A 71,680-nucleotide genomic window follows, 5' to 3' on the forward strand; every position below is an offset into this window, starting at 1 on the left:
AAAGATTTTCCTCCATAAACCCCAGTGGGGATCAATGCCGAGGAAAGCCTCGCATATAGTGATGAAAATGGAGAGATGAAGAATGGAATTTAGAGTCAGCTGTCAGAGTTGGATCCCATAGAAAAAGAGAAGGGAACGAAGAAATTCAGGGGCAGGAAGAGAGAGCCCACGAAACAAGAAGGCGACGAACATAACAACGAAGCCTTTAGGAGGCTTTGGGTGAGAAGATGGACCTGGGAGATGAATGTCGTTGTCGGATGAAGAGATGAGGCCGAGGGTGCGCAGCTTGTTCACCTCGCGATTGGAAATGGTGGAGGCGCTCCAATCACGGCTGATCTTGCTCGTGCCTGATGCGCTGGTACCCTTCTTCTTTCCCATGGCGTCCGGAGCTCTTGAGAGAAGGAACAAAAGTGAGAGGAAAGGCCGAGGAAGAAGATGAGCAGTGTGGAAGCGTGAAAACTAAAAATAATGGGAAGGCCCCTTATTTATAGCATGAGCTGATGGGAAATCGTGGCCATAACTCCAAATCCATTGTGGGAGGTGGACAGAGATCCAGTTGTACATGTGTCGCTCTAAAGAAAACGGAACCGGCGGCCCATTATTCCCACGATGTGCGGAAATCGAGGAGGCGCCTCGGTCAATGCGCGAGCACTGGTCATTTCCTAAACCTGACCGCGCAGGAGTAGGGTGGGCCCGTCAGGTCACGTCTCGTCAATCAAACCGCATCAGTGGTGACGTCATCAGTGATGTCATGAAAGGTGTCGACTCTGATTGAAGCATCCGAGAAAATATTAAAATCATTGAGTGGATCAACTTGAGTCTATGCACGGTTGCAAACATCCGCACCTAGACTCGGGGGCTACTCCCGTTGGGAGCGCTGGACGCGCACCCGATAAATTTAAACTCGAAGAAAGATTGAATCGTTTGGCTCGAGTCTGCACCCGGTTGCAAGCACCCGTGCCCAGACTCGGGGGCTACTCCCATCGGGAGCGCCGATTGCGCACCCGACGAACTTTTTTGCACTCCAGGGTCATGCCCGGGGACTTGATTCTGTGTAGAGTAGCGTTGTTTTGCCATTGGCAGTTAACCAGCAAAGCTGGACACGTTACTCGATATCCTTTACGCATTAAACTTTACTTGAAAAATTGAAGCCCCGATATAAACATATCGGATGACTTATGAAGACCTGTAAAAAGCTTCGGCAGAAGAAAGCATTCGAGTGGCTCAACTTGAGTCTATGCACGGCTGCAAGCATCCGTACCTAGACTCGAGGGCTACTCCCATCGGGAGCGCTGGACGCGCACCCGATAGAAGGAGATGACGCTATTGCAAGAAGGACAAGATTTACCAAGGGGAAAGAACATTCGGTGGAGGCATGCTTTAGTCTCTACCCGAAATATCTTCGGCTAGACACTCGGGGCTACTGACGTGGGCATTACCCTTCGGGTAACTATTATTGCCCTATCCCGAACGGCCCAACTGGAGGCCCATGAAGACACTCGATGGCAAGGTGGACTACTACGTCGGTGCCGAAGAAGATTCCTTGAAGAACAAGATGAAGAGACGAATCAAACAAGGAAAGTCTAGAACTAGGGTCCTTTGTAACCTAGTTGTACCCGGACAGATCTCTCAAGACCTGGCTCCCTATATAAGGGCCAGGAGAGGGGCTGCCAAGGGACACACGCAATCTTAGCAATTTTAGCCACCGCAAGTCCAGAGCTAGGTCCCCATAGAACTTAGCCTCTCGACGAGATCACAGCCGAAACCTTCGTCACCCCATTGTAACCCGATATTTTCATAATCAAGATCAGACAGGCAGGACGTAAGGGTTTTACCTCATCGAGGGCCCCGAAGCTGGGTAAATCGCTTTCCCCGCTTGTTTGATAACCGATGTCTCGTGTCAGCCTACAGGATTCCATCTACCCTAAGCTCCAAACGGAGGGCATTGCCGAGGAGTACCCTTGACACCCTGGATATGAGTTTCCGGCCAGGTGTGCGTGATCCCTCGCTCCTATCCTATGGGTGCTCATTCGAGAACCAATGATTGAACCCCTTGTGGGCGTCCCCGAGGGCACCGCCGGGGGCGGCGCAAGGCGCGTCTAGCGCCCACCACTTGCTCCTTTCGCCACCGGCGCTCGCTACGGTGGCAGGCCCGGGCGCCGAAGGAGGCCTGGGAGTGGTGGTTGCATGAGACAGTCGCCGAGGTTGCTGGGGCACAGACGGACATCACTTCGATGAGCAGCGACCAGGGTGGCACCCCTGGCCAGGGTGGTGGTGGAGGTCTGAAAGGACACGGATGTCGCCTAGAGGGGGGGTGAATAGGCGATTAAAAACTTTAACGAGATGGGCTTAACAAATGCGGAATAAAACTAGCGTTTACTTTGTCAAGCCCAAAGCGTATATACTATTGTTCACCTATGTGCACCAACAACTTATTCTAAGCAATACAAGAAACTATGTGATAGCAAGATATACAAACTTATGCTAAGCAATACAAGCAACTATGTGATAGCAAGATATATAAACTTCAAGCACGATGGCTATCACAAGGTAAAGTGCATAAGAAAAGAGCTCGGGTATAGAGATAACCGAGGCACGCGGGAGACGATGATTTATCCCGGAGTTCACACTCTTGCGAGTGCTAATCTCCGGTGGAGAGGTGCGGTTGCTTAGTGCTCCCGAACGCCACAAGAGGCTCACCTTGAGGTGTGGTTGCTCGATGCACACCAACGCCACAAAGGCCTCACCCCAAGATGCGGTACTCACACCACACACCGAACGCCACGAAGGCGCCTCACCTAAATCTCCGGTGACCCTCGCCACAAAGGCCTAGGTCACGGTTCCACTAAGGGATTTCCTTCGAGGCGGAAACCGGGCCTTACACAAAGATTGGGGCACACATCCACAACTTAATTGGAGGCTCACAACAAATCGCCACAAAGGCGTAGAATCCGTCTAGGGTTCCAAGAACCCAAGAGTAACAACCTTCTTGCTTTCACCACCACGAATCACCGTGGAGAACTCAAACCGATGCACCAAATGCAATGGCAAGAACACCACAAAGATGCTCAAGTCCTTCTCTCTCGAATTCCAACAAAGCTACAAAAGCTATTGGGGGAATAAGAGAGGAAGAACAAATGAATTCACAAAGAACACCAAGATCAAGATCTAGAGAGTTCCACTCACAAAGAGATGGATTTGATTGGTAGAAATGTAGATCTAGATCTCCTCTCTCTTTTCCCTCAAATGGGGGCAAGAATCGTGGAGGGATTGAGAGATAGTGCAAGCTTCTCTAGTTCAACAATGGAGGAGAGAGAGAGTGAGAGAAGCACCAGCCAAGGAGGAAGAAGGGGGTATTTATACCCCCCCCGAAAAAACGAGCCGTTGCAGGATATTGTGTAACACCGGAAGTTCCGGCCAGGAGGGCTGGAAGTTCCGGCTGGCACCGAAGTACCGGCCATGTTGGCCGGAACTTCCGCCGTGAAGATTCCGCGCGACGACCCGGACGAGAAGAGATAGGGGCGGAACTAGGGCGGAACTTCCGGCGACCGAAGTTCCGGCCAAGTTCCGGCCAAGTTCCGGAATTCCGAAAAACCATACTCGGACATACCGAGCCACATTTCGCCGACTTTCGGAACTTGTCCGGAAGTTGGGCGGAAGTTTCGCCGACCGGAACTTCCGGCCAGCTTCACCGGAACTTCCGGCCGGAGAATAAAACCTGCAATAAGAAAGGCGCCGTGGGTGCCGACGAAAGGAGCATCCGGGCGGAACTTCCGGCCGTAGAGGCCGGAACTTCCGCCAGAGCAAAAGACACACCGATAAAACCTCCAACCTCGAAAATGCAATAATTTGAGTTAGGAAACTCGGATTTAGGTGAAACCAATTTTGTTGGAAAGGGAACGACAAAAGCTACCCAACAAAAAGTGGAAATATGGAAATCAGTGGGGGGTGATTTTCTACTATTTTTAGAGGTGCAATACCTCAACATGAGAAACCGAGAAAATCACCAAACTCGAAAACGTAACAAGTGATCTATGCAAAAACCCGTTTTCGATGAACTAGAGCTTGTCATGAGAATAAGCACAAGCTCTAAAACATCACATGGGTAAGATCCAAATAACAACCAAGAAAGATGATGCAAGGGTGCAAAGGTTTGAGCTCTCTCCGAACGATACGATCGAGTTACTCACTCGAGAGCCCTCTTGATAGTACGGCAACTAAACTATAAACCGGTCTCCAACTACACTATGAGACCGGTGAGAAAGAAACCCTATCAAGAGCAAACCTTATACTTGCGCTTCCCACTTGAGCTCGATGACGACGATCTTGACCTCAACAAGATGGAACGCCTTTCTTGCTTGTGCTTGCTTTGACGAAGTCTTGTGGATTGCTCCCCCATAATCCACCATGGGAGAGCTTCTTCTTTGGCGCATCTTCACATATCCATGATCACCATATGGATGGCAAGACTCAAGCAAAGGATCTCTTCGAGATGGCTCATCTTGAACTTGCACTTCATTTTTTCATTCTTCATCATGTTGATGTCTTGAAGTAACTTGAGGGCTCACTTCATCTTCATCTTCAAGACATACTTGACACTTGATATCCTTCATCAATTTCTTCTTATTGCAACCTTGAAGCCAACATATGGTTCAAGAATTGCCTATGGACAACTCCTACAAATATAACTCAATGCAAACATTAGTCCATAGGGATTGTCATTAATTACCAAAACCACACATGGGGGCTCCATGCACTTTCAAGGTCTTCCTTAGCGGCGCTGACTGGCGATGGGGGTTGGGCTGGTTGGCTCGAGACGAACCCTAGATCTTTTATCTGGGTGTATCTTTCTGCCGTCTCCCCATCTTCTGCTCGATGTCGATGTGTCACGGCCAACACCGATGGAGGATCAACCCTGCGCTACCACCTCCTTGCGCGTCGTTGGCCATGGCCATCGGTTGGGCTCGGCGAGGCAAACCCCACAGGCTACCGGCGGGTGGCGTGGGGCTGCTAGCGCGGCTAGAATAATGGACGTGGTCCTAGGGTTCCTTCTCATGCCAAGACAATGTTCTACCGGATGCCTATCCTCATCGATCCGGTTGGAAAGTCGTGTTCCGAAGTCTCCGTCGGCGAGCTCCACTGGGCGACTCATGCATTGAGATTGAGATTGCCGAATTAGGTGGAATTCGGTTGTGCGCACATTTTTTTTTCTCTGGCCGTTTGGTTTTAAAGGAAGTGTTTCGAAGCTCTGTTGACTGTTAATATTATGGGGTACGCTCGTGGTTCCATGGTGCTAGCGAAGAATGTCGTGAAAGCACAGATGAGGACACGCAATGGTGATTCGAGTCTTGGTGGTGATGTGGAATTGGATTGGTGGTTCGTGACTTGAAGCAGCAGCATGCAAGTGGAGGCAACTGCGCAGGAGAAGTTCTTAGCCTTACATTTCAGTGTGAAAATCTAAGGTCTAGTTTTAATTGGTTGTGTCTTGCAATGGCCTAGTTGAAGGCATTTTTTTAGAGTCATGATTTTCTTTAGGATGAGAACCTAAGATCTATGATCAGACGATGACGGCACTTGTGCACTGTTCTTTTCTTGAAGGTGTCGTTTATGGAGAAGTTTGTCTGGTGTTGTCTTTGTGGTGTTAGTGCTGCTATTTCAAGAAATAGATCATTGTAGCGGGATTTTTTTATAATTCTACTTTCTTTTTTGGTTGTGTTCATTCGTAATTTTGCTAGGACAATACGTTATTACATAGGCTAGATGTAATTGATATTTCCACCATATTAACATATACTCGTTATAAAAATAAAGTACATGGGAGGAGGAAACGGCGGTTCCTTATGCGTACGGCGGCATGGCACCTGTCATATGCATATGGCTCATCCTCTTTGGCAAATGGCACGACAAAGTGTTCAATCATAAATTCATAACGCCTCTAACTTGACCGATCGACATGTTTTCAATTTCAGGAAGCGTCACAGGCTCGCGGTGCGCACTGTGCAAGTCTCTCAAATGGCAACATGAGCTGGGTAGATAGCTGTGGCCCAAAGCACATGTTGGCATACGTGCTCTTTAGAGAGACGGCCGGTTCAGATAAAGAGCTGTCCATTCACATAAACATGTAAGTCATATTCCGTTCTCGTGCAAATTCTTTAGCTCTATCTCGATGTAGTGTCTCCGCTTTTATGGCCACTTCCTTACTCTCTGGGTGCTGCTTTGGTGGCGTTCCATTCGTGGAACGAGAGGGTTTGAAATGACACCAAATGGATACCATGGAGTAAGGCTAGTCATAGTGGAGAGTAACTTAGACTAGTAACATGACATATGTTACTAGTCTAAGTTACTACCTCCATAGTGGGTAGTAACTTATAGTAACCAAATTCCCTTAAACCCTCCAAACTTCTCTCCCATTGGCACCAATTGTCGAAATGGGTGAAAAATTTAGAAGGCCAATATAGTGAGAGTTCCTCCATAGCGTGTGCATTTCTCATTATTTGAGTGGAATCAAATGCACATATCCAATGACGAATATTAGGAAGGAATCACACTATAGATAGGATCAAAGATTGCAAAAAGATAGCAAAGTCAAGAAGCTTCAACAAATGAAGTAAGCAACCAAATGAACCACAAGGAAGATACCGAAAGAAAGATAGATATTATGATAAGATCAAGAACATTTCTCTAAATAATATGAGGAAGCTCCCCAAGGTTTGTGCACAAAACTAGACAATTTGCATTGGAGTATAAAGTGCACAAACATGGAATCATCACTCCCATAATATCATTCAAAAACAAAAGATACCAAGTGAATCAAACTCTAATGATTACCACAAGATAGTGTTCTAAAACAAATGAGGAAGCTCCCCAAGGTACATGCATAAAATAAAATGTTGCATTTGAATACAATATGCATAACATGGAATCCTCACTCCTTCATTTAAAACACAAACATTTGTAATAGATCATAGATAGAAAAGTAAGCTAAGCACTTGCAACAAACAAATAGTTGAGCAACAAGTAAGAGGCACCATAATAAAAAGGCTCAACCAAGAGGATATGTGAAAGGCATGATAAAGCATATTATAAGACTATTACAAGGACGAGCAAAAAGCATCATCATAGTCTTCAATGAATTATATTGCTTAGCATGACCAATCAACACGCAATAAATAAATAAGATATCAAAAAGGATATCTATCATCTCTTATGTGTATAAGTTTCTCTAAGTGGGCAATATCACAAAGATATTTATCCACAAAGAAACATGCACACATAAAATAGATACGCAAGAAAAATAGTATGATATCCAAGACGAATTCATGCAATATACCAATAAGAATTTTTTGCTTAATAGCATGGCCAAAGGCTCAATTTTATCTTATTGTACATTCATGAACTTCAACCACAAACAACTAAAATACATCACAAATATCAACAAGGGATAGCAGATAGTTGGGATGCATTTGAGAAAGGCAACAAGTATCACAAACGGGGATACCAAAAGAAGTAACTAAATTTGCACTTTCATCTATATTGCACATGTGAGGGCCTTGAGGAATTGATATGCAACAAAATTGCTAGATAGGCATAGTTGGGATGGATGAATCATGAGCATGATTTAAAATACTTCCCAACAAATGCACTCATCTCAAATTACTCACATTCACAATAAAGAGGTTTCATTAAGACTTTTGCAAGAAGCACAACATTTGCAAATCAAGAGATTCATGCCAAGATGCAACCATAAGGTTGGATACAAGAAAAGTATGCATGAGAAGATACTTGTTACCAAGATAGCATTGGTGTGGATGTAGTAGATATGTGTTCGTTGACCATCCTAGCTTGCCTCAAGTTACCATTGAGTCACCACTTCTTTCCAAGAGTGAGACAAGCATTCAATGCATATCCATTGTACCTAACATAAAGGTAAGTACAAAATGGTCCCCAAACTAATTGGGTCCGAAGTAGTTAGACACACTACACCATATAGGACAAACTCCACAATTCTATGTGCATATAGATATGAAATTGAATTTTATGCACATCTTAGCCAAATTAGGATTTGATGGAGTTTACCCTATATATTGGATCAAAGAAAGTGACACATGCCATAAGATATACCTATATTAAATATGCATGCACAAAACTTTCAAGAACCAAAGGAAGATACAATTTGGACAAAACACCAAATAAACCAAGAGACAATGGTTGTCCAAATTATATCAAAGAATCAAATCAACACAAGATTGACTTCAAGGACTTATCTCATTATAAGAAGCTAATTAAACCTAAACACAAAGGAATGAGATAACCAACTCCCAAGAGAGCAAGGTTCCAACACATAAACCAAACCCTCGAAACTTTTTATGATGGCACAAAGTACCAAAAAAGGAAATTTTATGTCTCCCAAAACCAAATTTTTGATAAAGATCAAGAGATGTTAAGCATTCTAATAATATAGAAGAGCTCCCCCAAGTTTGGTGCATTATCTAGGATTTTTATATGAATACAAAATGCACAAAACTAGGATCATCACGCTACCTATATCTTCTAACAATGCTAAGAAAGTTTGAATAGACAACTTAGATCCATAAGATGCAAGGAAGACACATGGGAGTCAAAGCACAACAAATTCATGGCAATAAATAAGGCAATATAAATACAAGAGTCAATGTAGATATGATCAATAAGTATCTACCTCATAATTGATTACCAATTGTCCTAGGACACAAGGTATTAGGAAATATTTCCCGGTGGTAGTTTGTAAGTATATGTAAGATCATATTTACACCAAATAAAGCATATGGTAAAAGATAAGAGTTAACCATCATGCAAAGAGAGTTTCTAGATAGCTTCAATTAGTCATACCAACATGCAAAGCAATTAATAGCATTCATGCCAACATGCAAAGCAATTAATAGAATGACTTGAAGCACATGGTTTCCCATACGTGTATTGAGGGGCACGTTGTGACAAACCATGCCAAGAAAAACTTTCACAAATAAGATCCACAAAGATATTAGCAATGAAGCCATTTAAGCAAATTGGAGCTTGTTTGAGCAAACATGCCACATAGGAGAGAGATAATTTACGGTATCAATTTTATGTGACACAACCTCAAATGTTCACATTTTCTAGGCTTGTAATATGCACAAAGCTTATTACTCCCCCATAATGTGATAAGGAATTTATTTTCACAAGAGGCAAATAAGATCCAACTAGAGATATTAATGGACATTATTGGAATTTGAATTTCTCATGAAGATGGCATACCACATAGAGACTAGATAATCTTGCAATATCAATTATAAGTGATATTCCTCATGTACACACATTGTTAGGATCATGAAATTCCCAAAGGAATATCACTCCCCCAAAACGGGATAGTCCATTAATCTCTTATAAGAGCCATATAAGATACAACAAGATGCAAAGAGGCTCCAACACAAACACAAGTACACGGTGTGCAACCCAACATACATAGACTTGATTTCTCAAGAAAAGCAAGTAGGAAGCACAACATATACAAACACATGCTAGGAACAAAACTAACACATGCAAAGGGGCGAGTAACCTTCAATATAAGTGAGTTGAGAACATGTTACCGCAAGGAGGAACATTGAATACATGATAGAAGCAAGATAACCAAAAGACTTGGCTTGAGATAATATAAATGATGAAGATCCCTTAATTCTTCATGATGTAGCCAAATCTCCAATGCCCTCCAACAAGCACCTATTGATCAAGTTTTGGATTGTTGGTCCCCAACTAAGTTGGGTCCTAAGAGGTTAGTCATAATAGGCTTGGCAACCCAAATGGTTCTTTTCTTGACACCACTTTGAGCACGAACAAATTTGGCAAACACATTGCCACCCTCATCCTTACAAAGAGAATAAACATCATCAACGGTGATAGAGTTGGATGAGGTACCAATAGTGCAAAAGGAGGAGATGTGACCCTTCTCGCGGCATATGTAGCAAGTTCTTTTCTTCTCCCCACAATGGGAGCATTGGCTTGATTCTTCTTGGGAAGTGACATTTCTTCAACTAGAGGTTGAATATGAATTTGAGCTTGAGGCCGCTCCCCTTTTTGCTTCTTCTTCAAAGGGCAAGATCTAACATGATGCCCTTCAATTTTGCACTTGAAGCAAACAATCTTGGCCGGGTCTTTGACTTGTAATTGGCCCTTCTTAATCTTGTTGTTCTTGGACTTGATCTTGTTGTTGGAGTTGAATCCAAGTCCACTCTTGTCATTGGGGGATTGTTGCACACTTAACATCTTATCAAGTTTGCATTTCCCTTCATGACCCTTTACCAAGTCGTTCTTCAAAGAAGAGACTTGGGCCTTGAGCTCTTTGATTTCCTCTACATGGTTAGTAACAACACAAGTACTAGAGGAAGTAGAACCTTCATTGTTAGGGCAACAAGGCAAGGAAGATAATTCATCACAAGATTTAGCAATATTATGAGTGGATGAATTACTAGGACTAGCACATGGCAATATAACATTTTGAGTAGTAGTGCTAGTACCCACATGAGTCTCACATGGTGTTGCCTTAGATATTATAGCCTCATGAGCTAACTTTAGCCTATCATGAGAGGCTAGAAGATCCTCATGGGAGCTAGAAAGCTTTCCATGATTTTCTTCCAATTTCCCATAATTGCTAGTTAGCAAATCAATTTGAGCCCTTAGCTCAACATTCTCCTTCAAGGTAGATGCTTCACAAGAAGTAGAGTTAGTAGCACAAGCATCATTATCAATAGCAATAGGAGAAGGCAAGTTGGCATGCTCTTTTAGATAAGAAGCTTTAAGTTGCTCATGCGACTCGGTGAGTTTGGTGAGCACACTCTCAATGACCCTTGAGCCCTTTTTGAGTTGCTCAAAATCCTCAAGGAGTTTAGCATTAACAAACACAAGCTTATCATTTGCTAGCTTTAGTTCATTTGCCATCTCAAGAGCTCTATCATGGTTTTCCTTTTCTCTAGACAATTCTAGAGCAAAGGTCTCCTCAAGAGCTTCCTTGATGGTTTGTTCTTCTTCAAGTTCATTCTTTAATGATGCTACATCATCGGCATACTCTCGTTCAAAAGCACCCTTTTTATCAATGGTGTTCTCATGCATCCAAATAAGTTTTTGGCTCTCAATAGCGGTAGTTAAGATTTCAAAGAAGTGAGTGCTAGCAATTTTATCTTTGCAAATAACCTTGAATACGCTCTTACCCTTATCGCGTAGAGAGACAACCCAATCCTCTTCTTCATATTCATCCTCATCCTTATCACCACGAGACATATTAGGTTCCATGGTAGGGGGTACCGTGGAACCCTTGGCCATAAGGCATATATGAGGACCGTGAGATAAAGATGAGGAGTTACTTGAGGCTCCTTTCAAGATCTTGTCTTGACCAATAGAATCTTTGGTTTCCTCTACATTGTTAGACACGCAACAACTAGAGGAAATAGAAGCATTTTTATCATGGCCACAAGACAATGCAAGCATATCATCATTAGATTTATTCAAGCAACTTACACATGATATGCAAGGACTATCAACACAAGCATGTAAATCATTTCTAGTGCTAGATGTGTTTAAGTCCAAAGATGGAGCATTGCAATGATATAGAGATGAAGAATCATCAATAGTAAGCTCAATATCAACATTGCAATTTTCATCACCACTCACCATATCATTACCTTGTGTCTTACCACACTTTGGTGAAGTGGATGAAGATGAGAACTCATCACAACCGGAAGTGGAAGCAATACAATCATCCTCAATAATATTGGACACATCATATTTATCTTGAAGCTTTGTCCATAATTCATGAGCGCTCCCAAAAGGCATGATTGAAGAAGTAATTACATTGCTCACAACAATGGAAAACACATGAGAAGCAAGAGCATCGAGACAAGAGTTTTTCTCCTCCTCAAGAGATAAATTTTGAGGATCCTTAGGAGAAGAAAAAACCATGTCAAGAAATCGCTCCATGTCCGGGGACATACGCCGCAAAATATTAAGCACATAAATTTTCCATAGATCATAATTTGTGCCATCAAATATAAACAAGTTATTGTGCGCTAATCCCCTAGCCGACATCTTTACTCTCAAGGCGGTGAAGCCTAAGAATGAGAGACCTTGCTCTGATACCAATTGAAAGGACACTGATGTCGCCTAGAGGGGGGGTGAATAGGCGATTAAAAACTTTAACGAGATGGGCTTAACAAATGCGGAATAAAACTAGCGTTTACTTTGTCAAGCCCAAAGCGTATATACTATTGTTCACCTATGTGCACCAACAACTTATTCTAAGCAATACAAGAAACTATGTGATAGCAAGATATACAAACTTATGCTAAGCAATACAAGCAACTATGTGATAGCAAGATATATAAACTTCAAGCACGATGGCTATCACAAGGTAAAGTGCATAAGAAAAGAGCTCGGGTATAGAGATAACCGAGGCACGCGGGAGACGATGATTTATCCCGGAGTTCACACTCTTGCGAGTGATAATCTCCGGTGGAGAGGTGCGGTTGCTTAGTGCTCCCGAACGCCACAAGAGGCTCACCTTGAGGTGTGGTTGCTCGATGCACACCAACGCCACAAAGGCCTCACCCCAAGATGCGGTACTCACACCACACACCGAACGCCACGAAGGCGCCTCACCTAAATCTCCGGTGACCCTCGCCACAAAGGCCTAGGTCACGGTTCCACTAAGGGATTTCCTTCGAGACGGAAACCTGGCCTTACACAAAGATTGGGGCACACATCCACAACTTAATTGGAGGCTCACAACAAATCGCCACAAAGGCGTAGAATCCGTCTAGGGTTCCAAGAACCCAAGAGTAACAACCTTCTTGCTTTCACCACCACGAATCACCGTGGAGAACTCAAACCGATGCACCAAATGCAATGGCAAGAACACCACAAAGATGCTCAAGTCCTTCTCTCTCGAATTCCAACAAAGCTACAAAAGCTATTGGGGGAATAAGAGAGGAAGAACAAATGAATTCACAAAGAACACCAAGATCAAGATCTAGAGAGTTCCACTCACAAAGAGATGGATTTGATTGGTAGAAATGTAGATCTAGATCTCCTCTCTCTTTTCCCTCAAATGGGGGCAAGAATCGTGGAGGGATTGAGAGATAGTGCAAGCTTCTCTAGTTCAACAATGGAGGAGAGAGAGAGTGAGAGAAGCACCAGCCAAGGAGGAAGAAGGGGGTATTTATACCCCCCCCCCGAAAAAACGAGCCGTTGCAGGATATTGTGTAACACCGGAAGTTCCGGCCAGGAGGGCTGGAAGTTCCGGCTGGCACCGGAAGTACCGGCCATGTTGGCCGGAACTTCCGCCAGGAAGATTCCGCGCAGACGACCTGGACAGAAAGAGATAGGGGCGGAACTATGGCGGAACTTCCGGCGACCGGAAGTTCCGGCCAAGTTCCGGCCAAGTTCCGGAATTCCAGAAAAACCATACTGGACATACTGAGCCACATTTCGCCGACTTTCGGAACTTGTCCGGAAGTTGGGCGGAAGTTTCGCTGACCGGAACTTCCGGCCAGCTTCACCGGAACTTCCGGCCAGAGAATAAAACCTGCAATAAGAAAGGCGCTGTGGGTGTCGACGAAAGGAGCATGCGGGCGGAACTTCCGGCTGTAGGGCCGGAACTTCCGCCGAGAGCAAAAGACACACCGATAAAACCTCCAACCTCGAAAATGCAATAATTTGAGTTAGGAAACTCGGATTTAGGTGAAACCAATTTTGTTGGAAAGGGAACGACAAAAGCTACCCAACAAAAAGTGGAAATATGGAAATCAGTGGGGGGTGATTTTCTACTATTTTTAGAGGTGCAATACCTCAACATGAGAAACCGAGAAAATCACCAAACTCGAAAACGTAACAAGTGATCTATGCAAAAACCGTTTTCGATGAACTAGAGCTTGTCATGAGAATAAGCACAAGCTCTAAAACATCACATGGGTAAGATCCAAATAACAACCAAGAAAGATGATGCAAGGGTGCAAAGGTTTGAGCTCTCTCCGAACGATACGATCGAGTTACTCACTCGAGAGCCCTCTTGATAGTACGGCAACTAAACTATAAACCGGTCTCCAACTACACTATGAGACCGGTGAGAAAGAAACCCTATCAAGAGCAAACCTTATACTTGCGCTTCCCACTTGAGCTCGATGACGACGATCTTGACCTCAACAAGATGGAACGCCTTTCTTGCTTGTGCTTGCTTTGACGAAGTCTTGTGGATTGCTCCCCCATAATCCACCATGGGAGAGCTTCTTCTTTGGCGCATCTTCACATATCCATGATCACCATATGGATGGCAAGACTCAAGCAAAGGATCTCTTCGAGATGGCTCATCTTGAACTTGCACTTCATTTTTCATTCTTCATCATATTGATGTCTTGAAGTAACTTGAGGGCTCACTTCATCTTCATCTTCAAGACATACTTGACACTTGATATCCTTCATCAATTTCTTCTTATTGCAACCTTGAAGCCAACATATGGTTCAAGAATTGCCTATGGACAACTCCTACAAATATAACTCAATGCAAACATTAGTCCATAGGGATTGTCATTAATTACCAAAACCACACATGGGGGCTCCATGCACTTTCAAGGTCTTCCTTAGCGGCGCTGACTGGCGATGGGGGTTGGGCTGGTTGGCTCGAGACGAACCCTAGATCTTTTATCTGGGTGTATCTTTCGCCGTCTCCCCATCTTCTGCTCGATGTCGATGTGTCACGGCCAACACCGATGGAGGATCAACCCTGCGCTACCACCTCCTTGCGCGTCGTTGGCCATGGCCATCGGTTGGGCTCGGCGAGGCAAACCCCACAGGCTACCGGCGGGTGGCGTGGGGCTGCTAGCGCGGCTAGAATAATGGACGTGGTCCTAGGGTTCCTTCTCATGCCAAGACAATGTTCTACCGGATGCCTATCCTCATCGATCTGGTTGGAAAGTCGTGTTCCAGAAGTCTCCGTCGGCGAGCTCCACTGGGCGACTCATGCATTGAGATTGAGATTGCCGAATTAGGTGGAATTCGGTTGTGCGCACATTTTTTTTTCTCTGGCCGTTTGGTTTTAAAGGAAGTGTTTCGAAGCTCTGTTGACTGTTAATATTATGGGGTACGCTGTGGTTCCATGGTGCTAGCGAAGAATGTCGTGAAAGCACAGATGAGGACACGCAATGGTGATTCGAGTCTTGGTGGTGATGTGGAATTGGATTGGTGGTTCGTGACTTGAAGCAGCAGCATGCAAGTGGAGGCAACTGCGCAGGAGAAGTTCTTAGCCTTACATTTTAGTGTGAAAATCTAAGGTCTAGTTTTAATTGGTTGTGTCTTGCAATGGCCTAGTTGAAGGCATTTTTTTAGAGTCATGATTTTCTTTAGGATGAGAACCTAAGATCTATGATCAGACGATGACGGCACTTGTGCACTGTTCTTTTCTTGAAGGCGTCGTTTATGGAGAAGTTTGTTTGGTGTTGTCTTTGTGGTGTTAGTGCTGCTATTTCAAGAAATAGATTATTGTAGCGGGATTTTTTTTATAATTCTACTTTCTTTTTTGGTTGTGTTCATTCGTAATTTTGCTAGGACAATACGTTATTACATAGGCTAGATGTAATTGATATTTCCACCATATTAACATATACTCGTTATAAAAATAAAGTACATGGGAGGAGGAAACGGCGGTTCCTTATGCGTACGGCGGCATGGCACCTGTCATATGCATATGGCTCATCCTCTTTGGCAAATGGCACGGCAAAGTGTTCAATCATAAATTCATAACGCCTCTAACTTGACCAGTCAGCATGTTTTCAATTTCAGGAAGCGTCACAGGCTCGCGGTGCGCACTGTGCAAGTCTCTCAAATGGCAACATGAGCTGGGTAGATAGCTGTGGCCCAAAGCACATGTTGGCATACGTGCTCTTTAGAGAGACGGCCGGTTCAGATAAAGAGCTGTCCATTCACATAAACATGTAAGTCATATTCCGTTCTCGTGCAAATTCTTTAGCTCTATCTGATGTAGTGTCTCTGCCTTTTATGGCCACTTCCTTACTCTCTGGGTGCTGCTTTGGTGGCGTTCCATTCGTGGAACGAGAGGGTTTGAAATGACACCAAATGGATACCATGGAGTAAGGCTAGTCATAGTGGAGAGTAACTTAGACTAGTAACATGACATATGTTACTAGTCTAAGTTACTACCTCCATAGTGGGTAGTAACTTATATGTGGTGTCATGCATTGTGTCATTTACTATGATGTAGACTCATCTTGTCTTGGGATGTGTGATGTTATGGTAACATAGCTAGTTACCACCTCACTCTCTTTCTTCATTTATTGTCATGCCATGTCACCAAAATGTATTGGGTTGTGTGATGTTACTAGCTAAGTTACTCCCACTATGAGCAGTGTAAAGGGCAGAATACCACTCGGATGATATAATTACTACGGTAACTATGGTCGGCATATGCTGGGAAGGACATAAATAATATTTTAGTTTTTCGATAAAGGATGCTTTATTACTTTGATAAGCAATTACACTTAGTCTCTGCATAACCAGGATGCATACACCCATTTATATATCTCAAGTCAAAGGTCGGAGAAAACAAAAACAGGCGAAATACATATCGAAGCGATGAATCATATGACGCCTAAGGTGTGGGTGGGGCTTCAATCCGTAGACTATGCTGCCACCCATATAGGGAAAAAGTATCCCTCGCTGCAGCCTTCAAGCGTGTACAGACCTCCGTAAATAGGTCTCGGTTCACCACTCGCTGAAGAGGTAACCACAAACGGAGAATACCTGTACATCTGTAGATAACCTGCAAAATGGAGCAATTTTTATCATTAAAAATCTTATCATTTCTACATAGTCAAAGCGTCCAGATAACTGCTAGCGCCCCCATCCTAAAAAACAACTTGAACCTTGAATCGATATCATGAAGCCAATTGCCAAAAACATTGGCCACACTAGTCGGAGGATACAGGCTAGACGCTACTTGGATGACTGACCATATAGATCTCGCAAATTGGCACTAGAAGAAAAGGTGTTTAATAGTTTCGTCATGTTGACAGAAAACACACCGTGTACTTCCATGCCAATTCCGCTTAACAACATTGTCTTTGGTGAGGATAACTCCTCGACGAAGATACCATCCAATTTTATTTTATTTTTAATGGTATTTTCATCCTCCAAATTTTCTTCTTATTATCAACTGGTATGTCAGGATGAAGGATCGCATTGTACAATGATTTTACCGAGAAAGTGTCATCTACATGAAGATTTCATCTAAATTCGTCCGGTTCAGTCGATAGTTGTATATCTCCTAGCCGGTGAATTAGGGAATTCCATGCCAATAGCCTCTGCCCAAGCAAGACCCGTCTGAACATCACATTCGGGGGCGAGGTAGCCATTATCGCGGTAATGCTATCACCTTTGCGACGAACAATACTATACAAGACATGATACTATTCACTTAAGGGTGCATTGTCTAACCAAATGTCTTCCCAGAACCGTATATGTGCTCCATTCTTGATCGAGAAAGTACCATGGTGAAAAAAGACATTTTTTGTCGCCATGAGACCAGTCCAGAAGTGCGAATCCCCTGGTTTCCAAACCACTTGGGATAACGTCTTCGAGCCGATATACTTTCTCCGGAGAATAGTTTGCCAAATCCCATCCTCGATAAGAAGCTTAAACATCCATTTACTTAGTATGGCTGAATTCTTGACTTCCAGGTCATGAACTCCAAGCCCTCCTTGATCTTTGGGACTACAAACTATACTCCATTTAACCAGTCGATATTTCTTTTTCTCGATGTCCCCTTGCCAAAAGAATCTGGATCGATATTAATCGAGTTTATACAGAATTCCTTTTGGTACTAGGAAGAAGGATAACATGTACAGTACCATCTTTGTTAGTACCGAATTAATGAGTACCAATCTCCCCCCCTAGGGACAACAATTTACCCTTCCAACTACTAAGGCATTTTTGTAGTCTTTCTTCCACTATTTTCCATTCGGTGATCGTGAGTCTCCGATAATGAATCAGAATACCCAAATAGCGAATAGGAAATTGGCCTTGCCCGCAACCAAACAACTCTGCATACAGAGGCGTATCATTTTGGGCATCACCGAATGAAAATTGATTTTTAATCGCGACAACTGCTCGAAAGCGGCCAAAATTAATTTCAGATTACGAGCTTTTTCAAGATCGTGATCCATAAATAGAATTGTAGCATCGACATATTGGAGGATAGATAAACCACCGTCAACCGGATGTGGTATCACACCTTGAATCTGACCATCAGACTTGGCCCGCTCTATCAGGATAGCCAGCATATCCGCTACAATGTTAAACAACATTGGTGACAACGGATCCCCTTGGCGTAACCCTTTTTGTGTTTGGAAATAGTGGTTGATATCATCATTAACCCGAATTGTCACACTTCCTCCATACACAAAATCATTTATCAGAGCACGCCACTCTAGAGAAGAACCTTTCATCCTGAGAGTCTGTTGTAGGAAAGACCACTTGACTTTATCATACGCCTTTTCAAAATCTAATTATAAAATAACCCCATGTAATTTCTTAGTATGCATCTCATGTACCGTCTCATGCAAAGCCGCCACTCCATCCAGGATATTTCTTCCTTGTATGAAAGCGGTCTGTGATGGATGAACAACATGATCCGCAACTGTATTAAGTCTAATGATGGCCACTTTCGTGAAATTATTGAAACTTACGTTTAAAAAGCAAATCGGTCCATATTGTTGAATCCTTTCTGCCTCATTAACTTTCGGTAACAAAATTACTTCACCAAAATTTAGATGAAATAATTCTAGTTGTCCTATGTGCAGCACTGAACAAATCTAGAAGGTCCGATTTAATAGTATCCCAGAAGGTTTGATAGTTGAATCATATATTTCCTTTCTAAGATTCCAATTTTATCATCTCAATGGAGGCATGCGGATATATATTGTTTTCTTGCTGACTTCCATTGGCTGCATGGTGGCAAAATTCTCGCATGAAAATACATCAGGGCTTTTAGCTTCGTCCACATAGTTATTTCTAATTTGATCTCTCGGTACCAACTTCTGAAACTATGATGTACTTTGGACAACACATATTTAGTGTTTTTTCCAAATAACCAATGTGTATGCATCATTGCATGAAGCTACCAGGTTTCTTTCAAAAGGGGTAATAATTTCAGTGCTGACTTTTTTGAGTACTGGATTGTATGATATGTTGTTGATGTTTCTGAATTTAAATGCGAATTTGGTAGGCAAAGTATATGCCATGAGTTACATGGATGTGGATATTCCTACAACAAATTCAAAACAAGGCTTAGTACAATTTGCAATATCTAGCCAGCCTCTTTGTCACTCAAATGTCCTAATCACCCATGCATTATATATATTTTTAAATATTTTATGTTGTAAATAGCAGAGTGACCCACACTTTTGCAGGGTTATATTTGTATGAATTATGTCAATTTTTTATTTTGATAAGGTTTCCAGTAGACAATTCTGACCATTTTTCATCAAAGTGCTGATGCCAGATTATATAAAAATTGTTGACAAACTATAACTGGATAAAATTGCACCATCATTTTATAAATGTATAACTTAAGTTATAAAAGTTGTTTACGATCTAGTGGGTCATACGTTTTCCTCTTAGTTATTTTTCTAATTATTCATGGCTTATGTAAACTATCGCCATGGCTTGTTTTCTATTGCTTTAATGATATTTTGAATTTTAGTTTATATTATTGATAGATAGATTGTACCTAATTTTGGTTGTAGGACTCATGATGGCAGCTAACCAAAAAATATACATGACACAACGGGCATGTGCACTCCTGATAATTGTAGCTTGTTTGCTTCCATATTTTTGTTATATTCTAAAGCATACAAATGGTTGTGATCATATATTTATAGTCCACACATGTGAATATATGCATGCATGCACTATTTGAAGAGTACATGCCTGAATGGATCGTTCAAGTTTAAGACTTCCATGATCTTTAGTTAAACTAGATGATACCCCGCGCGTTGCTGCGGAAACTACTGTGTTTATTTATAGATTGAAGTTTTGAAATGTAAATGTTAAAAATAGAAGGAAATGGAATTAATTGACACCTTCATTTTTATTGTCCACTCCATTATTCTACCACTTGTTTATTTGCAAATAGAGGACACTTTTCGTGAGGACAATTGTACTTTGTAAATAGCCTGAAAACCTGCACTTGTTCAAAGAAAATCTGTGTAATGCTTGTACTATGCAGGCTTCAGGCTTCAGTTGAAGAATAGATGGTCAGTACACGCAGCTTCAGGCTTCAGTTGAAGAATATATGCTTCAGGCTGTGTAATGTAGTATTAGATATGTGAGTACAGGCAGGCTTCAGGCTTCAGTTGAAGAATAGATGGTCCCTTAAAGAAAGCGCCACTTGCAAAAACCAGCATGGAAGTATTACAAATTGATGAAGCCAGAGGTCATGAACTCGCTGATGACTCCTTCCACAATCTAACCAAACAATAAAGTATAATATTAGTTAAACATAAACCATCTTGAAATCTGCTTGTCCGGAATAATTTGCAAAATCTCCTCTTGCAGAATTCGCCAAGGCACGCCAAAGTCCAAACATTGTGGTTGTATGTTCTCAATGATCTCAAAAGAAAGATTTTGACAAAAGAAAGATCATCTGCAAATGTGTGCCACAAAATCTTTCTGACAAAATCATTGAGCGTAAGGAGACAACCGCTTGAAATGTCAGAATGTAGTAAATATGTTTTTTGCTGCACATATGTACATTCTATTCACCTAAAAGTTCAGTTAGCCAAAAATATATATCAAACTACTAATGTAGAGCTGGAAAGAGGAATAGTTCTTGCATCGAACAAATGAGTTGATACTGGCATATTGCAACCGAGAATGCAATAAAGAATGTTAACCGCATAACACAGTAGTACTTCATCATAGTGGTTACTGCACAATCTGAAAATGTTCCTACGCGGTAAAAGAGAGAGAAAAATAGGAGAAAATATGTACAAAATGCGGATCTTGTACACTACTGCGCATAATTAGCATTTTAGTGTTCCTCATAATTGGCCAGATGGTCATCGTAAGATTAAGCTGACAGAAAAAATCGACCACACTTCAGAATAATATGCCACGATGGTCAAGAAGTGGAACTTCAAAATAAGAGATCCCAAGCTTACTGGAGATAACAACTTCCTTCAGAAGGAAAACACACGGGCAAAACGAAATGGTTAAGGTCCTGAACACACCACCTGGTGGTTGACTGAAGATTAGCTAGAAGACTTACACAATAGCTTGATGTCACAAATTTTCTAAGCTTCTGCAAGTTTCAATTATATCATAAAATAGGAAAAAAGAAGCACATCGCCAGAACAACTTATTTGCTCGAAAGAATTGTCGATACTCCTTGAGGCCTTTCAAAATTCCCAATCTCTCTGAAGTTATCACCGCAAACGAAAGCTTTCAAGTGCGGCTGGTAGAGTAGTACTGAAAGGATGAGGAGGGGATCTTCACCTCCTTGTTTCTCCTTCCTCTCAAAATTGAACATAGCATCAAGCCAGTTTCAAGCTTCTATCAATCATGATAATCAGATGCAGAAACTTAGGTGTAGGGCAAACATGATTTATGATAATTTCATGGAAACTGGACTTCTGTACCTAGAGCCATTGTCTGATATGTAGTAAATCTACGGAACCTGGACTAAGGTACCTAGAGCCATTTGTCTGATATATAGTAGATGTTGTAAGTATGTATAGGTAGCTCAAAAGTATTTGAAAGGCAGGAGGGACTAATGTTTATTTACCATACATATGAATGCCTTGTTATATAGTTCAGATAGTTCATCAAGCATCTAGCATACACTATAGAAGGCTTGAAGTTGTACAACTGAATATATCATTTGCTAATTACCTAAACAAACATTGAGGTCTGAACTATACGGCAGAGATTTATAAATCAATAAAAATAATTAAGACTATGCCTAGCGAATCAAGTCAAAAAACACCGCATAGATTTATAAATCAATAAAAATAATTAAGACTTCCTCGTCACGAAAATACATCTAATAGTGACCTAAACATCTTCCTCATCACGAAAATACACCGCAGAGATATGTAAATCAATTAAAATTAATTAAGACTATGCTCCAGTCCACAAAGCAAATGTGTTCTGTCAGGATAGATGGAATAAAAATTAAGTGTTCCCTCGACTTGATAACTTTGCTGGAGAACTATGAACCATACAACCTGCAGATCGAGCTCTTCAATAGTATGGATACTGTTCCTTGGAAGTTGAAGCGCTGCAACGAACAAATTGGATGCGATCAAACAGTGTATTAACTGAGGAAGCTAAGGCGCCATGCATATATTACAAAGAAATCCCAAGCTTGAATTGAATAGAAGTACAACTGCAGAGCACCATTGGATCCAACATGCGGTTATCAAAGAGGTAATGTTGCATTGCAGTTGATCACACAGAATAATCAGATCAGTTTGGGATTACATAACTCCATGAGGAGAATGCAGTAAAATTGCTCGGCAAAAATAAATAGAAACATGAACAACAACAAAACTTATCAATCTTTCAGAACTCCATACCTCCTAATCAGCTATGTGTTTGTTTGGCGGTTCTCTCCAAAGTTTCATCGTACAAAGTCACTGCACCCTCCAACTCTGGCTGCGGTGTTACATTCGTTCAACACCTTTGCGGTCGTCGGCATAACTTGGGGAAGCTGAAAACATGAAGATAAAAAAATATCAGAACATCAGAAATATACCTATAAGAGTTCATCCTTGCTTGAGCGACCAGTATGCACAATCAAATAGAAATCCAATTAAATCCGGGTGGGCTTGAGTGAGCAGCACACACAGATCCAATAAAAATAAAACCAAATTAGGTAGAGGAAAAACTTGTCGATCAGGTTTGTCAGGCTCAATCAAACAGATGCACTAACTTGACTGATAGGATAATACAAAAAAGGAGGAGGAAAATCTGCCGGATTTGAAAGATATGCTGAAAGATTGTGAAAAAATGAAAGAGGAATTAGAGAGGGAATCGGCCAGGTACCAGCGTTGAGGCCCCTTGGCGTTGTCGTGGCTCGAGGACCTTGGCGTGCTTGGTGTGGAGCGGATGGCAGCGGGGCCTCCTTTTTAAGCTCGATGCAATTGCTGCCGCATATGAGCTCCATTGAGCAGTTTTCGGTCCTTTAATGCTCGAATTTATTAGGTGTTTTGATGGCAATTAACTCGCGGTGGCACATTCATGGGGAGGAGGATGGATTTTGGCGGCAGCGGATGAAGAGGAACAGAGGCTGGGTAGGAGGATGGATTTTGGTAACGGTAGAGGAAGATGAACAGAGGGCCAACACGCAAAAAGGCGGAGTGGAGAGGAATAGGACGGGTTACTTACAGTTGAGCATCTCCATTTCTGATCCACCTCAGTCTGATTCCATGTATTTGTGGCATCAGCGAAGACGAACTGAGGCGGGGTCGTGGCGGGGGAGAGATCTATGGGGATAGTAGGCGAGGAAGATGAACAGAACCGGCCGGTCGCTTTCTTTTTTTCGCAACTGAACGTAGGTCGAATGGGTTCATGGGCTGGTGCCATCGGTCGGCCCATCGTGTCGGTTTGGAGAGCAAAATCGTGACGTACGGCTGCGACCAGTGCGGGAAGTGAAAATTGTTAACCAGGTGACGTGGCCCGCTGTGAGGCCAGCAAAATGGGGATGAAGAGGAACAGAGGTTGGGTAGGAGGATGGATTTTGGTAACGGTAGAGGAAGATGAACAGAGGGCCAACGCGCAAAAAGGCGGAGTGGAGAGGAATAGGACGGGTTACTTACACTTGAGCATCTCCATTTCTGATCCACCTCAGTCTGATTCCATGTATTTGTGGCATCAGCGAAGACGAACTGAGGCGGGGTCGTGGTGGGGGAGAGATCTATGGGGATAGTAGGCGAGGAAGATGAACAGAATCGGCCGGCCGCTTTCTTTTTTTCGCAACTGAACGTAGGTCGAATGGGGTCATGGGCTGGTGCCATCGGTCGGCCCATCGTGTCGGTTTGGAGAGCAAAATCGTGACGTACGGCTGCGACCAGTGCGGGGAGTGAAAATTGTTAACCAGGTGACGTGGCCCGCTGTGAGGCCAGCAAAATGGGGCCATCTATTAAGAAAGAGAAGATGTTAAAAAAGGTGCATTGCCATTCAGAAGGAGAAGATTCCAAATAAATATCCCAGAAAAAGAAACATTTCAATGAAATATGAAGACAATTGTATTATTATCTCTTAATAATGACGTTGGAAAAGTCTGGCCAAAAATCCGGCCTAGATCGAGGGGAGTACTGAGAGCCTCGTCAGAAAGACCTTAGCCGATTTTTGGGGCCCGGATATTTTGAAAATATCCGGCCCGGATTATCCGGCCTAGCAAACTTGTAAAAACAATATCTAAAGATTGGTAGCTCCAAATAGAGTGAAACCAGTTTTGTTGGAAAGAGGATGACAAGAGCTACCCAACAAAAACATGGAAACTAGTGGGGGGGGTGGTGATTTTCTAGTATTTTTAGAGGTGCAACACCTCAACATAATAAACTGAGAAAATCACCAAACTCGAAAGCGCAACAAGTGATCTATGTGAAATCCGTTTTCGATGAACTAGAGCTTATCATGAGAATAAGCACAAGCTCTAAAACAGGTTTGAGCTCTCCGAAGGATACGATCGAGTTACTCACTCGAGAGCTCTCTTGATAGTACGACAACTGAACTATAAACCGGTCTTCAACTACACCATGAGACCGGTGAGAAAGAAACTCTATCAAGAGCAAACCTTAATCATGCGCATTCCACTTGAGCTTGATGATGACGGTCTTGACCGCAACAAGATGGAATGCCTTTCTTGACTGTGCTTGCTTGATGAAGTCATGCGAAATGCTCCCCCATACTCCACTACGGGAGAGCTTCTTCTTCGGTGCATCTTCACATATCCATGATCGCCATATGGATGACAAGCTTCAAGCATATGCACTCTTCGAGATGGCTCGTCTTGAACTTGCACTTCATTTTTCATTGTTGATGCCTTGAAGTTAAACTTGAGGGCTCACTTCATCTTCAAGACATACTTGACACTTAATCTTCTTCATTTACTTCTTATTGCAATCTTGAAGCCAACATATGGTTCAAGCATTGCCTATGGACAACTCCTACAAATATAACTCAATGCAAACATTAGTCCATAGGAATTGTCATTAATTACCAAAACCAGTACATGGGGGCTCCATGCACTTTCAACCGCTGCTGGGAAGGTTTCCTTTTCTTCTACTTTTTCCGTTTTCCATTTGTCTAAACGTTGCTCTATTCCAACTTGTAACTGCATCGTGGAGAAATCCAGGTTCCTAATGTTTCTTACATGCTTGCTTCTACATATAACTTTTACCTTTGATTTCAGCGTCAGCTGTACTGACAAATCTAACAAGGGAGAGTTCATATTGTTTGGAGAAATCGGAGAACCACTTGTTGGTAAATAGGTAGGCCTTTACATACCGTTGCATCATCTCATAGTGCAGCTTTAGGATCCAAATAAGCATGATGATGTTCCCTCTTTATATTTGTACCACATCATTTGGGTTGCAGGCGCAACGAGATGTTGATATTTACACTGATTGACAGTCTATGGTTCTCTATGTGTACTTTTTTAGATAGCTCTGAAGAGAATGTGGTTATCCAGGCTATGACCTGCATTTTTGTAGGTTTTTTCCTCGAACTAATTCACTGCAATTTCATATATAGTGTATTCTCTCCGCCCTACTTAATCACAAAAAAATATAGCCATTCATTCATGTATACTGAGTTGGATAGCGACTTGCCGGCAAGAGTTGACTTATTTTGTTCCACTGACCTCACAGTCCACACAGGGTGCATCTCAATATAATAGATGTGGTGCATGTTTACTCGAAATTTTTAATCATCCATATTCCTTGCACTGCAATATGCAATGGTGAATTTATTCTCAAGGCTTATCTTGTGGGTTCAGAAAGCTCCCCCGTACGCCACCATGACCAGGTTTTTCACGTCTACAACAAGGTAAGTGATGATCTACACTTGGCAGTTTTAGTATCATACATGTTCTTCTATTTTCGTTGCTTTATTCCTTGCCTTTGCTAAATTTATTTTGTTCTCCTTTGTAGTAGCTTGACTGGAAGGCTAGAAACAAAATGCGATTCAATTATGGTGTGTGTCATAAGTATAATATGTGAAGCTGGTTGCATTTTTGAGATTGAACAACACCTGCCTCATGTTTGTATGGAATGAGGACAACATACTTTGAATAAACAGGTGTAATTTATTATCGTTTATGTTCATGGTCAGCATTTTTGCCTCTCTCCATGGAAAGAACTCAGTGTTTCAGTAAATAATATGATGTAGATAACATTCAGATGCACCAAACAAGGCTTTTGTTCTTTGCGTCAAATGAAAATCTTGATTAAGAATTAAGTTATAGAGCTTCGTGTGTCCTGTCCAACATAGAACCATTTGTTTCTCCTGCCTAGTTTTACTATTATTATTACTTGCGATGACATTCTACCAATTCTGTAAAAATATGGACTGAGCCTGATACACCGAGAATTTTTTATGTGTCCAGGTTGCTCTCAGAGTGTAAAGATTCAATGTTGATGCATTAAGTCCAGCACACATGTCACACTCATGTCAGCACCAGAACAGGAATTAGTCCTCAGCCAAGGTACGTGTTTTACCTATGCCCCTCTATGTATTCATTGTAGCATAGGTATGCTCCTAAATATATTTGTCCTGTCATGTGCTCCTGCAATTTAAATTTATGAAATTAATCATGGTATCGATCTGAAGCGGTACCAGATATTCACACTATTCATAATGTTCTCATTAATAGATTTGAAAACCAATCTATTTTTGTATATTGTTTCCATTCAAGGTTCATATCTTGGAATCTTTCACATTAATGTGATTAACATTCTCTTTGTATGGATCTTTCAGTTGTGTGGATACACAATTTGAAAGTTCGATCACTATTATTCTGATATGCCATCTTATTTGGCTGACCACGTAGCTAAATTAAAGTGTGTTCCTCAAGTTTCTGAGAAAAGCTTTCAGGGGTATCCAGTTGTACTACCAAAATGACTAGGTTGACAAATTGTTCTGGTAAGAGATTCAACATTTTTTACCACTACTTTTTTCAAGTGACACAAATCTATACTTTCTACATATAGATCAGAAGGATAGTTACCTTGCTGCATTGAGCTCACCATTTATTATACTGGATGTTTGTATCTTCTACCTTCAGGGAGGCGATGGAATTGAGGAATGTTTGTATCTTCTGTTGAGCTGGTAGGTTATTTTTCTTATTGTTGAACTTATTGCACCTACATCCTATGGCAAATGGATGTTTATGTTAGTACTATCTTCCGTTTAATTGTCAGGATATTGGCACCTACACTATATATATATATATATCTTCATTTGGTGGCCATGTTGTTGTCTTTGGCTAGCATTTGAGTAAATATGTAGTTTAGTTGTTCTTCCTTGCATTCTTTGGATTGAAAGTACTAGGCCTTTCTGTTTCCCCTTTTTGTCAGAACTAATCGATGATGACAGGATGAGTTTCCTGGAAAGACGGAGATGCAGATTGGCATGCCAAGGTTCAAGACAGGTACCTCCCGTGACTTGATGAAGCACCAGACCGAGAGCTTCCACATCAAAAATTGTATTGGGGCGTGCCGGTGGGAGAAGAATATACAAAGAGAACGACGACAGAAGCTTAGAAGAATTTGACCGTGTTTGGGATGATAAGATTGAGATGCAACTGTATGGCAAAGGAGAAGGGGTTTCTGATAGCAGGTACTAATTCAGGCAGATTCAGATTAATCCATGTCCATTAAAAATACTCAAGCTAAGATGAGTGCAACTATGTAGGGATGCATGTGTTATAACCTGGCCACTAGCATAAGAACCATGGACTGTGAATGTAACATGTAACTTTCGCTTTTTTCCTATAGCCTGATTGACTATGGATACCTAATACAAATGAACTTACTACACTGTTTTATGAAACTGTAGAATGAATGGGTATCTCAAGAGGTATGTTGCATGTATATCGAGAAATATTTGAACTTTTAAATTAAGTAAATGCATGCTGTTGGGAATTCAGCTTTCAGGACATAACAGTTACATGTAGTTTTCTTGTATTGAAGATGCATTTTGGCAGCGATTGGAGAGTGGAAGGGATGGCGAAAAAAGAAACGAATACACAAAAGGGAATAGCACTGCTATTGGGATGACGAACACACAAAATGAAATAGGACTCCTATTGGGATGGAATTGGATAATCACCATACGGTGAGGAGGCGCCCCAAGGGCCGCCCCAACCACTAGTATATACAAATTTAGCATAAATAAATATCTTTTAAAAAAATTCTAGAGTAGGGAGGGGCAATGGCCCCCTGCCCTACGATAAATTCACTATTGTGAACAAGGGGCACTTGATATCATTTCGCTCTAGGGCCTCCGAAATCTATGGACCGGCCCTATATCCTTGCCTCCGAAATCAAAACATGTGTCCAGTAGTCCGCTCTGCTGCCCTGGCGGGTACGCCTTCATCTCCTCTTTGAAGGCTGACGAGAGAGCGGTGTACGCCGTGGTTGGCAGCCGCGTGATCACCGTGCTGGAGTCCAGCACTGATCCATCGGTGAAGACGGAAGGAGGGAGATCGAGGGGCTTCTCGGCGACCTTGATGCCCAAGAGGAGCACGTAGTAGAACGTCAGATCCGTGTTCCGTCGAAACATCCGCGTGAAGGTGAAGCTAGAGTCGTCGCCGGGCGCGCCGAGCCTGAGGAAGCCGAAGGAGAAGAGGGTCGGCGGGAGGCAGTACGAGAACTGCCTCCCGTATATCGTCGCCGTCTGCGACAGGAGCGATTGGGCGCCGCCGCCGAGCACGAGGATGCCGTCGACTCTGCTGTCGAAGGTGTCGGTGTCGCTGCAACCGAACGCGAATTTGCTGATGACTGCAGAACCGCTCAGCACTAGCAGTTCCTTGCCGTATCCCCCCTGGTGTACTAATCGTCGTAGTACTGCACGGTGTAGCGGCACTGGCCGTTGGAGCAGCCGCTTCCTAACTTACCAAGCTTCGCGCACTCGCCGGAGGAGCAGGAGAAGGGCGCGTAGGACCTCGATGCCCGTGGGTCGAACGGTCCGCCATCCTGGGTGTTGCAGCGCATCCAGGACATGTCGTTGCCCGTGTCCATGATCACCTTCTGTCCAAAGACGGCGGATCCGATGCCCAGGGAAAGGTACTCGAAAGTTCCTGCCTTGTATAGTATTGTTCGTCACAAAGGTGATACCATTTCCACGGTAATGGATACCTCACCCCCGAATGTGATGTTCAAACGAGTATTGCTTGGGCAAAGGCTATTGGCATGGAATTCCCTAATTCACCGGCTAGGAGATATACAACTATCGGCTAAACCGGACGAATTTAGATGGAATCTTCATGTAGATGGCACTTTCTCGGTAAAATCATTGTACAATGCGATCATTCATTCTGACATACCAATTGATAATAATAAGGAAATTTGGAGGATGAAAATACCACTAAAAAATTTAGATGGTATCTTCTTCGAGGAGTTATCCTCACCAAAGATAATCTTGTTAATCGGAATTGGCATGGAAGTACATGGTGTGTTTTCTGTCATCATGACGAAACTATCAAATACCTGTCAGCTTTGGCTCCCGAACCGTTCTCTACCCTCCCGGGTAGCACGCGCGGGCGACCCGGGGGGAGGGGGGCAAAACCCTAACCAGCCACCAACTCCTCGAGCTTTTCCCAGCCGCTGCTGCCACCGGCGGCGGTGGTGGCACCCCTTGGTCGTCGAAGGCGGCATGGAGGAGGGAGGGCGCGCCAAGCCGTGCTAGCAACGTGAAGCTGCGGGCGTCAACGGGCGGCGCTTGGAGGCGTTCTTGAGCGGCGGAGCACGACGGGAGAAGGAGCTGGGATGGAGTTGGACATGGTGGAGCACCTCGGAGCAGAGCCAAATGCGGCACAGGCCGACACTCGACGAGGGCAACCGGGAGGCGTCCTAGCGGTGGCGTGGGCCTCCCGAGCTCGGGAGGAGGATCTGGTGGTGCCAAGGCCGCCAGCAACAGCTACAGGAGGTGGTGGAGGTCGCAGAGGATTTGGAGCCGACGGCCATGGTGGTGGGAATGCGGGCCAGATCTGGGCCCAACAGGGCCCGATCTAGGTCTTTGGGCCTTTGTCGTTTCGTAGCTATCCGGAGTGTGGCAGCTGCGTCATGGCAAGTCCTTGACTTGCAGGAGGTGGAAGATGGAGGAGGGCTGCTGCTGCTCAGCCATATCGGAGAAGGAGGAAAGGGGTGCTCACGTCCGTGCTGTTGAGTTCTGCGACACTTTGGCATGATGATGAGGTGCTGCGGTGTGAACAATGTGGACGCTTGCCCCATTCCGGTGGATGGAGAAGGAGGTGTGCGGCGATACAGATGAAAATCTTGCCCGTCTTCGGTCGTCGCTGGCGACGACGGTGTCCCTAGGTGTCGTTCCCCTCCTTAGAGGCGTCGTTGACGTGTGTCGACACTTCTCTCACTCTCTCTCTGGTTTGGTTGATGTCTCAGGCCGAAAGCCTAGGTCCGGAGTTGGATCGGCGTGATGATGGCGGCATCCTCGACGTTGTTATTACTCTGTTGGGAGCATCGCATTTGGAGAAACGACATGGAGGCGCAATGCACGCCATTGTCAGCGCGACCAAGTTCCTCCATCTTTCTCCTTACATGGTGTGTGGACAAGGAGAGTCTTTTTGTTCTTCGGAGTCATTGGCGTCGGTCGAGACGCGGCTTTGTGTTTAGCTTAGCACAAGCTCTTCATGTTATGTTGTTGTTTTGTCGGTGTACCTTAGGAGTTAGGACTAGCTAGTGTGGAGTTGTTGCCACACTTGTTGCTCGTAGCGAGTGGTAGTGTTATTGTACTCAAATCTCCACCTTCTATAAAAATATGGTGGGCCTTTGCCGTACTCTCGAAAAAATAATACAACTTTGTATTATTGACGACAATGCTGAAACTTGTGAAAAGTTTGGTTGGTGAAATATTCTTTAAGTGATGGATCGCGTATCAGATGGATGTACAATGTTTTTGTCTTTCTCGAAGATACGAGATATTGTATATGTTGCACATTTTCCTTTTCTCTCTCATCAATCCTCTAAAATTCTTGTAGTACTCCAAAGAAGATCTTTACACAAGGAACTACGCATCAAATCGTGAAAAAGGAGAATTTGAAGATAGTCCACACAGTTACAACTCAAGAGTGTTGGAGGTGCAGCACGGAATCTAGAGTTGGCAGACCCAACGCAGCGTTTCTATTAAGGGGCAGACAATGCTTTCTGCATAAAGCCACTTATTTCATAAAATGCATACAAAAGAAAAAAGAAAGTAATTTAGCCCTGTCAAACTCATCTTTTTTCACCCGTCGTTGCGTACGTACATCTGCACGTCGTTCCTGAGCTGGTAGATCGATCCAAGTGCTCAACCAGCTTTTATATGCACTGTACATATCGAGCTAGCTAGGTGTGCTTGCACTAATTAATACGAGTAGTTTTTTAGTCGAGCTGTGGAGAAGACTCGTGGCAGGGTTTCCATTAGAAGGAAAACATCGCTTTTCTGAAGAAAGGGGTTTATTTCCCAAAATGAAAATATTAAAGCAGCGTGGCCTGCTACTCTATTCTTTTCATCTGTTGTTGCTCACATCTGCCCTTGCGGATCAGTAGTTGAATGACTACTCTATCCAAAGATGCGATGCGATCATACTTGTTTCTTTGGACCAAAGGACACTGCACACGGCAAACAAGAATTGAATCACACGGTCTCTCTGTTCTCTCTCACACACACATGGTCTCTCTCTGGGGCTTCTGTGTGAAAAAAAGAAAAGCGTGCTATCCGATGTTTTGGCTCATGTAAAATCAGAGGAATCCAGCGGTGTTCTTCCCGGCTGATTCATGCAAACCGCACGGTGCTCCTGGATCCATTCCAGTGGAACCGGGCCTAACAGCATCTCCAACAACTTACTTAAACTTGTCTATCAATACTAAAAAAGGGTTCTTCACAAAAATAAATTGTGCATGTACTCAACATTTGCTACCAAATGCTCAGGTTGTCCAATACTCATCCTTACCCAAACAACTGCCATCCAAATCCACCATGAGTAGACAAAGCTCAGTTGTGCACACAGGGCGAGGCCGCTCATCGGTGACCACGCCCCCACATCCCCATGGCCATCTGGCGATCGCCCCCACCGTTTCCCTGCCGCCCCCTGCCCGCCGCTGCTTCAGCCGCCCACCGTGCTCGGCCACCCATTGAGCCTGCCCGGTGCCTCCTCCTATTTGGCCACCTACGTCGCGAGGGTAGCCTCCGCCAACCTGTCAGCCACCTCTGCCTCGTCCCCGAGCTCGCATCAACCCTGCTGCCTTGTCCCTGTGATTGCCGCAACCACCCGATGTGGCCACAAGCCGCCTGCCCCACCTGCTTGTCCCACATGGGGAGCCCGCTGACGCACTGTTTTCCGCCGCCGCGGTGGGAGGCCGCAGGCAGGTTGGGTGGCTGACGTCGCGGTAGTGTGATGACTGCAAGTGCGTATGTATATTGTAGCTAGTTTCAAAAATAAGAGTATCGAACCACGGATAGCTATTTGGTTAAGATCTTTATGCCCCTCATCACTATGTATCAAATGATATTTACAAGCGGCCCTTGATTCTAAGTAAGAGTGTTTGAAAGAGAGTTGTTGTGTGTGGAAAGTAATGACTCAAAAGCAAAGTAAATAGGAAAGACAATCGGTATATAGTAGTGAAACTTCAGTAAGACAAAATATTCTCGGAAACGTAGGATCCACCTTGTATTACTCATGATTAGTATGAATCTATTTCTTTCTTCATAACGTGTGTGGAGAGAGTTCCAAACAAAGATGATCACAGAAAAACATATGTTACTTCATCCCGAATAACCATTATGATGACCGTAAGCAAGCCACTCCGATCCCTCATAATTAAGGGTTTTTTCATGGATATTGATATGAGCTTTGTGAATCTCTTCTTATCCTCTTTGACCACATGAATAGCATGCCGATACGTTATGTCATGTAGCACTGTACATACTACCACATGTCCAAAGATAATTCCCTCTCTAGTCCCGAAGGCAAACATTACATGGTCGACTTCACATAATATCCGGAGAAAGAACTAACACACAATTATTGATCAAATTATAGATCATCTTTATTTCATATGATAATACTGTTGGGATTTCTCCATCTTCCCAAGAACAAGGTAAACTGCGAACTCATGGAAGCAATCAACAACATCATCATAAGCATATGGAATGAATACAAGTATATGGATGAATAGAAGTGCAAATCCACAATAACAATTGGAATTACAACAAGATGTTATGGGAATGGAGATGGTGATGGAGATGCAGTGGTTGATGATGATGGAGATAATGCCTTATGTTCCAATGATCCATGTAGCAGCAAGGATGGTGCCCTCTGCAAGTTCCCCTTTAGATTCCTTCCGGAGCTGAGCTTTTCTGCGATTTCTGATGGTTATGAATGTCAGATCTCAGATCCGTATTCGTGTGGTGAAAGTATTTGACGAAGCGGAGTCGGTGCCACATGTTATGTCCGCGCAGTACGGGCGGGCCCTGTCCGCACCGGCGATCGTTAAACCTTCTGGAGTAGCCTCTCGCGAAGCCCTTTCACATAGGTGCGTGGAAAATGATTTAAATTAATTTTATCACTTCACAAATATCATATTTATGTCTAATATGACAACTCCAAATGATATGTTCATCAATACTTTCATAATTTGGGATCCTATGAAAACAAGCATAAAAGGTGCGCGCTAGCACCGTAAAATACCAAAATCCTGTCACTACTAATACATAAACATAAGGTAAATATATGCTTCAAAATGCACTCATCATGGTGCAGCTCGTCAGAGCGCCTCCTCCCAAAATGAGGACTTGATTGCTTTTTATTTTTTCCATCCAAGGGCCGCATTTCGTTAGCAAAGGATAAGTATCATTGATTGGAGGGTAAATAATTTCAAATTCCTTTAGAGAAAGGTAATAATTGCTTAAAATGGATGTAACTATAGTTCTATACCCTAAAACATATCTAGATATGTGCATATTTTAATAATTACCTAAAATAAGTTTCATAGGAGGGATGGAGCTCTTCTGATTAGAATAGTCATTTCAGTTCGTGGTTGGTTGACTACTTGCCCGCTACGTCATAGCAGACGTGGATACTTCTCACTGTAGAACAGTCAAATCGTCAAAACAGGAAAAAAAAAACGTGAAAATACGCCTTCCACATAAACCCACGGTGGCGCGTTCCCCAAAGTGAGAACCCCGAGATTCGTGCCGCCCGCGTCGACGTCCACCGCCTCGCGCCTCGCCGTCAAATTCCTCGCCGCGCCGCCACCAGACACCAACTCTCCATTCTAGCCACCGCCCACCGCCCGCCGCCCGCCGCCCACCGCCGACGAGCTCGAAGGCGATGCCTCGGAAGTCGACCAAGGCCAAGGGCGGCCGCGGGGCCGCGCCCAAGCCCCACGGGAAATCCCCCGCCGCCGCCGCCGCATCCGTCCCATACCCTAACCCGGCCCACCAGTACCCCTACGACGCCGACCTCGCCGCCGCCGACGCCCTCGGGCGCCTCGACCTCTCCGCCTCCGCCGCCGCCACCCCCGCCGAGGATGCTCCCGTGGAGACGCCGCCTCCCCAGCCCGAGGCCCCCGCGCCGCGGCCGCCGCCTCAGCCGCCGATGGAAGCCTCGTCGTCCGGGAGCGGTGCGGCCGGTGGGGGATGGGAGGAGGAGGCCCTGAGGCGGCTGCAGGAGCTGGTGGGGGTTGGCCGGGAGGAGGTGGAGTTGACCGAGGAGGAGGTGCGCGCCAACGATCAGAGGCAGGAGGACGAGGTAATGCGTTGGTCTCTCTATCCCCCCTCTGCTACTCGTGAATTGTTCAGTAGAATTGCGAAGCATGAGCGAGTAGCTTCTCTCATGGTGTCATGGATATGAGAGACCGTACTGAACTTCATGACTCACTGATTCTTCGAGGGCCAACTGAGGTCTGGAATCATTTTTCTTGTCTCAGAGGATGCACGCTGTGAGTCTTATAGTTAATTCATGCCTGCATTTGTGGTCAATATCGTTGTTAAATTCCTAAGATTTGGTGAGAATCATGGATTCATGATTTGTGCCATCCATAATCATAGGAAATGAACCAGAGAAATTCAGACGGTGTCATGCACATTCACTGGCCTACTTATACTAAGTGTCAATTAGGGTGCCTTCAGATGTGCTTAATTCTTATTGTGTTGTTATCTAGTTATTACTTGATTTAGTCTGAAATGAACCAGAGAAATTAAGACGTGTCATGCACATTCAGTTGCCTAGTTATACTAAGTGTCAACTGTCAAGCAGGGTGTCTTCAGATGTACTTAATCCTTATTGTGTTGTTATCTAGTTTTTACCTGGACATGTGATTTCACTTGCTTTAATCTGATATATAATCTCAATCAATGCCCAGATATGTGCCTTGGAAGCAATTTTTGGCGACAATGTAGTCATGTTCAATAGAAAGGAGGGCCAGCGGTCTTTCCAGGTATATCCCTCACTATCAATTTTCAGGACACATTCTTCTCTGCAAGGGCCAGGGTTTCATCTGTTGTTGTAATTACAGGTTCATGTGCATATTGAGATCCCAGACGGTACAGATGTGTCAGCGAGGCTCAGTTTTGGTGCTGGAGCACTAAATTATAAGGAAGGGCAGGATGGTGATGCCACCGATGATCTTCTTTACAAGTTCAGAGTTGAGCACTTACCTCCGATCCTGCTAACATGTCTCCTGCCTCCGTCGTACCCGAGCCATCAGCCACCCATTTTCACTATGTCCGCCGAATGGCTGGACAAAGTGATGATTTCCTCGTTATGTCACATGCTGGATATGACTTGGGAAGAGCAGCAGGGCATAGAAGTAGTATATCAGTGGGTGCAATGGCTCCAGAGCTCTTCCCTTTCTTACTTGGGGTTTGACAACGAGATTGTTTTAAGCCAGGGTGGTCTAACGTGTACTGAAGATGGTGGGGATAAGCGCGCGTGTCCAGGCAATGCTCCACCTGATGTTACAATTCCAAGGATTATTAGATACAATGATGATAAGCGTCACGAAGCCTTTTTGCACGCTATCCATGACTGCATGATTTGTTTCAGCGAGTCTCCTGGTAACTCTTTCTTCCATTCTCACATAACTGTTTGCACAAGTGTTATAGTAGAAGTATTCTCTTGTGTTATACTTACCACATCTGATGTGTATTATTGTCATGTGGTTGTCCTAGCAGTGGAACTATCTTTTTTTTAAGGGAGCAGTAGAACTATCTTAGTTAAGTGCAGTTCAGTTCCCATAGTATTCCCTTTTTTTTAACAGAAAAAAAAAGACTAGATACGATAACCGCAACATAGTTATATGGATGCCATATTAGCCATTCTCATTTTGAGATAGCAATTCATCAGACCTTGTTCTGAGTGAAACTGTCTCCTTTGTACATAATTTAAACTTCAGAATCGTGGTACTGTGGTCTTTGTGATGCATGTCCAACCTTTATGTTTTCCATTTGCATCTGTTAATCCTTGTTATTTGAATTTTGCCTCTATTTCTGAGTCTAAATTATTGCTTTATCAGGCGTTGATTTCATCAAACTTCCATGCCACCATTTCTTTTGCCAGAAATGCATGCAAACATATTGCAAAATGCATGTCAAGGAAGGAACTGTAGTGAAGTTGCTGTGTCCTGATACAAAATGTGAAGCCGTTGTTCCTCCAAATATATTGAAAAGGCTGCTGGGGGAGGATGAGTTTGAACGTTGGGAATCATTGCTTCTTCAGAGAACTCTTGATGCGATGTCTGACGTAGTTTATTGTCCGAGATGTCAAACTGCTTGCTTGGAAGATGCAGGTGATGAAGCTGTGTGTTCAAGTTGTTTATTCAGCTTCTGCACACTTTGTAGAGAGCGACGTCATGTTGGGGTGGAATGTTTATCTCCAGGAGAGAAACTTCTTGTTTTGGAGGTAGGAGGACTGAATCTCACATACATATATTTAGCAGTAATACAGTGGCAGAACTCCAGTTACTTGCAATATATTAATTATATTCAAACGTTACTAGAAATTGTATTGCTATTAGGTCATTTACCTCATGACCTCTGTGGGCCAAGGTTGGCAAATCATGTCCTGCAGTACCTGAGCGTGAACTAATAGAGAATGTTTGCTAACACTAGCAGGAAGGTTCTCAATTATAACTGTGCAGTAATCCAGCAAGTAGATGCTGACATATAATTTTCTAAAAGGGTTAGAATCAATATCTCTTGTACGAAGGGGATGGTTTACCTTGTCCCAATCAATCCTAAGCTGAAGCTTCAATCCTGTCTCTTCTGTCCGTGAATCATTGGTTTCCATTCCAGGGCAGTAAAAACACCTTAAATAGATTAGTAAAACCATTCCAACAAATGGTGAGATACAAGTTAATGCCAAGTGATTGCTGATTTACTAGATCATGTCCAACGGTCAGACCTGGCAGCATGGTAATTGGATCATTGGTTTCCATTACGGCAGTAAAGATTACCTGAAAATGGATTAGTATAACAATTCCAAAAATGGTGAGGTGCAATGTGCCAAGAAATTGTTGATTTACTAGATCCTGGCTAATGGCAAGACCTGGTAGGATGGTGATTGGAGGTTGTGGTAAGGGATGGTGGCTGTATGAAGATGATAAGACGCAGATGCAATGAGAGAATCTGAGGGCGTAGTATCTAGTATCTACTGGTGGCTCGCATGGAATGTTTTGATTTGTACCGATAGGATCTGAATATCAGTCTTTTGAATCTATGATTTATCTGATGTTCTTCACGTAGGCTTTAACCTTGATGAATAAGTATGGCTATCTAAGTTATTGACATATTTTACTGTGATAACACTGAGTGCCCTTCGACCATAGAAGTTTTCTTATGTAAATAGTTATTGCACTTCATGGCTAGGTGTTTGCAAGCATTGATATGGATGAGTTCTTTTATCTATCTGCTGGATGGTTGAACTAACATTTTGATCCAACTTTGGTAACAATAACACGAGATTATCTGTTTCTTCCTTAGTTCATTGTTTTCTTAGATGACCGTTAGGAATGCTAACTTTCTTTTGTTTGACACAGAAACGTCAAAAGTCAGGATATGCAAGGGGAGATATTCAGAAGCTTATGGATGAAGTACGCAGCATCAAGGAAATTTTAAAGGATGCAAAACAGTGCCCACGATGCAAGATGGCAATATCTAAGATAGAAGGATGCAATAAGATGACCTGTTGGAATTGTGGCCGGTTCTTCTGCTACCAATGCAATGCTTTAATTAGCGGATATGATCATTTCCAGTAAGTTCCTCTTTCAGTAGTATCTACTTTTGTTCATTGACATAGCTGTGACTTGACAAATATCATGTTGTTGCCTCCAGGGGTGATTGCGTGGTCTTTGATCAGGCTGAAATCGATAGATGGGAGATGCAAATGAATCAAAGGCAACAGCACCAAGTTATTGCACAAGCGCAGGCTGACTTGTTCGCAGGAGACTATGGTTACCCGTGTCCCACTTGCCGCCAAGCAGTTGCAAAGGTAAATATCAAAATGCCTTGCTTTTTTCCTCCGAAAATTACTCATGTGATTATTTAACTGTTTATTACAACTTACAAGTTCAGTAACTTCCATGAGTCATGACTAGCCAGGTGTATTTTTAGTTACTATATGTAAATCAGGAAGTGATCAATAGGCCAGTATAAGTTTTTTTGCTTGAGCTAAGAGAAGTCGGGCTAACCACTCTCCGCGTTTCTCCTAGTGAACACATAGATCTTAACCATTACTTCATTTTTCTTTTCCATGTTGCACCCTTCCCCTCCCTGATGATTCTGTATTTGCTTTGGTAACTCGGGCAGATTGGAAACAACAACCATCTCTACTGTTGGTCATGCAACCAACACTTCTGTGCATTGTGCCGGAAGTCTGTCCAGAAGATGTCACAGCATTATGGTCCGAAGGGATGCAAGCAACATACTGCAGATCTGTGATGCAGGTTGTCCTGTATGGGCAGCCTCAAGTCATGTGCAATTTCCAAAGGTTCTATGCGTGTGCATATACACTCAGTCACAGGGAGCATTTGCCCTGGCGTTTGGAAGCGAACTTTGTTTCAACCTTCCGACTTCCTTGCACTCGTAACAGCAGCTCAGCTATTTATATTCATGACAAGGAAACTGTGTATTTACCCCGTTCATTTATGTGTATGTTTGTTGAGAAGAATCTGCATATTCAGGATGCCAGTGCAGCCCCCTTGTATCATGAACAAAATCGTTGCTGTGATACATATGCGAAGAAATTTACATTGTGTTTGTTTCTCAATATCTTCAATTATGTATGATGCCCTTTTGAACCTGTGGAGTTTGCACGATAAATTAAGTCCACTGTGGCTGGAAACCTGGCTATATTTCATATAGCAATACGCCTCATTGTTTTGGTGAAAAATTATAGGATTTATTTATGTTCATTTTATGAGAAGTGCAAATAAAATTGCAACGTTTAGCAACGGCGAACCTTTAATTTGATCCTGTGAAGAGAGTCTATGCAAAAGCGGCCCCATCAGCCAGAAGTGATATACTCCATATCAGTTTGACCTATATCGCAAAAACTGTACAATATAATATAAACTATAGGTCTTACGCAAACCTAGATTGCCAATTTATAACCTATATAATATAAACTACATAACACAAAAACTGTAGCATTAGAAAATATAAGATTTAAAGTTTATAGTAATATAATCTTTGTAATATATATCTAATATTAATTTTGTCAAATTATTAATCTAGGGTTACGCGTAAGACTAATAAACCGGGTATACAACTAACCAAAGCAAACTAAAGTGGAGATACGATCATGTTCCTCAAACTCCGAAATGCCTGGACTCTTGTTCGAAATCTGGCTACATGTAACATGCAATTCACTGAAGTACTTATTTCGAAGCTTGAGTCGTCAAAATAGCTACCCATCAGCTTCTCGGATCCTTCTATCCTCTCCTGCCACAATTCTGTCGATCAAGAACGGAATCACCATGTTTCGGCATCTTATTTGCGCGAATATCCCATTTTTCATCGGATGAATCGTGTATGAAGAGCTCATCTATCCATGAAACACAATAAATTCAACAAAAAAACTAAAAATATCTAATTCAAAGAGGCCGACGCATACCTTCGAGCACGTGCTCCAGATGCAGCGAAGCCGCGACGGCGATTTGGTGACAGTGGAGCGGCGATTCGGACGCCTGGATGCACGACGGCTGCAGGGAAGTGGCGCCTCGTCGTTTTTCCGCGTCGGAGTTGCCTGGTAGGCGCCGCGAATTCGTCGGAGGAGAAAGGGGTGAAAGTTTCGGCGGCGGAGCGACGCGCGGAAGTTTCAGAGCGGTTTGGACTTCACGCGCTCGGCTTTTCCTTTACCTTGCTGGGTGCCACGTGTGGCAAATATCCAGCGCGCTGGGCCGCAATTTCGCGCGTGCTGGGAAAAAATTAGCGGGCCGCGCATCCGTTGGAGCGAATTATTTCGGTGCCGACGCGCTAAAATGACGGTTTTTACTGCGCGGGGTCTTTTCGCGCGTCTGTTGGTGATGCTGTATTTAGTTTCTTCTATAAAATCCTTGTTCTTAGTATATTCCATGATGGTCGGTTTTAAGTTTTTTAAAATAAAATAATAAAAGAGGCAATATCACCGTTTTGTTAATAAACCCATTTCCAAAATGACAAAAATGAGGTGAGATTTGGGAGCAAGCAAGCCGCAGGCTGGTCTGGCTCGTGTTGTGTGGCCCCGGCAACGGCACGAGCCGCCCACTCCCAGGAGAGCCAAAAATCACGCGGCGGAACTCGCCTCACCCACCTATCCGAGCTCCCGTCGCCTCCCACGGCAGCAGCAGCAAGCCAACATGGGAAGCGCGGGGGCGCTGCTCTCCCACCCGCCGCCGCAGCTCGGCGGCGCCATCCTCCCACGTCGCCACCGCGTCTCCCTCCCCCGTCTCCTCCCCTGCGCGCCCGAGCCCCTCCACCACCGCCGTCGGCGCCTTCGCTGCTCCGCCGTTGAAGGGGAGAACGATTCGCCGGTGCCTCAGAGAGAGGAGTCTCCCTCCACCAGCCTCCAGCTCCAGGATCCGTTTCCGAGCCCTGGTACCGCCCCCTCCTCTACCCTCTTCTCATGATGTCACTCTTGTGTTGGACAGCTGGAGTTCTCAAAGAGCGTTTGGAATACAGTATATTTTCGAAATGGAAATTCGCTGATGCCATTAAACCAATTGCTCACCACACTCGGTAGACATCCAAACCATATTCATTCCAGCTCAATTTTAGACCATGATTTGCAAGGGCATGGGCAGCTTGAATGATTACAGACGCGAGGGCAGTACATGACATCACTGAAATTGAGTCTAGCTACTGCTTTTATTCCTCTGAACCAACGACCGTCAGGCACGCTTCTGCCTCAGTGTGCGACGCGTCCGTTCTTCCTGCTCCAAATTCTTCTCCTCTGTTGTTCTTTTCAGACAGTATGAAGTTCCCATCGGTGTTTACTGTTCAGTTCCCATCGGTGTTCCCATCGATTTGATAGTGAAGAGGCCCTTTGGATCATAGTGCCACGTCCATAGTTCCTCCATATCTTCATGAACAGGGATTTTGCCAATATGGTTTCTGCATCCTCTTCCACCAGAATATCCCTGACTAGCTGGTCATCCCATGAACATGTATATGGGTCTAGGAGCTCATCCACTTTGTGTATCAGATTTGACCCCTGCATTGTTTAAGGCTTTCTCTTCCATTATCTACGTAGCCAAGAGTCGATATTCAGTTTCACAGGCTAGACCTTTGTTTCTCAACTGCCGTACGCCATGTCGGCAAAACCACTGTCGGAAACCACTTAACAGAAGATTAGGGGGTGATTCAAATCTACTGGGACTAAGCAACCAGTGTATCTGATCCTTGAAACCTACTTGAATAAAAAGCTATACATGAAATAGAATAGGCACACTTTTGTGTAATAAAGTTATACACTAGAAGAAGTGTTGGTTGTTTGACTTCAGGCACTGTCTAGTTCATCAGTGTTAACTGTTAACGGTTTCAGTTGGTAGATTTACCTTGTATTTTGATGTTCATAATACACCTTAATCTTGCTAATTGTTATTGCATTGGTGGATTTTCTTTTTGGGAAGATGTGACCGCTCAAATTTACCTTGCGCAGTCGAAAATGGTTCCTTTGGTGGTGTCGCACAAAAAGAAGATCCGAGTTCTCTGTATAATTTTCTTTACCCGAGCAAAGAGCTACTTCCAGATGATAAGGAAATGAGTATATTTGATCATCTAGAGGAACTCCGTGAGAGGATATTCGTATCAGTATTGGCTGTTGGAGCTTCAATACTTGGTTGTTTTTTCTTCTCCAAAGATATAATCAAGATTCTAGAAGCGCCTGTTAGTGTTCAGGGTGTCCGGTTTTTGCAGCTCTCGCCTGGAGAATTTTTCTTTACAACATTGAAGGTAATCCTTTACAAATCTAAGCATTATTCACTTATAGTTTTGTTGGTGCTATTCTTATTTTGTGAGACCATTAGTAGTAGTATTGGCTGTGATGATAACCTCTAAGGCTAATTCAACTTTCTTATCCAATTGTTATAGTAAATATTGCACGGTGAAGTTATTCATGGTCCTAGCTAGGGGATCTGTCAGGTACAAATACACCTGCGCAGCCATATGTACTGACTACTGAGGAATCCAAACGGGTCTCAGTCATTTGCTCCATCTGCATACTGGCACACTATAACCAGCAGCCTCTTAACGACTGAACATACTAAAATCTTTACTCACACAGTTAGGAAGCTAATACCTAAAACACGAGCTCATTTTGTCGCTTCTGGGAGCTCATTTTTGCATATATCCTACAATCAGAATGCGAAGATATAAGTAGTCAGATTGGCATATATGCCTGCCCAATAGCACTTGATAAAACCCAGATTGGCTGAGCTAGCGCACATAATTTCTTGATGCTGAATGGGGTGGGCACTGGGCAGCAAGGTTGGAGAGAATGGAAAGATGGTAGAGGTACATCTTAATGTGTGCGTACTTTCCCCACATCACTGCATAATCTCAGTACTCCGATATACCTTTTTCAAATCATTTAGTTCACTCTGACGGTTCAGTAGGAAGTTACAAATTTAATTCGAGAAACTACTGCACCATTTTTGTTGCTAAAAACATGTGAATAACTCAAACAATTTATTTCTAGACACTACCTCTCCATTTTTGTTGCTAAAAACATGTGAGTAACTCAAACGTAAGTACATGGGGGTTGTACATGTGACAGCTTCTTAGAAAATAAATACTATGCAGTTTTCAGGTTCATTGATCTATGTTTCTATCGGTGAAAAAGGTGGCTAATTATGCAGAAAGGCAGAAACAACTGCACATAGTGATCTATAAACTGCTCCGAAGACCATTGGAGTTTGTGTGGGTTATTAGTCTATATATGGAAAAAAATGTTTACTTTGTTATATTATTGTCCTTTCTGTGTATTACATTTTAATCAGCATGCAGCCTTCTTCAATTTTGTACATAACAGTTATGTGTTAAAGCAAATTAACTGATGTTTTTCATTATTTTCAACATTATTCAGGTCTCTGGTTATTGTGGTCTTCTAATCGGAAGCCCTATCATTTTGTACGAGATCATAGCATTTGTTCTCCCAGGTTTAACCAAGGATGAGCGGAAATTCCTAGGGCCCATTGTTTTGGGTTCTTCAGTTCTGTTCTACCTTGGCATTTTATTCTCCTACACTGTCCTTGCTCCAGCAGCGCTGAACTTCTTTGTGAACTATGCTGAAGGGGCGGTGGAGTCGATATGGTCCATAGACCAGTACTTTGAGTTCGTACTTGTGCTTCTTTTCAGCACAGGGTTATCTTTTCAGGTAAAGAAATGGCCTATATGGCTATATGTTTAGATCAAGGTTGAGTGTTCCTCTGCTTACAGTTAACCAAACTTAAGCATTGCACTGTCAAGTTTACGTAGATAAAATGGTCATGTGGCACACATTTTCCTCAGAACCCATTTTGTTGTAGGCCTACTTGATTGATGTCAGGGTGGTAAAATGGTGTGTTACATTTATGCACTGCAGATTTCCTAACCGCAAATAGGTTGAATTGATATATTTTTGCAGACAAGTTATACCTGCCAAGAATTTTTTGCATGGATCTGTTTTGCTATTTATGTTTTGGAACTTTGTCATGAGTGTCATTCAGACCACTGCATAAACAACTAAGATAGTAAATATGAATGACAAAGCTACCTACCGTTTCTAAACATGTGCACTCAGTCAGTAGATGATTCGTGATAAAAACTGGAGTTTACGCTCGTGTATGTATGAATATATATTGTAATCTGGATGAGTTATTCATTGTGTCTCTTCCTTCTGGTGTAATCTTCTAATAATAATCGAATAGTATTACCATAGAACTGCACAACAAGTCTTCTTTTACTAACTAAACATACAGAAAGAAAACTCATCTACATGCTACTCTTTTCCAGGTCCCTGTGATCCAGCTTCTGCTGGGGCAAGTTGGATTGGTTTCAAGCGAACAAATGCTATCAATCTGGAGGTACGTTGTTGTTGGCGCGGTGGTGGCCGCTGCTGTGCTTACGCCCTCGACCGATCCCTTGACGCAAATGCTCTTGGCGGGTCCGCTGCTTGGTCTGTACCTGGGCGGAGCATGGATGGTCAGGCTAATTGGGCGCTAACTGCGACATGGCCTTAGCGGTCTTTTGAGTGTTGTGTGAGCAGTGTAGTAAAAAATCGTAGACACGGTGATTGTTTCACTCGTGGTCACTGTTTGTAACATAGTTTGTATAAAATTAACTCGGATCCTCTTGAGTGGAAAGTTATACGGAGTACCAGGATTTACTTGTGTTCCGGTGTTTTACTTCAGTTCACGTAAAAGCTTGAGCCGGTCAAGACTCAGAGCATCCCCACTCGTTGGCGCTCCCCACGCTCAAATCCGGTGAAATTTTCGTCCGGATTGGAGGAAGATTTGGCGTGGGGAGTAGTAGTTTCCCAGCCGCGTGCCCAGGCGAAGTCGACGATGCGAATTTAAAAAACGGAAACTTGACAAACTACGGCTAAAAACGGGTGAATATAGACTAAATTTAATGATATTTATTACATTACGGGAGGAGTTCATACATAGAGGCCGAATTCGACTATATTTCGAATTCGGCTAGGGAATGCAAACGCTAATTTTAAAACACGGCGCTCTACATGCCGAAATGGCGGTAGAACACCGTGTAGTCGCCGCCGTCGTCGTCGGAGCCGTCGTCGTTGGCCTTCGGCTGCGCGGCCCGGGCTGCTGCTGCCACGGCCGGCGTCTCCCCGCCCGGGGACGGCTTGTACCGGTCGTCGTCGGAGGACTCGAGGTCGACGACGGGGACAGCGACGCCGGATGGAGGTGTCGCGGGACGGCGGTACCGCGCGAGATCGTCGTTGGCGGTTGGAGCGGCGCGGGCGGCGAGTTGGCGTGCGGCGGCCGAGGTCCGGCAGCCGCCGCTGCTGCTCCGCCTCCTCGCGCTCCCGGTCGCGCCTCGCCCGGTCCGGTGCGGCGTCGTCCGCGCGCTTCTCCTCCTCCATGTCGTGCAGCGACACGGCGATCGCCTCCGCCATCGCGGCGTCCTCCGCGCGCTTCGCCTCCTCCTCGGCGAGCTGGCTTGCGGCGGCCTCTTTCTTCGTCTTCTTCCGGCCGCTCCGCGGCGCGGAAGGCTGTTCGCGGATGACGAGGGCGCCGGCTGCTGCGCCCTCCGGTCGCCGGCGTAGACACCGGCTCCTTCTTGACGCGCACCGGCGTCGAAGGCGACGTCGCCTCCTCCTCTTCACCGGCGCCAAGGATGACCTTGACGCCGATCCGGAAGACGACGAGCCGGCAGCCATGCGCCGTGGCTGCCAGACGCTTCCCCGACGGCGGCTCGCCGATGCCCTCGATGCCGATGGAGGGGGCATCGTGAGCACCGGGAAGTTGCCGCCCTCGATGTGCGCGAGGACGTTCGCCAGCGTCCTTTCCGGCGCGCTCCACCACCGTCGGCGGCCCACGGCGTTGTTGCGCGCAGGCGGAGGCGGCGGGCCGTCGTAGGCCGCCAGCTCCCGCTCCCGCCGCCGGAGGAAGTAGGAGTTCCACGCCGTGTAGTTGTCGGGGTGGTGGCGTGGCTCGGCGCGCTCCTCGTCGGTCATCGTCATCCTCGCCTCCTCGATGGCGACGTCGAGGGCATGGCCCCGCGGCGGCGGCGGGATTGGAACGCCGCCAGCACTTAGCCGCCAGCCGCCTCCGGGAGGCCTCGTGTCCGGCGGGCAGGGGTACCCCGCCTGGTGGAGGAGGTGCCCCTCCACGCGTGGAGCGACCGGCGGGGGAAGCCGTTGTTGGCTGCGCCGTCGTCGTCGTAGAACGCCATCTTGGGAGTAGAGGGAGAGTGGAGGGAGAGTGGAGCACGGGGTACGCCTGGCGGTGATCGGACCGGCGTATATAGGCGTGCCTGGCGGTGATCGGACCGGCGTATACTGGGCCGAATTACGCCGTCCGGATGGAAAAAACGCTCGCCGGGGGCCTGTTCGGGGGGACGAGTGGAGATGCTCTCAAGAGGCATATTTGAGTCCAGATAGACGTCGTTTACAGCCAAACCACAGGTCCACAGCTTATGCAAGCCGTGTACGACCCAAATTTCTCCGTACGCGCAAAGTAGCAATCTGGCAAGGCAGGCGGCAGCCCGCAGTGATGGAGAGCCCCCACGGAGAGGACGACGACCTCTCGCCGTCGCCGGAGGCGGTGAGGATGCTGCGCGAGATGGCACTGCGGGAGGGAGAGGAGCCCGATCTGCCGGACGAGCAGCTGCGCTCCAACGACCAGCTCCAGCAAGACGAGGTACTACGTGCTGAATCGACCCTTCGCCCTATACTTCATTACCGATAAACCATTGGGCCAAATTCTGGAAACTGCATTGCAAACCCCTGCCGTGATTGCGGCGTCCGTGGAAAAGGTCCAGGCTAGTGCGATTTCGCTTGTAGCAGAAGAACGGGAACATCCATTGGAGATCATGGTTATGTTGAAGGCACAATGCAGTACTCTTTGTGTTGTGCAGAGGTTGTGATTTGGGAATAACAGAGACTTGATTCTTAGACCCAAATATTTGCTGCTCTGCCATTAAGCTAAGCTAAGCAAGCTCTGAAACTGAAACTAGAGAAGTTGGTTGTAGAATCAGAGTGGCACTTTCAGGTTTCTGGCATGCATAATATTAGAACAAAACTTGTTGTGTCATTGGTTAAAAAGAAAAACAATTTGCGAATAGTTTGATAAGATCATAGTACTGCATACGAAAACTTCTTTCTTCAAAACAAATACTTACCTAACTTTTCTTATCAAACTTGGATGTAAAATAAACAATGATGTTTTCTGATCTATTATTTCTTAGATGTTAGCACTGGAGGCAATTTATGGAGACAAGATACACATTTTTGATGAAAAGGCTGGACTCCGGTCTTTCCAGGTACAACTGTTTTTCTTTTGTTTTCAATTGGTCCCACGCTCCCAGGAATCAGTAACTATCATCGAAACGCAAAAATCATGATACCGTTATCTTGATTTTCAATTCTCTGCAGATCCAGGTGCATTGTGAAATTCCAGATGGTATCAGTGTATGCGCAGAATCATCCCAGGGTGTTGATGATGATGACCCAAGCAGCAAGTTCCTTGACAACTTCAGTGTCGAGCACTTGGCTCCACTGTCATTAACATGCCTCATGCCTCCATCCTACCCAAGCCATCACCCACCGTACTTTACTCTTGGTGTACAATGGTTGGATAATGTTAAGGTTTCTGCCCTTTGTCACATGCTTGACTCGATCTGGGCACAACAACCTGGACAGGAAGTTATTTATGAGTGGGTGCAATGGCTGCAGAGCTCTATGCTTTCTCATCTTGGTTTTGATGACAGAATAGTCATACGACAGCTTGATGATAGTATGGTGGGTCATGTGGATGTACGGGTTATTGAAGAGATTCTCTCTGTAGAGGATATCGTTCAACATTTGATCAGCTACAATGAGGAGCAGTGTCACGAATCCTTTATTCGTGGCCTTCATGCCTGCATGATTTGCTTCAGTGAGTACACAGGTAACTCAAATGCTCCAGTTGATGCTCACCCATCGTGGCGCTCATCTCTTGCACGGTGCTCTGCATTATATTATTATTTTTTCTTCAGGATTTACCATTCATCATTTAACAATACATATATTTGATGCCGAACTGGGGCTCCGTGATCAGATTTTCATGAATTCAAGCCAACATTGGTTGTATTTTTTGAACATTTTATATTTGGTGTATATACCCAGACCCAGTTATAATAACTCAAATCACTAATTTTTTTTTTGTTCAAACTCTTTTCAATTATTTAAGACAAAAAGTTAAATCTGACAAAAGAAATCATTTTTTGTGGGTAAAATTGATCCCCCCAAAAAATATTCTTTAACAAATAAAGTAGCTTATACAAAAATTTGTGAGGTTCAAGATAGAACCTAAACCTTAGCACAATTAATCATGTCCATGTCTTTGATTACCCTCAGGTGTTGATTTTGTAAAACTTCCATGCCAGCATTACTTTTGCCAGAGGTGCATGGAGACGTACTCAAGGATGCATGTCAATGAAGGAACAGTACTACAATTGGTGTGCCCTAGTGACAAGTGTGGATGCATTATTCCACCTAATCTACTGAAGAGGTTGCTAGGAGTTGCAGATTTTGAACGGTGTGAAAGGTTGATGCTTCAGAAGGCTCTAGATTCAATGGCCGATTTAGTATACTGTCCAAGATGTGGAACAGCTTGCCTGGAAGATGAGAAAAAAGCCCAGTGCTCTAATTGCCTCTTCTACTTCTGCACCCATTGCAGAGATCCTTGCCACATAGGGAGGGACTGCATTATTCTTACTCCAGAAGAAAAACTTCTCACCTTACAGGTAGCAAATGGATCTACCTTGACATGCTGTATTCAAAATCCAGCTAAACAATACAGATTATCATTTGCCATAAATATTACATGTGAAGGTTAACTATCAGATCCAAGTTCATCTTAGGACATATGAAGATAGAGGCTTGCGGGTGTAAAATTTGTTATTGGATATATTTCATAAAATAGAATACTTGTTCGGTTCTTCAGTATTTAGAAAAATAAGTTTAAAATAAAATAGAAAACCTTAAGTGTGGAGAATTGAATCAGTTTCCCTACTGAAGTGCTGCACGAGGAAATTGTGGGGTGAGTGTAGCCATGATAGCATGGTGGCTCGACATGCCTTCGTACCGAATTTATGACCGTAAAACTTATTTACTTTGATTTATATAGAAGGCATTACAATTTACAAGTATTTTGTACACATGTAAAAATAAAAAAATTCGGACACAAGACTTACTAATTTGTTGTTTGTGGGTAACACATTTTTGTTCTTAAGGTTATTGTAGAATTATGATGCATTCCTAGCAATATTATGTTCTGTTGATCAATGCAGTAAGAATACTATTGAGATCACAATTATCAATGTGCTGTTTGTTTTATGCAGGAACGTGAAAAGGTGCATCGCTTGAGTAAAGGAGAAGTTAGTATGATAACTACCTTGGCGAATGAAATATTTAGTATCAGGGAAGTGCTTAGTTCCTCTGTTCCATGTCCGCGTTGTGGTATCGACATTTCTCGTGTGTCTGGCTGCGACCACATGCATTGCAAGAACTGCGGTAAACATTTTGACTATTCCCTTGCTAAAAGAAATAATGTAACGGCTCTGGATTTCATTGAGGGGGCACAGAAAGAACCAAGTGTGGGACTGTCTGTCAGCGTCAGACAATACCCTTGCCCGCAATGCCGCAAGCCACATCACAAGGTTTAGTTATTGCAGCTTTAAGAATCCAGATGCCATTTTTCAATCATCTTTTCACCTGGTGTTGGGAAATGATTTCACTCTCTTATGTGAGCAGATTGGAAACAACAACCACCTTGTCTGCGCGGCATGTCAGACTCGTTACTGTGCTCTGTGTCGGAAGGTGGTGCGGAAGAGCTCAGAGCACTATGGCCCCAGAGGGTGCAAACAGCACACTCTAGACCCCGAGGTTGCTGAAGCTGGAACAGATAACAAGGATGACTCTGGATCAGAACTTTCTGAAATGATTTAAAGTTGGAGCATCAGTTTCAACTACAATCGGCTTGGAGCATCAGTTTCGACTACAATCAGCATCGGTCATGAAAATATACAGTTTGGAATAGCAATAGTTACACCTACAACCTTTTTGTATGGGACATGTTGAAGATCAGTAGACCTCTGAATTTTTCGTGACATTAGTTTTTTCTGGTTGGGAGCAATTATTATATCGTAGCAAAGCTTGCTAGGCTCAGTACAACATAAATTTCAAAGAATTAAGCTTGCGATACTGTCTCTTAAAAGAAGAAGAAATCAGTACAAATCTCTTGTATTTGTTTATCTGCATGAGTACTCTTGCTATTGAAATCGTTGGACAGCACAAATCCCATATATCCGTTTGCGTAGTTGTGGTTGGAATGGCTGGGCAGTACAAATCCCCTTGGCATTGCTGATAGTATGATACACCTCTCTGCCAGCAGCCATGGGACTTCTGATCAGTAAACGAAATGTACGTGTTATAACATGGTTTTGTCATTTAGGGTGAAATTTTGCCAAATTCCTAACAGTGGACCCTGTTAGAAGCCGATGTCTATCATCTCGTACATAAGGTGCTAAAAGTCATGTGGCAGTCCACCTGAAAGCTTACTTCCTTTTCCTTGCTCATTCTAATATTTTTTTTCTAAATGTTGCTGCAACATTTTTTTCTGGTACGGCTATGATTTGCTGGGTATGTTTGGTCATTGTGTTGCATTGTTTTTGATTCTTATTGCAATGGTATATCCCTTTTCCATTGCGATCCAGGAAACCGTGGTTGCAAATTTATGGTTTTGTTGCATAGGTTTTTCATATTTAAGGTATTAAAAATCGTACTTGCGGTGATTGTTTCAGGCGTGGTCACTGTCCGTAACATATAGTTTGTACAAAACTAACTCGGCTCTTTTTGGGTGGAGCATTATAGGTAAACACTTACTATTGTGGTTCCTCCCTTTTCCTTTTTCGCGAACTTACATTGTATCGGCTAAGGATGAGGAACAAAGAAAAGACCTCATGGCCAATCAATGGAAACCATTCTGGATCACCAACAGCACGCACTTGCTGCCTTGGTTGGTAGGAATTGATTGAGCATTTAGATCGCCCAGACCCTTATCCCAGTCAACGGCCGTGTAGAACAAAAGATTCTTACAAATCGTCGGACTGCGATTCCCTCCATTCCTCATTTCATCGTACAACTCACATCCGGTCCAAAATCCTTTCAAGTGCTCATAGGGGTAAGGTGTGCGTGCGTGCGTTTATAGGGGTGAGTGTATGTACGTATATGCGAGCGTCTATATCTGTATTTTTTTAAAAATGGGGAAATATCACCCCAGCTGCATCCAAGAGATGCACACGACTTTTTTTTATTAGATTATTCACAACACCTTACAAGAGCAATACAAAAGATCAAACTCGAAGCCACCTCGCTAAACCTACAGAGGGATGAAGGGGGTGACAATTCACCAACTCACATCATCCAAAAAATCAAATGCCTTCGCAAACCGCCCAATAGCAGATGAGAAGCACATCCAATCAAGCAGACTCTCAACGCACGCCAACGCACACGCCATAGAAGTTGCTACCGCCGTCTTCCTCGACTCCATCTTCAAGAGAGACCATCGCATTGAGCCATTGACCATGCCAGGCCTGCCATCGATGCCGCCACGGCGCCAGACGACTCCACCATCCTGCGCGCGTCCATCACACTGCATCCGTCTCCGAGAGCCCACTACACCATGCCGCGGCGACTCGATGACGCCGACACAACAAAAACACACCGCTCCACCTCAGCACCACCACCATCCGTTGTCTGCTCCAAAAACGATGCCCCCAACAGGTAGAACGGCGTTGCGCGCCGCCATCGTCCGATCCGGGAGACCTGGGTCTAGGGTTTCCCCTGGAGCAGGCCAGGCGAAGAACACAGACTGTAGAGACAATGCCTTCAACAAAGTAATGACGAACAATGCCGCCATCATTCGCCATGACCGAAGTCCGGGCCGGCTTTCACCGGCAGCTGCGCCTCGCCATCGGGAGCTAGACGACGAATCGCGAGATCCGCCAAGGCTAGCCACACAACTAGCCGATCTCCTCCGGCGAAAGAGAAGACCACCACCGCGGTGCCACGGTCAGCAGCATCGGACGCCCGCCACACCCGCCACCAGGTCGACGCCGTCACCACCATCCCAGGCCGCCGCCCTTGGTACCGTGGTCCTAGACCTAGAGGAGGAGCAGCACCCCGCAGCCACCCAAGCCCGGCGAGGCCGAGGCGAGGAAGGGAGAAGAGGCCGCGCCGCTAGGTCCCCCCAGGTGTCGGGGCCATCCCCCCAGCGCGGAGGCGTGCCTCCATACCACAGCACCAAGGGACCGCGCACAGATCCACGCCACCCCCATCACCGGCTGCGCCAGACTTTGCCGGCGGCAGCCTCAGGGGATGGCGAGGAGGAGGGAGGGAGATGGGGAAGGCGGTGGCGGCCGGGTAGCGTCTACGTCTGTACTGTGTTTCGCAAAAAAACTCTCATTCCAAAAAATCTCGCTGCAGTTACCTCTCACCGTTTCTTCCCCAAATTGCCTCCCCTTGTCACACCGTTCCACTCGGCGATTCTCCTTGCTCTGGCGCCCGCGCCATCCCACTTCTTCCCATCCCATGCCCCAGATACGGATGGCGCTGGAACGCTCCTTGATAAGGCCATCTCCACTCGCGTCTCCTAAATTGGTTCTTAAAGTGCGTCAGATTTAGCGTTTGGGGATGCTGTTGCTTCGTGCCGTGTTTGGGGCGCGTCGCTCCATAGTAATTTTTTTAGCTTTTTAAAATTTAATCGAAAACAGTCGAATTCATTCAAATTTGTTATATATTACATGGATTTGAACGAAATTTGATGAAATTTAAACCTAAAACTAAACTAGTAGTACTTGCGACGTCCAGAGGGATCGTAGTACTGGTGAAAGTTGTACAAGTTGCCATCGACGATGTCCTGCTTGCCGTGCTCGTCGACGGGCTCGACCTTCACCGTGTCGCTGGCGTCATCGTCGATGGACTCGTCCTTCACCGCGTCGCTGGGTCCAGCTTCGCCGTCGTGGGTGAGATCGACGAGCGGCATTCCGGCATCGCAGATGGACATGGCGATCGCCTCGTCTATGTCGCCCCTTCAGGCGTCCGTGTTGTTCAGCGACGCCATGAACGCCACGTTCAACCCCGGGCAGTCCTCAGGGTCGTCGCTGCTGGCGATAAGGCGTTGCCGATGCAGGTACTATGCCATCTTTGTGGCCTTCGCAGCCTCCTCGTCGTTGTCCTCCTCTTTCACCTCCCGCTTCGGGACTCCTGCCGTTGGAACCGGCGCGCCTCTGTTGCTGCCGCGCCGGTTCGCGGATTGTAATGTCGCGGCCGCTGCCATGCCTCCGATTCATGGACGGCGGCGCGTACTCCTCCTTCACCTCGCGCTTTAGCACGGTGTAGGGGAAGCGCGGTGGGAGGACGGCGCTGACCGCGCCGGTCCCAATGAAGACGAATGGGAGGAGGACGAGCTCGTACTCCTCGGCTGCTAGCGCGAGGGAGCCCTAGGCGATGGCGGCAACGACGACAGCATTGCTACCCTTGGCCCGCCGTTGTGAATGTCGTCGATGACGATGGGGAGGGTGCGCCCCGGAACTCCCCAGGAGCGGACGTGCCCCTCCCTATTCCAGGTGTTCGACCTCCCAATGAGGTCGTTGGTGTTGCGCATGTCATCGTCCTAGCGCGCCTAGAAGAAGTCCCACCACCATGAGTCGTAGCCGGTGGCAGCCTAGGTGGGATCGGAGGTAGGCGACGGGTTTAACCCCCGCGTCTCAATGATGTGTCAGGCCCACCAGTCGCGACGTGTTTCCACGCTCTGTGCGGTCCCTTGTGGAGCGGGGACGACCTCAGGGGGTAAGACACCGCCGGACGAAAAGAACCTTTGAAGCGCGCGCCTAGGACCGGTTAAATATCCGGCGCGCCCTATAAATTTTTTTTTGGGGGGGAGGGGGGACCGAAGATGCTCTTAAATACTTTATGTGACTTTTTTACTTTCCAAAATACAAATCCTACTTGGATATTAGTTCTCGTGGTCATTAAAGAAGAGGGTGTAAGGGGACATACTACATAATGCATGTGGTCCAAACCACCATTTATGTTACCTTAGCCAACAACAAGAACAATGACATCCAATCGTGGCATGATAGGAGGTGACATGATGTAACGGTGAAACAGGAAACCACTACAGGAACACAGAATCTTGCCTAGTACCAAAAAATACACGTAGTTAGAGAACCAGTCCATACTGGAAGAGCCCGTCCATGCTGCAGATGTGACGGCCCTGAGGTTGAGTGGACTCTCATCTGATTGAGAGTTATCAACACTGATAATTGCATGTATCAAGTATTTGTTTCATAATTTAGTGGACTAACTTAGGGTAGTAAACGGAACGAAAAATTATCGAAAAGGAAATAAATAGCAAACAAGGAAGCAATATTGACGGAAAAGAAATGAAAACAGAATATTCTAAAAAATAGCAAAAGAGGGGGCAGAAAACTTCAGGAAACGAAACCAACATGGAAATTCCCAAATAACCAATACAATTTAAAAAAAATCAACCTAACCACATTACTCTGAGTCTGTGATTTTCTTTGATGTTAGCTTTTGGTACACACCATACGGAGCGGGATTCTCTAACTTTGAGAAGCAACGCCAGGGAAAAGAAGGGAGATAAGTTAGGGTAGTGTAGCCTAATCACCCTGTTATGTACCCTAATTAATTTTTTAGGCAATTACTATAGATATAAAAAAATATTTTAAATTTTATTGCACCATATTTTTCCTACACTTAACTACGCTAAATGCATAACACTAATTTGTATTATACAAATTAATTTGAATCATTTGAAACTTGATCATAGGGTTTGAAAGAAGCAAATTAGGCTACTGTGGCTTACTCAAAGTTTGACAGGCTTCAGTTAGTCAAAGCTAAGTACCCAGTGGATCAGTTCTTTACGACCACATCGGCGGGGGGTTCCCCTTCTGGTACAGTTTGCACAAGCTCAAATATGCCTTCAAGAAGGGAGCTAGATTCTTCCCTGGTGGCAACTCCAACATCCTTTTCTGGACTGACCACTGGATAGGAGAGGAGGCCCTCAGTGTGAGGTATCCTAGGCTGTTTTAAATTTGCTCAGACCCGAACATCACAATTGAACGAGCATATGAGGGTGACAGGTGGTGCATCTTCTTTCGGAGAACCTTTGGACAAGAGGAGTCCATCCTGTGGCACCAGTTGGTTTGGAGCTCGAGGAGGTGGTGTCGGCAGAGGGTGGTGACAAGGTGGTGTGGAAACTGGAACGTACGGGCCGTTTCTCGGTGAATTATATGTCGAAAAGCTTTGCCAGGGACCTGCCCTCCCTCTTGCGGACCCAATTTGGACCACAAAGGTGCCCCTAAAGATAAAAATCTTCATTTGGCAGTTGACAAGAGGCAGGTTACCCTCCAACGATCAGATTCTCAAGCGCAGGGTCCCTCAGATGGCAAGTGTGCCCTGTGCGGGCTACCGGAGAATGTCGACCATATCTTCTTCCAATGCATGCTGGCGCAATTTGTTTGGTCTGGGGTCGGGGTCATGCTCGGTGTGACATGGAACCTTATGTCTACGTCTGGGTGGGAACGATGTTTACAAGAAACAAATCCCAAGTCTAAAAGAGTTCTTCGCGTTCTCTTTGCTGCTATTTGCTGGGCTCTTTGGAAAACCCGCAATAAATTTATGATCGAAGCTAAATTCCCACGCCAACCTGCAAATTGTGTTTTTCTAATCAGGCTTAACATGCAGCTATGACGACCTTTTCAAAGGAGCAAGGACGAATCCCGCCCAAACCTGCACTCCAGATCCTGCTCGTCAATCTTCTATCGCTTAGTTCTTACAACTGGATGTTGCTGTTCCTCTCTTTCGTTTATGGTTGTAACTTAGTACTTATCTGGGACCAGGGTGGTCCGTTGAACTTTCGTGTTGGCGTATCCCCAAAACTCTTGTAATCGTGTTGCGCCTATGGGCTTTATCTATACCTACTAATAAAGGAAGTAAGGTTTCTCCCCAAAATTTTCGTCTGTTTTTTATTTGCCCATATTATTCAGAGAAAATTACAATCAATGCCACCGGTGAGTCAAGAAAACGGTTCGATTCCCGATCAATCCTGGGAAAAAATTCCGCCGTACGCCTCGAGCTGGCGTTCGTGGTCCGTCCCGCTGCCAAGGGCCGTACATACATCAATCATCAATAAATGGGCCGCCGGTGACAGGTTATTAACTTGTCAATGCCTACAAGTAGTAGACTAGGGTTTCGTTGGATGTAGAGGGCAAGTAGATCTCGAAGGTTTCAGCCGAAAAGTGCTCGACAATGTAAGAACTAGGGTTTGTGAGACAATGATTCGATGCTTTCTTTGTCCCTCGACTCCCCTTTATATAGGAGATGGAGCCGAGGGTTTCGTGACATACAAGTTTACAGAGTCCGGGAGGGTTTCTAACCCATCCCGCAAGATTACAAACGATGACTCCTATTATAACTCCGACTTTCCTTAACAGTATCTTGGACTTCCGAATCTTCTTATTCTTCGGGTCGTGGGCCTTCAGTAAATCCCGGGTACCTTCTTCGGCAGGCCCATTGGGGATGCCTATGTCAGTAGCCCCCGAGATTTTACTTGAATCGTAGAGTCAGGGAAAATCTCTACCTTTATATTTATTCGATAACTTTGAACTTTACCACATATTTTTGCATATGAATTTCTATATTGTACAACGATAATGGTAATTGGGGCTAGTTCATCTGACAGATCAGGTACTAGTTAACTGCTCTAGTGGCAATCCGCAAAAACCTACTTCAAGATCACGTCCCTGGACATGATCTCGGGATACTGGTGTAAACTTCGACAGGTGCCGCTTAAGGTCTTACCATTCCGTCGAGTCCCAGCCATATTTATCGGTACCTAACGCGTCCGTTAGGGATTTTCTTCAGTATCTCGTTGATACGGAAAAAGTAGCAAACCGACGTCGGAGACGGCGCCACGCCATACGTAACGGATCTGGGTCTTACCTTCGCAAAGTTTTGCGGCATTCAGAAATTGTTCGCAACTTTGGCGTTCTGAGAATATATTGTCGAGTGCTTATTCGGCTGTTGGAATAGCACATTTTATCGAGTCAATGTATGACTTATATTGCCTTCCCGATGGGAGTATATGTAGAGTTATTTGTATAACTCGAAATATACTCATTTCTTTCTTTCTTTCTTTCTCTTCTCTTTTTTTTTTATAATTTCATCGGGTACGCGAACAGCGTTCCCGATGGGAGTAGCCCCCGAGGCTACAGCCAAGGACTTGTGCTTGGTTGTAGGCTCAACATTATAATGCCTCATGTCGCTATATTGTCTTTATTTCTCGAGGTTTCATATCTGTCGGGTGCGCGAACAGCGCTCCCGATGGGAGTAGCCCCCGAGGCTATGAACAAATGCTTGCGTTTGGTCATAGGCTCTCGCCATTTCTATTTTGCCATATTCGAATGTTTCTTTTTTCCAAAGTATCCCCTGAGCATTTGAGCAAATAAACCATAATCTTCTGGTGTCGCCGTTCTTGCAAAGCTTCATAGCCGAGAATTTCTTTTACCAAGGTGACATCACTGCTGACGACAGCCACGACCAATGTATCGGGAAAACGCGAGAACCGCTTATCTCTCTGCCTTGTGGGCCAAAAATCCTGTCATTTTGACACGTTGTGCAAGTGGGGGACACACGTCCTCCGCTTTTCCTGGCGCACGTACTGTAGCCGCTGTGCTTTCTCATCTATATGAAATTACTTTTTACCCCTTGTCCACGTGTACAACATCTGTTCCGCAAATTCTCAATCCAACGGTGCGTCCGTTCAACGCACCTCTATATAGAGGCATCGTCTTCCTCCTCTAGCCCTTTCGCTCGCGCCGCATCTCTGCTTCTCCTCTGCAAGATTCTCCATTGCTCTTCTTACTTCAAGCGCCCAACCATTCGCACACCCGTCACCACCAATCTCATTGATGCCTCCACGCAAGCTCACGAAGCACAACACTCCCGAGTCGAGGATGTCGACTGAAGATCTGGGGAACACGGAGTGGGAGAGATCCAGAATTTCCCCTCAAGACATCAACCTGCTGAAGAGGTTGGGGATCAGCACGAAAGAGGGTGAGCTTCGCTTTCCCAGTGAAGAAAACTATCCAACTCCTTGATGTCTACGGGTGCTTCTATTCTTGTAGACAGTGTTGGGCCTCCAAGAGCACAGGTTTGTAGAACAGCAGCAAGTTTCCCTTAAGTGGATCACCCAAGGTTTATCGAACTCAGGGAGGAAGAGGTCAAAGATATCCCTCTCATGCAACCCCGCAACCACAAAGCAAGAAGTCTCTTGTGTCCCCAACACACCTAATAGGTGCACTAGTTCGGCGAAGAGATAGTGAAATACAAGTGGTATGAATGAATATGAGCAAGTAGTAACGGCGCCAGTAAAAGTGCTTGCTGGCGTGCGATTGATGGTAGTAATATTGCAGGAAGTAAAGATGTAGTAAAACAAGTAAACAAGCAGCGATAGCGATAGAATTAGGAACAAGGCCTAGGGATCATACTTTCACTAGTGGACACTCTCAACATTGATCACATAACAGAATAAATAGATAGATGCTAGACTCTACACCCTCTTGTTGGATGATGAACACCACTAACCGTGTAGGATTACGCGAACCCTCAATGCCTGGAGTTAACAAGCTCCACAATATTCAATGTTCATGTTTAAATAACCTTAGAGTGCATGACAGATCAACATAACCAAACCAAGTACTAACATAGCATGCACACTCGTCACCTTCACGCTACGAAAGGAGGCATAGATCACATCAATACCATCATAGCAATAGTTAACTTCATAATCTACAAGAGATCACAATCATAGCCCACGCCAAGTACTACACGATGCACACACTGTCACCATTACACCGTGCAGGAGGAATAAACTACTTTAATAACATCACTAGAGTAGCACACACATAAATTGTGATACAAAACACATTGCAATCATAAAGAGATATAAATAAGCACTTCACTGTGCCATTCATAACGGTGAATAAGTATTCTGTGAAATATAGCCTAAGAGACCCACACGGTGCACACACTGTCACCTTTATACACGTGGGACAAGGAGTCTCCGGAGATCACATAAGTAAAATCCACTTGACTAGCACAATGACATCTAGATTACGAGCATCATCATATGAATCTCAATCATGTAAGGCAGCTCATGAGATTATTGTATTGAAGCACATAGGAGAGAGATTAACCACATAGCTACCGGTACAGCCCCGAGGCTCGATGGAGAACTACTCCCTCCTATGGGAGACAGCAGCGTTGATGGAGATGGCGGTGGTGTCGATGGAGGAGCCTTCCGGGGGCACTTCCCCGTCCCGGCGGCGTGCCGGAATAGAGACTCCTGTCCCCCAGATCTTGGCTTCGCGATGGCGGCGGCTCTGGAAGGTTTTCTCTGGTTTCGTCGAACGTGTTAGGGTTTTCGCGACGGAGACCTTAAGTAGGCGGAAGGGCAGCCTCGGAGGGGGTCTGGTGGGCCCACACACTAGGGGGGCGCGGCCAAGGCCTGGGCCGCGCCACCCTGTCGTCTGGGGCCCACAGGGCCCTCCTCTGGCGGCTCTCGGGTGTTCTGGAAGCTTCGTGTGATTCTAAGATGCTGGGCGTTGATTTCGTCCATTTCCGAGAATATTTCCTTACTAGGATTTCTGAAACCAAAAACAGCAGAAAACAACAACTGGCCCTTCGGCATCTCGTCAATAGGTTAGTTCCGGGAAACGCATAATAATGACATAAAGTATGCATAAAACATGTAGATATCATCAATAATGTGGCATGGAATATAAGAAATTATCGATACGTCGGAGATGTATCAGCATCCCCAAGCTTAATTTCTGCTCGTCCCGAGCAGGTAAACGATAACAAAGATAATTTCTGGAGTGACATGCCATGATATACTTGATCATACTATTGTAAACACATGTAATGAATGCAGCGATCAAAACAATGGTAAATGACATGAGTAAACAAATGAATCATATACCAAAGACTTTTCATGAATAGTACTTTCAAGATAAGCATCAATAAGTCTTGCATAAGAGTTAACTCATAAAGCAATAAATCAAAGTAAAGGTATTGAAGCAACATAAAGGAATATTAAGTTTCAGCGGTTGCTTTCAACTTGTAACATGTATATCTCATGGATAATTGTCAACATAGAGTAATATAACAAGTGCAATATGCAAGTATGTAGGAATCAATGCACAGTTCACACAAGTGTTTGCTTCTTGAGATGGAGAGAAATAGGTGAACTGACTCAACATAAAAGTAAAAGAAAGGCCCTTCGCAGAGGGAAGCATTGATTGCTATATTTGTGCTAGAGCTTTGGTTTTGAAAACATAAAGAGAGCATAAAAGTAAAATTTTGAGAGGTGTTTGTTGTTGTCAACGAATGGTAGTGGGCACTCTAACCCCCTTGCCAGACAAACCTTCAAAGAGCGGCTCCCATGAATTATTTTTATTTTTGGGTGGCACCCCTTCCAACCTTTCTTTCACAAACCATGGCTAACCGAATCCTCGGTGCCCGCCAACAATCTCATACCATGAAGGAGTGCCTTTTTATTTTAGTTTTATTATGATGACACTCCTCCCCACCTTTGCTTTCTCAAGCCATGGCTAACCGAATCCTTCGGGTGCCGTCCAACAATCACATACCATGGAGGAGTGTCTATTTAGGTTAATTAATTTGGGACTGGGAATCCCATTGCCAGCTCTTTTTGCAAAATTATTGGATAAGCGGATGAAGCCACTAGTCCATTGGTGAAAGTTGCCCAACAAGAATGAAAGATAAACACCACATACTTCCTCATGAGCTATAAAACATTGACACAAATCAGAGGTGATAAATTTTGAATTATTCAAAGGTAGCACTCAAGCAATTTACTTTGGAATGGCGGAGAAATACCATGTAGTAGGTAGGTATGGTGGACACAAATGGCATAGTGGTTGGCTCAAGGATTTTGGATGCATGAGAAGTATTCCCTCTCGATACAAGGCTTAGGCTAGCAAGGTTATTTGAAACAAACACAAGGATGAACCGGTGCAGCTAAACTCACATAAAAGACATATTATAAACATTATAAGACTCTACACCGTCTTCCTTGTTGTTCAAACTCTTTACTAGAAATTATCTAGACCTTAGAGAGACCAATTATGCAAACCAAATTTTAGCAAGCTCTATGTATTTCTTCATTAATGGGTGCAAAGTATATTATGCAAGAGCTTAAACATGAGCACAACAATTGCCAAGTATCACATTATCCAAGACATTTTACCAATTACTACATGTAGCATTTTCCGTTTCCAACCATATAACAATTAATGAAGCAGTTTCAACCTTCGCCATGAAAATTAAAAGCTAAGAACACATGTGTTCATACGAACCAGCGAAGCGTGTCTCTCTCCCACACAATCATTTATTCAAACAAAAACACAAACAAAAGCACACAGACGCTCCAAGTAAAGTACATAAGATGTGACCGAATAAAAATATAGTTTCAAGAGAAGGAACTCGATAATTTGTCGATGAAGAAGGGGATGCCTTGGGCATCCCCAAGCTTAGATGCTTGAGTCTTCTTGAAATATGCAGGGATGAACCACCGGGGAATCCCCAAGCTTAGAGCTTTCACTCTCCTTGATCATAGTATATCATCCTCGTCTCTTGACCCTTGAAAACTTCCTCCACACCAAACTCGAAACAACTCATTAGAGGGTTAGTGCATAATCAAAAATTCACATGTTCAGAGGTGACACAATCATTCTTAACACTTCTGTACATTGCACAAAGCTACTGTACATTAATGAAACAAAGAAATCCATCCAACATAGCAAAAGAGGCAATGCGAAATAAAAGGCAGAATCTGTCAAAACAGAACAGTCCGTAAAGACGAATTTTATTGAGGCACGAGACTTGCTCAAATGAAAATGCTCAAATTGAATGAAAGTTGCGTACATATCTGAGGACCACTCACGTAAATTGGCATAATTTTCTGAGTTACCTACAGAGAATTAGACCCAGATTCGTGACAGCAAAGAAATCTGTTTCTGCGCAGTAATCCAAATCAAGTATGAACCTTACTATCAAAGACTTTACTTGGCACAACAATGCAACAAAACTAAGATAAGGAGAGGTTGCTACAGTAGTAACAACTTCCAATACTCAAATACAAAATAAAAGTACTGTAGCAAAATAAACACATGAGTTATCTCCCAAGAAGTTCTTTCTTTATAGCCATTAAGATGGGCTCAGCAGTTTTAATGATGCACTCGCAAGAAATAGTATTTGAATCAAAAGAGAGCATTAAGAGGCAAATTCAAAACACATTTAAGTCTAACATGCTTCCTATGCATAGGAATCTTGTAAATAAACAAGTTCATGAAGAGCAAAGTGACAAGCATAGGAAGATAAAACAAGTGTAGCTTCAAAAATTTCAGCACATAGAGAGGCATTTTAGTAACATGCAAATTTCTACAACCATATTTTCCTCTCTCATAATAACTTTCAGTAGCATCATGAGCAAACTCAACAATATAACTATCACATAAAGCATTCTTATCATGAGTCTCATGCATAAAATTATTACTCTCCACATAGGCATAATCAATTTTATTAGTTGTAGTGGGAGCAAATTCAACAAAGTAGCTATCATTATTACTCTCATCATCAAATATAGGAGGCATATTGTAATCATAATCAAATTTATCCTCCATAACAGGCGGTACTAAAAGACTACTATCATTATAATCATCATAAATAGGAGGCAAAGTATCATCAAAGAAAATTTTCTCCTGAATGCTTGGGGGACTAAAAAGATCATGCTCATGAAAACCAGCTTCCCCAAGCTTAGAACTTTCTATATCATTAGCAACAATGGTATTCAAAGTGTTCATACTAATATGTTTCATGGGTTTTTTAATTTTCGCATCAAACCATCCATGTCTTAAATCAGGAAATAGAATAAGAAGCTCATTGTTTTCCATTATGCCAAACTAGTGTAAACAAGAAACAAAAAGATGCAATTGCAGGATCTAAAGGAAATAGCTTCGAGCACACACACAACGGCGCCAGAAAAGTACTTTACCTGGGACCGGAGTATGAGAGCCTTTTACCTTTCCTCCCCGACAACGGCGCCAGAAAAGTGGCTAGTTGCCGGGGTCCGGTGTGTGTGTGCCGTTTACCTTTCCTCCCGGCAACGACGCCGTGAAAAGTGCTTGATGTCTACGGGTGCTTCTATTCTTGTAGACGGTGTTGGGCCTCCAAGAGCAAAGGTTTGTAGAACAGCAGCAAGTTTCCCTTAAGTGGATCACCCAAGGTTTATCGAACTCGGGGAGGAAGAGGTCAAAGATATCCCTCTCATGCAACCCCGCAACCACAAAGCAAGAAGTCTCTTGTGTCCCCAACACACCTAATAGGTGCACTAGTTCGGCGAAGAGATATTGAAATACAAGTGGTATGAATGAATATGAGCGAGTAGTAACGGCGCCGTGAAAAGTGCTTGCTCAGGCGTGCGGTTGATGGTAGTAATATTGCAGGAAGTAAAGATGTAGTAAAACAAGTAAACAAGCAGCGATAGCGATAATTAGGAACAAGGCCTAGGGATCATACTTTCACTAGTGGACACTCTCAACATTGATCACATAACAGAATAAATAGATAGATGCTAGACTCTACACCCTCTTGTTGGATGATGAACACCACTAATCGTGTAGGATTACACGAACCCTCAATGCCGGAGTTAACAAGCTCCACAATATTCAATGTTCATGTTTAAATAACCTTAGAGTGCATGACAGATCAACATAACCAAACCAAGTACTAACATAGCATGCACACTTGTCACCTTCACGCTACGAAAGGAGGCATAGATCACATCAATACCATCATAGCAATAGTTAACTTCATAATCTACAAGAGATCACAATCATAGCCCACGCCAAGTACTACACGATGCACACACTCGTCACCATTACACCGTGCGGGAGGAATAAACTACTTTAATAACATCACTAGAGTAGCACACAGATAAATTGTGATACAAAACACATTGCAATCATAAAGAGATATAAATAAGCACTTCACTATGCCATTCATAACGGTGAATAAGTATTCTGTGAAATATAGCCTAAGAGACCCACACGGTGCACACACTGTCACCTTTACACACGTGGGACAAGGAGTCTCCGGAGATCACATAAGTAAAATCCACTTGACTAGCACAATGACATCTAGATTACAAGCATCATCATATGAATCTCAATCATGTAAGGCAGCTCATGAGATTATTGTATTGAAGCACATAGGAGAGAGATTAACCACATAGCTACCGGTACAGCCCCGAGCCTCGATGGATAACTACTCCCTCCTCATGGGAGACAGCAGCGTTGATGGAGATTACACACGTGGGACAAGGAGCCTTCCGGGGGCACTTCCCCGTCCCGGCGGCGTGCCGGAACAGAGACTCCTGTCCCCCAGATCTTGGCTTCGCGATGGCGGCGGCTCTGGAAGGTTTTCTCTGGTTTCGTCGAACGTGTTAGGGTTTTCACGACGGAGACCTTAAGTAGGCGGAAGGGCAGCCTCGGAGGGGGTCTAGTGGGCCCACACACTAGGGCGGCGCGACCATGGCCTGGGCCGCGCCACCCTGTCGTCTGGGGCCCACAGGGCCCTCCTCTGGCGGCTCTCGGGTGTTCTGGAAGCTTCGTGTGATTCTAAGATGCTGGGCGTTGATTTCGTCCGATTCCGAGAATATTTCCTTACTAGGATTTCTGAAACCAAAAACAGCAGAAAACAGCAAATCGGCCCTTCGGCATCTCGTCAATAGGTTAGTTCCGGAAAACGCATAATAATGACATAAAGTATGCATAAAACATGTAGATATCATCAATAATGTGGCATGAAACATAAGAAATTATCGATACGTCGGAGACGTATCACTCCTCCAATGGAATATCGGGTCAGTTTCATCGACCACCTCATCCGTGGTCTTTCTGCTCCCATTCACAATTTCTTAAGGGGATTGCTTTTTATGTACGGATTGCAACTGCATCATCTCACTCCCAACTCCATCCTCCACATCTCCATCTTTATCACACTTTGCGAAGCTTTCCTTGGAGTCCAGCCTAACTGGGCTCTATGGAAACGCATTTTCTTCTGTCGTCGTAATGGCTCTCATGGCCGCCTATAATATCGGCGGCGTCGTTATCTGTGTTCGTCCTGACGTCGATTATTTCGACGTCAAATTCCCCAACTCAGTACAAGGGTGGCGAAAAAAGTGGTTGTATATTCATGAGGAGAACCATGGATCTGTTGAAGACAACATCCCTCCTTTTGATGGCACCGAGAAAATCTGCCGCCGGCGTTCCTGGGATGCAGAGGCTACCGACGAAGAAAAAGCAGCGACAGAAGCTTTAATGACACGCATTCGCCAACTCCAAAATACCCGAGGTCAGGAACTATCGGGTGTCCAAATCACAGCGTACTTCCTTAGGACCAGGGTGCAACCCCTGCAAGCTCGCAAGAATCCTCTCTGGAAATATGCTGGCGATAAGGATGAAGATCGTTTGTCGGCGGATTTGCCGGTCAAGGATTTAGAAAAACTTGTCCGTAAAATCTCCTCCCTCAACAAGAAAGATCCTATCCCCTCGTCTTGTCGCGTAAAGCCGTATAGCGCTACAAACGCGCTCCCTGAGGTAATGTTTGCCAGCGCTATTTTTCTTGAGAACAAATTTTTGTTGACATCCTTCCCATAACTTTTTGCCGACATCCTTCTTTTTTGCAGAACCACCCAACTCTTGTTTGTCTTCCTCCCCTTCCTGAAGGTGGAGAGGTCGAAGAACGGGCTGTTGTCACCGACGACAACCAGGGTACTTCTCGCCCTGAGAGTGAAACCGCGGGTTCTCGAAAATCCGCGGTATCCTCTGAAAAGGAAGATTCCGAGGCTACCGGATCAGCACACTCTCCTCCCCCAGCTACTTCTCCCAGAAACAAGAGAAAGCGGGATGAAGTTGTCGACTCCGGCCCCTCCAAGACCGGCACGTCTCTTGCCGAAGAAGTTGCTCCTACCAAAAAAATGACAACTTTCGACCCTTACACTGATGCTCTCGTCAGCTCGTAAGTTCCTGCCGCTATTTTTGTTGTTTGCCAATGCTTGTTTCGACTATATTGTTTACTGTTTTATCGCCTTTTGGTAGTGATGATGAGGATGATACTCAACCTATTGACGCGACTGCTCGAACGAGCACGTCCCGTACAGTAGTTGTTTCTGAAGCTCCTCCTGATGAGGATGAAACTTCTCGTCCTCAACGAGATGTAGAGCATCCCACTCCAATTGCCAGCCCCCGAGCCTCTTCACCAAAGAGGGCTAGGGTAGAATCATCCAAGGAACCGCTTCTGCTGGCTGGTAGTTCTACTACTTCTTCATTGGATGATGTAAGATTTTGTACCATTCTTCTCTCGAATATTTCAACATTTGTCGACTTGCCTTTGTTTGTTGCGTAAATCCTGTCGAACTTTCCCTTCTATATTGACTTTTCCTTTTTCTTTTGCTCTTTCTTCAGCCTCTGGTGCAGGAATTTGTTCGCCTCGGTACTCAATTCATCGGGTACCGCGACCATGCAAATAAACTTAAAGGTACTACTGTTTCCTTGTTCTTTCTGCTACATATACCCCTTTATTTTTGCCGTGTCGTTTACCTGCCGTTTATTTTACTAGAAACTCTTGCCGAAGCCAACAAACGCGCTGACGCTCTTGCTGCTAAGTTAGAGCAAAGCGAAACAGCTCGCAAGAAAGCTGAAGCGGATGCTGCTACCGTTGAAGACCTGCAGAGAAGGCTTCATGCCGCGGAATCTTCTCTGAGCGAGCATATAACCGAACAATCTGCTTGCGAAGAGGCGGTTATCAAGCGCCTGGCGTCGCAGAGTCGTCGTTTTGCCAGTAAGTGCCCAAACTATTTTGACTTCCTTGAACTTGTCCTGTCTTGCTTACTTATCGATAAATTTTTGCCTTAGCAGGAAAAACGGGTCAAGAATATGAACTTAGGGATCCTGAGAACGATCCTCTTCTTGACGCGCTTTCTCTCCTTGAAATTCATGGAGACGAGGCACGCGACGGTCTTGCTGAAGCCGAGGCGGGGTTGTCACAGCTGTACCCTTATTTTTTTCCCGAAGAAAGAACAACCCGCGCCGTTTCTTGCTCTTGCCAAGTGCTTCAATTCTAAAGAAAATCTCGGGCTCAAACTTCGCCAAGAAGGTTTGAAGGTTGGCGTTGAAGGCACTATTGCGTTGGTTGCCGACAGCCAACAGAATGTCGACTGGACTAGGGTTGGCGACACGCAGGAAATGGAGACCAAGAAGTGGCAATCGCTGATCAAGGCCGCGAAACCACTCTCGAAGAAGGTCCTCGCCTATCTTGGATGCAAGCCAACTCCAGCTCCAAGTTCATCAAAGCCGGAGGTCAAGTAGACCAACTTTGCCTTCTCTGTCGTTCTCTTTTGGTGATGTCGCCTTTTATAGATTTGGCGACATTTGACCCCTTGGTTCATTAGGAACCATCCTTTTGTAATAGCTATGTAAATATGTCAAATATCAATGGAAGTCTATTTTGCTTAATGATTGATGTCGAGCCTTTTCTTTCAGTTGACGTTTGATAACTATACTCCGCCACCTGCTCCTTCCGATATTTTGCCTGCTTCTCGTTCGGCGAAAACACTTGTTGATACTGAACTTGATGAAGATTCCTCGAGTAAGAATTTATCGCAAGATTTGGAAGAACTTCGTCAACAGCTTCATTATGCGAAGAAGCAAACACTTAAGATGATGGAGCAATCTCGTAAGGCGTCCGAAGCAGAAAAACTTGCCCTTCAACAGGCTCAGGAAGCCATGGCTGCCAAGGAAACCGCCGTTTCTGAAGCTGAAAAGGCAACCACCCTAGAGAATTTTATGCTTGACTTGATGAATGAAGCCAGTGTGGACATGTCAGGTATGCTTTTTCAAATCAAAACTTCTTTTGTCGTCTTGCTGTGTTTTTTGAAATTCCTTTGCCGTCGTCAAATAGGTTCCTTTCTCGACACTGCTGTGGAAGAAGAAAGGGTGAATGCGAGGACAAATCTTCTCGTCAACCTTTCCCTTGACCATGGCTCTCTATTTTGGGCCACTCCCGAGCGAACCCGACAAATTGTTAGGTTTCAAGACCGCGCCTGTCAGGTTCGCGTGTTCCTTGATTTCTGCACCAGAACACTGACCCTGGTTTACAAGACGCTGTTTCCTCGGAACGAGGCACCCGGCACCATTCTTGGTTTGTTGGAAAAGTTTTAAGATGCCCCTCGTATCCATCACTTTGTGCGAGCTCAACTATCTGCTGGTGCCAGGTTTGCTATGATGATGATCAAAATCTGCTATCCCAAGTTTGACATGAGCCAAATTGTTACCAAGTGCTTAGCCAAGATGGCGAAAAGGAAAAGGGATGTCAGCAAAATTGATGATCATGTGACCCCTGTTGCAGAAGATATGATGGATGAGCTTCTTCGGATGGACTCTGAGTTCTTCGAAAGGGGCAGCTATGCTGAACATAGTACTCGTACTGCAAATACTGGACGGATGACCATAGATAATATACTGAGCCGCAATTGATTTTTCTTTTTATTTTAACCTGTCGATTTTTCTCGGGAATGGCGTCCTGTATTGTTGTAAGCATATACTATATTGTAAATTTAGGAAATATTTCTATATTTTCTTCCTCAAGCCCCCGAGTGTTTCGGTGGTAAATCTCTTTATTGTGGATGCGAGGTTGTAAAACAAGGCACCCAAATTCTTAATGAATATACTATATTTGCGGGTACAAGCCCCCGAGTATTTTGTTCTTTTGTTGATTGCTATTTTGTACCTTCTTTTTATTTGGCGAGGTATTTGATATCAAGGCGAAATATTTCTTGCCAGTTAGATTCATCTATGTGATGTATATATTGTAACTTCGAGGCGTAAGCCCCCGAGCATGTCAAAGAAGAAGATATGTATCTCCACTATCTTTATTATATTGCAGCACCGCGAGCCCGCCTCATTAAAAACCTTTCCCGGCCCCACTCGGTGCCCCGAAAAAGGAAAAGAGTGCGTGTGGAAACTCACGGGCGTTTCAGTACATTGTATGTTTACAAGGAGGACTATATTTCGATACTAAGCATAAAAACGCCTTAGCTGTGCCACGTTCCAGGGGTTTTTCTCGGGGACCCATGTCTTCTTATCCTTGATCCTGTATGCTCCTCCTTCGATGACTTCTGTGACGACGTAAGGGCCAAGCCATGGCGACTCGAGTTTTTCAGTACGTTCTTGATTGAGTCGCAGAACCAGGTCTCCAACTTGAAAGGATCTTGGTCGCAAACGTCGACTGTGGTAATTTTTCAGGTCCTGCTGATATTTGGTTACCCTTGACAATACTTCGTCTCGAGCTTCATCGAGTGCGTCAACGTCGTCTTCCAATGCTCTCCTGGAGACTTCCTCATTGTACTCCGTGACTCTAGGAGAGTCGTGCTCTATTTCTATCGGCAGTACTGCCTCTGCTCCATGGACCAGGAAAAACGGAGTCTCCTGTGTCGCTGTATTTAGTGTTGTTCGGATGCTCCATAACACACTCGGCAGCTCCTCTGGCCAAGTATGTCGAGCTTTTTCTAGTGGCCCTAACAAACGCTTCTTGATGCCATTGCAGATGATACCATTGGCTTTCTCGACTTGGCCATTAGTTTGAGGATGCGCAACTGACGCGAAGTGCAATTTGATGCCTACCTCTGCACAGTACGCCTTGAATTCCTTGGATGTGAAGTTACTGCCATTGTCCGTGACGATGCTATGAGGTACTCCAAACCGAAAAACAATGCCTTTCACGAATTTTATTGCTGATGCTGCATCTGGTGAATTTATTGGCTTGGCTTCTATCCACTTGGTAAATTTGTCGACAACGACAAGCATATACTCGTATCCTCCTGGCGAAGCTTTATGTAATTTCTCCACCATGTCGAGGCCCCATTGAGCAAAGGGCCAAGACAATGGTATTGGCATCAGTTCTGCTGCCGGAGAGTGAGGTTTTGCGGCAAATCTCTGACACGCATCAGAAGTTCGCACTATCTCTTTTGCGTCCTCAATTGCTGTCAACCAGTAAAATCCAGCTCGAAAAACCTTGGCTGCAATAGCTCGACTGCTTGCGTGGTGACCACATACTCCTTCGTGTACGTCCTTCAGAATTATCCTTCCTTCTTCGGGTGTAACGCACCTTTGTAACTGATACGTCCCAAACGTATCTATAATTTCTTATGTTCCATGCTACTTTTATGATGATACTCACATGTTTTATACACATTATATGTCATATTTATGCATTTTCCGGCACTAACCTATTGACGAGATGCCGAAGAGCCGATTGTCTGTTTTCTGCTGTTTTTGGTTTCAGAAATCCTAGTAAGGAAATATTCTCGGAATTGGAGGAAATCAACGCCCAGGGGCCTATTTTTCCACGAAGCTTCCAGAAGACCAGAGCACTTACGAAGTGGGTCCACGGGGCGTGATACGTCTCCAACGTATCTATAATTTCTGATGTTCCATGCTTGTTTTATGAAAATACCTACATGTTTTGCTTGCACTTTATATCATATTATGGCATTTATTGGACTAACCTATTAACAAGATGCCACAGTGCCGGTTTACGTTTATTATGTCTGTTTATTGCAGAAAAGGCCCAAAAACCAAAGTGCTCGGAAAAATCCAGAAAAATTACAGAAATTCTATTTCGCCGGAAGACTCACGGAGCCAGAAGGGCAAGCCAGGGGGAGGCCCAGGGCCTCCTCCCCATAGGCCGGCGCGGCCTGGAGGGTGGTCACCCCACCCTATTGTGTGGGCCCCTCGAGACTCTTCCGACTCCGACTCTTCGCCTATTTAAGCCGTCGTGATCTAAAACTTCGACACCTCTTGACGAAACTCCAGAAAGACTCCGGGGCGCCGCCACATCGCGAAACTCCAATTCGGGGGACAGAAGTCTCGTTCCGGCACCCTGCCGGGACGGGGAATTGCCCCGGAGCCATCTCCACCGCCGTCTCCACCGCCATCTTCACCGCCATCGCTGCCTCCATGATGAGGA

General features: G+C 44.5%; 4 protein-coding genes and 1 long non-coding RNA gene across 5 annotated transcripts; 4 read left to right on the top strand and 1 right to left on the bottom strand.

Moving 5' to 3' along the window:
• Positions 1-26,098: 26,098 nt before the first annotated feature.
• On the top strand, positions 26,099-26,950 carry LOC124669692. The gene is made up of 3 exons (XR_006992297.1): positions 26,099-26,124; positions 26,229-26,376; positions 26,684-26,950. It is a non-coding gene; the product is annotated as an uncharacterized LOC124669692 (long non-coding RNA).
• Positions 26,951-28,572: 1,622 nt separating this feature from the next.
• Positions 28,573-29,318, bottom strand: LOC124671278 (aspartyl protease family protein At5g10770-like). The gene is made up of 2 exons (XM_047207672.1): positions 29,195-29,318; positions 28,573-29,078 (listed from the first exon to the last, which is right to left on the bottom strand). Exons 1-2 carry the CDS (start codon positions 29,316-29,318, stop codon positions 28,573-28,575), a joined length of 630 nt encoding a protein of 209 aa, XP_047063628.1.
• Positions 29,319-34,627: 5,309 nt separating this feature from the next.
• LOC124671280 (E3 ubiquitin-protein ligase RNF14-like) lies at positions 34,628-39,562 on the top strand. Its single transcript, XM_047207673.1, has 7 exons — positions 34,628-35,047; positions 35,661-35,735; positions 35,814-36,354; positions 36,813-37,198; positions 38,334-38,548; positions 38,629-38,785; positions 39,103-39,562. The coding sequence occupies exons 1-7, from the start codon at positions 34,628-34,630 to the stop codon at positions 39,232-39,234; spliced, it is 1,926 nt and encodes a 641-aa protein (XP_047063629.1). The 3' UTR covers positions 39,235-39,562.
• Positions 39,563-41,117: 1,555 nt separating this feature from the next.
• LOC124670545 (sec-independent protein translocase protein TATC, chloroplastic) lies at positions 41,118-45,143 on the top strand. Its single transcript, XM_047207028.1, has 4 exons — positions 41,118-41,370; positions 42,434-42,726; positions 43,859-44,149; positions 44,767-45,143. Exons 1-4 carry the CDS (start codon positions 41,133-41,135, stop codon positions 44,974-44,976), a joined length of 1,032 nt encoding a protein of 343 aa, XP_047062984.1. The 5' UTR covers positions 41,118-41,132; the 3' UTR covers positions 44,977-45,143.
• A 1,848-nt stretch (positions 45,144-46,991) lies between these two features.
• On the top strand, positions 46,992-50,678 carry LOC124676472 (E3 ubiquitin-protein ligase RNF14-like). Its single transcript, XM_047212523.1, has 6 exons — positions 46,992-47,138; positions 47,686-47,760; positions 47,873-48,386; positions 48,836-49,224; positions 49,822-50,139; positions 50,234-50,678. Exons 1-6 carry the CDS (start codon positions 46,992-46,994, stop codon positions 50,426-50,428), a joined length of 1,638 nt encoding a protein of 545 aa, XP_047068479.1. The 3' UTR covers positions 50,429-50,678.
• Positions 50,679-71,680: the final 21,002 nt, after the last annotated feature.

The sequence above is a fragment of the Lolium rigidum genome, chromosome 7 (assembly GCF_022539505.1).
Source record: "Lolium rigidum isolate FL_2022 chromosome 7, APGP_CSIRO_Lrig_0.1, whole genome shotgun sequence".
In the NCBI taxonomy this organism is placed as follows: Eukaryota; Viridiplantae; Streptophyta; class Magnoliopsida; order Poales; family Poaceae; genus Lolium; species Lolium rigidum.

Coding starts and splice junctions, on each gene's coding strand:
- LOC124671278 (XM_047207672.1), bottom strand. CDS start 29,318: ATGGACACGGGCAACGACATGTCCTGGATGCGCTGCAACACCCAGGAT. Junction 29,079..29,194: donor CGGCGAGTGCGCGAAGCTTG/GTAAGTTAGGAA, acceptor GCGGTTCTGCAG/TCATCAGCAAATTCGCGTTC.
- LOC124671280 (XM_047207673.1), top strand. CDS start 34,628: ATGCCTCGGAAGTCGACCAAGGCCAAGGGCGGCCGCGGGGCCGCGCCC. Junction 36,355..36,812: donor TTGTTTCAGCGAGTCTCCTG/GTAACTCTTTCT, acceptor TTGCTTTATCAG/GCGTTGATTTCATCAAACTT. Junction 37,199..38,333: donor AGAAACTTCTTGTTTTGGAG/GTAGGAGGACTG, acceptor TGTTTGACACAG/AAACGTCAAAAGTCAGGATA.
- LOC124670545 (XM_047207028.1), top strand. CDS start 41,133: ATGGGAAGCGCGGGGGCGCTGCTCTCCCACCCGCCGCCGCAGCTCGGC. Junction 41,371..42,433: donor GGATCCGTTTCCGAGCCCTG/GTACCGCCCCCT, acceptor TACCTTGCGCAG/TCGAAAATGGTTCCTTTGGT. Junction 42,727..43,858: donor TTTTCTTTACAACATTGAAG/GTAATCCTTTAC, acceptor AACATTATTCAG/GTCTCTGGTTATTGTGGTCT.
- LOC124676472 (XM_047212523.1), top strand. CDS start 46,992: ATGGAGAGCCCCCACGGAGAGGACGACGACCTCTCGCCGTCGCCGGAG. Junction 47,139..47,685: donor ACCAGCTCCAGCAAGACGAG/GTACTACGTGCT, acceptor ATTATTTCTTAG/ATGTTAGCACTGGAGGCAAT. Junction 50,140..50,233: donor GCCGCAAGCCACATCACAAG/GTTTAGTTATTG, acceptor TTATGTGAGCAG/ATTGGAAACAACAACCACCT.